Raw genomic sequence first — 72,089 nt, forward strand, 5'->3', positions numbered from 1 at the left:
AGCACGCGTCCGTTGGGAACCCCAAGAGGAAGGTGTGATGCGTACAGCGGCAAGTTTTCCCTCAGTAAGAAACCAAGGTTTATCGAACCAGTAGGAGCCAAGAAGCACGTTGAAGGTTGATGGCGGCGAGATGTAGTGCGGCGCAACACCAGGGATTCCGGCGCCAACGTGGAACTTGCACAACACAACCAAAGTACTTTGCCCCAACGAAATAGTGAGGTTGTCAATCTCACCGGCTTGCTGTAACAAAGGATTAGATGTATAGTGTGGATGATGATTGTTTGCAGAGAACAGTAGAACAAGTATTGCAGCAGATTGTATTCGATGTAAAAGAATGGACCGGGGTCCACAGTTCACTAGTGGTGTCTCTCCCATAAGATAAATAGCATGTTGGGTGAACAAATTACAGTTGGGCAATTGACAAATAGAGAGGGCATGACAATGCACATACATGATATGATGAGTATTGTGAGATTTAATTGGGCATTACGACAAAGTACATAGACCGCTATCCAGCATGCATCTATGCCTAAAAAGTCCACCTTCAGGTTATCATCCGAACCCCTTCCAGTATTAAGTTGCAAACAACATACAATTGCATTAAGTATGGTGCGTAATGTAATTAATAACTACATCCTCGGACATAGCATAAATGTTTTATCCCTAGTGGCAACAGCACATCCATAACCTTAGGGGTTTTTGTCACTCCCCCAGATTCACGGAGACATGAACCCACTATCGAGCATAAATACTCCCTCTTGGAGTTACAAGCATCAACTTGGCCAAAGTATCTACTAGTAACGGAGAGCATGCAAGATCATAAACAACACATAGATTGATAATCAACATAACAAGTATTCTCTATTCATCGGATCCCAACAAACGCAACATATAGAATTACAGATAGATGATCTTGATCATGTTAGGCAGCTCACAAGATCTGACAATTAAGCACAATGGGGAGAAGACAACCATCTAGCTACTGCTATGGACCCATAGTCCAGGGGTAGACTACTCACACATCACTCCGGAGGCGACCATGGCGGCGTAGAGTCCTCCGGGAGATGATTCCCCTCTCCGGCAGGGTGCCGGAGGCGATCTCCTGAATCCCCCGAGATGGGATTGGCGGCGGCAGTGTCTCAGTAAGGTTTTCCGTATCGTGGCTCTCGGTACTGGGGGTTTCGCGACGAAGGCTATAAGTAGGCGGAAGGGCAGAGTCGGGAGAGTCACGAGGGGCCCACACGCTAGGGCCACGCGGCCAGCACCTGGGCCGCGCCGCCCTAGTGTGGCGCCGCCTCGTGGCCCCACTTCGTCTTCTCTTCGGTCTTCTGGAAGCTTCGTGGCAAAATAGGCCCCTGGGCGTTGATTTCGTCCAATTCCGAGAATATTTCCTTACTAGGATTTCTGAAACCAAAAACAGCAGAAAATAGCAACTGGCTCTTCGGCATCTCGTTAGTAGGTTAGTGCCGGAAAATGCATAAATATGACATAAAGTATGCATAAAACATGTAGATATCATCAATAATGTGGCATGGAACATAAGAAATTATCGATACGTCGGAGACATATCATACCCTGAGGGACGGGAGGGACCGGCACGCCTCCGGCGCTTAGGCTCCAGCCGGCGGGGACGCGGTAGCCCGGTGGGCAAGGGTAGTTCGAGGCGCAAAGCTCCTCCACCTGCTGGTAGGTTAGAGTGGGTGCGGTGGAAGCCATGAGAGAGTGATGAGAGATTGTAGAGATGTGATAATGCTGGCCAAGTCGGGCTACATATATGTAGTGAGAAATGGCGGGAAAATGGGAGCGGGAAGACAGGAGGTGGGAAGAAAGTGGCGGGAAGAAAGAGGCGGGAAGACAGGGAAGAAATGGCGGGAAGAAGAGGAGGAATCCAGAGCTGGTCATCTAACCTTTAGTCCCGGCTGGTGGGTGCAACCGGGACTAAATGTGGTTTTTGTGTCATCTAACAAAACTGTCGGTGGGATAAGGACGTTTGGGTAAGCTTTAGTCCCGGCTGGAGGGTGCAACCGTGACTAAAGCTGTCGGCAGGATAAAGCTTCACCTACACCTCTGATACGTCTCCGACGTATCGATAATTTCTTGTGTTCCATGCCACATTATTGATGTTATCTACATGTTTTATGCACACTTTATGTCATATTCGTGCATTTTCTGGAACTAACCTATTAACAAGATGCCGAAGTGCCAGTTGCTGTTTTCTGCTGTTTTTGGTTTCAGAAATCCTAGTAACGAAATATTCTCGGAATTGGACGAAATCAATGCCCAGGGTCCTATTTTGCCACGAAGCTTCCAGAAGACCGAAGAGGAGACGAAGTGGGGCCACAAGGCGGCCACACCCTAGGGCGGCGCGGCCTGGCCCTTGGCCGCGCCGACCTGTGGTGTGGGGCCCTCGTGTGGCCCCCTGACCTGCCCTTCCGCCTACTTAAAGCCTCCGTCGCGAAACCCCCAGTACCGAGAGCCACGATACGGAAAACCTTACTGAGACACCGCCGCCGCCAATCCCATCTCGGGGGATTCAGGAGATCGCCTCCGGCACCCTGCCGGAGAGGGGAATCATCTCCCGGAGGACTCTACGCCGCCATGGTCGCCTCCGGAGTGATGTGTGAGTAGTCTACCCCTGGACTATGGGTCCATAGCAGTAGCTAGATGGTTGTCTTCTCCCCATTGTGCTTAATTGTCGGATCTTGTGAGCTGCCTAACATGATCAAGATCATCTATCTGTAATTCTATATGTTGCGTTTGTTGGGATCCGATGAATAGCGAATACTTGTTATGTTGATTATCAAAGTTATGTCTATGTGTTGTTTATGATCTTGCATGCTCTCCGTTACTAGTAGATGCTCTGGCCAAGTAGATGCTTGTAACTCCAAGAGGGAGTATTTATGCTCGATAGTGGGTTCATGTCTCCGTGAATCTGGGGAAGTGACAGAAATCTCTAAGATTATGGATGTGCTGTTGCCACTAGGGATAAAACATTGGTGCTATGTTCGAGGACGTAGTTACTGATTACATTACGCGCAATACTTAATGCAATTGTCTCTGTTGTTAGCAACTTAATACTGGAGGGGGTTCGGATGATAACCTGAAGGTGGACTTTTTAGGCATAGATGCATGCTGGATAGCGGTCTATGTACTTTGTCGTAATGCCCAATTAAATCTCACAATACTCATCATAATATGTATGTGCATGGTCATGCCCTCTTTATTTGTCAATTGCCCAACTGTAATTTATTCACCCAACATGCTGTTTATCTTATGGGAGAGACACCTCTAGTGAACTGTGGACCCCGGTCCAATTCTCTATACTGAAATACAATCTACTGCAATACTGTTCTACTGTTTTCTGCAAACAATCATCATCCACACTATACATCTAATCCTTTGTTACAGCAAGCCGGTGAGATTGACAACCTCGCTGTTTCGTTGGGGCAAAGTACTTTGGTTGTGTTGTGCAGGTTCCACGTTGGCGCCGGAATCTCTGGTGTTGCGCCGCACTACATCCCGCCGCCATCAACCTTCAACGTGCTTCTTGGCTCCTACTGGTTCGATAAACCTTGGTTTCATACTGAGGGAAAACTTGCCGCTGTACGCATCACACCTTCCTCTTGGGGTTCCCAACGGACGCGTGCTGTACGCGTATCAAGCTCTTTTTCTGGCGCCGTTGCCGGGGAGATCAAGACACGCTGCAAGGGGAGTCTCCACTTCCCAATCTCTTTACTTTGTTTTTGTCTTGCTTTATTTTATTTACTAGTTTGTTTGCTGCACTAAATCAAAATACAAAAAAATTAGTTGCTAGTTTTACTTTAATTGCTATCTTGTTTGCTATATCAAAAACACAAAAAAATTAGTTACTCGCATTTACTTTATCTAGTTTGCTTTATTTACTGTCTTGCACTCTATATTAAAAATACAAAAAAAAATTAGTTACCTTGTTACCATGTCTAGCTCTGAACCTGTTACTTCTTCGCCTGAAGAATTAGTCTTCACTTTTAAACAAGGGGATGAGGAGAGTTTTAAGGATGCTTGGTCTAGAATTTTTACTTCTTATCGTAAAACTGAACCTCAAATGACTCTATGTTTGCTCCTTAGTAATTTTTATTTTGGTCTTATGATTCGCTATAGATATGCTTTGGATGCTTTAGTGGGAGGAGATTTCCTTCATTGCAATGGGGATCAAGCTTTTAATGCCATAAAGAAGTTGGTTGCATCACATGATTCAGCTAATAACTTTGATTCAGCCCTCACTAGCATTTATAATAGATTAAACAATCTCGAGATAAGTACATCTCGCTTGGATGACAACTATTGCCATGTTCGTAATCGTCTTGAACAAGTTTTAGTGAACACTAAACCTTCATTATGGGATCCTACTGTTAAAATTGTTATCGGTGATCAGACTCTTCGTGCCAACTGTGATATTATGTCTGAATTTTGCCTTATACCTGAGAGCATTTATAAATCTTTGAAACTTTGGGGAGTTGATGAAGGAGGAGAAGAAATAACTCTCATTGATAACTCTGTTATAATCCCTAAGGGAATAGCCGTAGGTGTGCATACAACCATTCTTGGAAGAACAATATCCATTGATTATCTTGTTATTGAATGTGTAGGGACAGGAAAAATCACACTCGGAAGATCCCTGCTGAAACTATTAGGAGCAGTCATAGATGTGGGAGAAGGCACCCTGGAATTCACCTCTACACCGGGGGGGAATCATATATTTCCTAAATCAAAGGGAAAGAAAAAGAACAAGAAAGGTAAGGGTAAAGCTCAAGGTAAGGTTGATGCATCACCCTCCGATAACACTTGATACACACTTTCTGCGCCTAGCTGAAAGGCGTTAAAGAAAAGCGCTTATGGGAGACAACCCACGTGTTTTTACTACAGTACTTTGTTTTATATTTGTGTCTTGGAAGTTGTTTACTACTGTAGCAACCTCTCCTTATCTTAGTTTAGTGTTTTGTTGTGCCAAGTAAAGTCGTTGATAGTAAAGTTCATACTAGATTTGGATTACTGCGCAGAAACAGATTTCTTTGCTGTCACGAATCTGGGCAAAATTCTCTGTAGGTAACTCAGAAAATTATGCCAATTTACGTGAGTGATCCTCAGATATGTACGAAACTTTCATTCAATTTGAGCATTTTCATTTGAGCAAGTCTGGTGCCTCGATAAAATTCGTCAATACGAACTGTTCTGTTTTGACAGATTCTGCCTTTTATTTCGCATTGCCTCTTTTGCTATGTTGGATGAATTTCTTTGATCCATTAATGTTCAGTAGCTTTATGCAATGTCTAGAAGTGTTAAGAATGATTGTGTCACCTCTGAACATGTTAATTTTTATTGTCCACTAATCCTCTAATGAGTTGTTCTAAGTTTGGTGTGGAGGAAGTTTTCAAGGATCAAGAGAGGAGTATGATGCAATATGATCAAGGAGAGTGAAAGCTCTAAGCTTGGGGATGCCCCGGTGGTTCACCCCTGCAATTTCTAAGAAGACTCAAGCGTCTAAGCTTGGGGATGCCCAAGGCATCCCCTTCTTCATCGACAACATTATCAGGTTCCTCCCCTGAAACTATATTTTTATTCCATCACATCTTATGTGCTTTTCTTGGAGCGTCGGTTTGTTTTTGTTTTTTGTTTTGTTTGAATAAAATGGATCCTAGCATTCACTTTGTGGGAGAGAGACACGCTCCGCTGTAGCATATGGACAAGTATGTCCTTAAGCTTTACTCATAGTATTCATGGCGAAGTTTCTTCTTCGTTAAATTGTTATATGGTTGGAATTGGAAAATGATACATGTAGTAATTGCTAAAATGTCTTGGGTAATGTGATACTTGGCAATTGTTGTGCTCATGTTTAAGCTCTTGCATCATATACTTTGCACCCATTAATGAAGAAATACATAGAGCATGCTAAAATTTGGTTTGCATATTTGGTCTCTCTAAGGTCTAGATAATTTCTAGTATTGAGTTTGAACAACAAGGAAGACGGTGTAGATTCTTATAATGTTTACAATATGTCTTTTATGTGAGTTTTGCTGCACCGGTTCATCCTTGTGTTTGTTTCAAATAGCCTTGCTAGCCTAAACCTTGTATCGAGAGGGATTACTTCTCATGCATCCAAAATCCTTGAGCCAACCACTATGCCATTTGTGTCCACCATACCTACCTACTACATGGTATTTCTCCGCCATTCCAAAGTAAATTGCTTGAGTGCTACCTTTAAAATTCCATCAATTCACCTTTGCAATATATAGCTCATGGGACAAATAGCTTAAAAACTATTGTGGTATTGAATATGTACTTATGCACTTTATCTCTTATTAAGTTGCTTGTTGTGCGATAACCATGTTCACTGGGGACGCCATCAACTACTCTTTGTTGAATTTCATGTGAGTTGCTATGCATGTTCGTCTTGTCTGAAGTAAGAGAGATCTACCACCTTATGGTTAAGCATGCATATTGTTAGAGAAGAACATTGGGCCGCTAACTAAAGCCATGATCCATGGTGGAAGTTTCAGTTTTGGACATATATCCTCAATCTCATATGAGAAAATTATTAATTGTTGTTACATGCTTATGCATAAAAGAGGAGTCCATTATCTGTTGTCTATGTTGTCCTGGTATGGATGTCTAAGTTGAGAATAATCAATAGCGAGAAATCCAATGCGAGCTTTCTCCTTAGACCTTTGTACAGGCGGCATAGAGGTACCCCTTTGTGACACTTGGTTAAAACATGTGCATTGCGATGATCCGGTAGTCCAAGCTAATTAGGACAAGGTGCGGGCATTATTAGTATACTATGCATGAGGCTTGCAACTTGTAGGATATAATTTACATGATACATATGCTTTATTACTACCGTTGACAAAATTGTTTCATGTTTTCAAAATCAAAGCTCTAGCACAAATATAGCAATCGATGCTTTTCCTCTATGGAGGACCATTCTTTTACTTTCATTGTTGAGTCAGTTCACCTATTTCTCTCCACCTCAAGAAGCAAACACTTGTGTGAACTGTGCATTGATTCCTACATACTTGCATATTGCACTTATTATATTACTCTATGTTAACAATATCCATGAGATATACATGTTACAAGTTGAAAGCAACCGCTGAAACTTAATCTTCCTTTGTGTTGCTTCAATGCTTTTACTTTGAATTATTGCTTTATGAGTTAACTCTTATGCAAGACTTATTGATGCTTGTCTTGAAGTACTATTCATGAAAAGTCTTTGCTATATGATTCACTTGTTTACTCATGTCATATACATTGTTTTGATCGCTGCATTCACTACATATGCTTTACAAATAGTATGATCAAGGTTATGATGGCATGTCACTCCAGAAATTATCTTTGTTATCGTTTTACCTGCTGGGGACGAGCAGAACTAAGCTTGGGGATGCTGATACGTCTCCGACGTATCGATAATTTCTTGTGTTCCATGCCACATTATTGATGTTATCTACATGTTTTATGCACACTTTATGTCATATTCGTGCATTTTCTGGAACTAACCTATTAACAAGATGCCGAAGTGCCGATTCTTTGTTTTCTGCTGTTTTTGGTTTCAGAAATCCTAGTAACGAAATATTCTCGGAATTGGACGAAATCAACGCCCAGGGTCCTATTTTGCCACGAAGCTTCCAGAAGACCGAAGAGGAGACGAAGTGGGGCCACGAGGCGGCCACACCCTAGGGCGGCGCGGCCTGGCCCTTGGCCGCGCCGACCTGTGGTGTGGGGCCCTCGTGTGGCCCCCTGACCTGCCCTTCCGCCTACTTAAAGCCTCCGTCGCGAAACCCCTAGTACCGAGAGCACGATACGGAAAACCTTACTGAGACGCCGCCGCCGCCAATCCCATCTCGGGGGATTCAGGAGATCGCCTCCGGCACCCTGCCGGAGAGGGGAATCATCTCCTGGAGGACTCTACGCCACCATGGTCGCCTCCGGAGTGATGTGTGAGTAGTCTACCCCTGGACTATGGGTCCATAGCAGTAGCTAGATGGTTGTCTTCTCCCCATTGTGCTTAATTGTCGGATCTTGTGAGCTGCCTAACATGATTAAGATCATCTATCTATAATTCTATATGTTGCGTTTGTTGGGATCTGATGAATAGAGAATACTTGTTATGTTGATTATCAAAGTTATGTCTATGTGTTGTTTATGATCTTGCATGCTCTCCGTTACTAGTAGATGCTCTGGCCAAGTAGATGCTTGTAACTCCAAGAGGGAGTATTTATGCTCGATAGTGAGTTCATGTCTCCGTGAATCTGGGGAAGTGACAGAAATCTCTAAGATTATGGATGTGCTGTTGCCACTAGGGATAAAACATTGGTGCTATGTTCGAGGACGTAGTTACTGATTACATTACGCGCAATACTTAATGCAATTGTCTGTTGTTAGCAACTTAATACTGGAGGGGGTTCGGATGATAACCTGAAGGTGGACTTTTTAGGCATAGATGCATGCTGGATAGCGGTCTATGTACTTTGTCGTAATGCCCAATTAAATCTCACAATACTCATCGTAATATGTATGTGCATGGTCATGCCCTCTTTATTTGTCAATTGCCCAACTGTAATTTGTTCACCCAACATGCTGTTTATCTTATGGGAGAGACACCTCTAGTGAACTGTGGACCCCGGTCCAATTCTCTATACTGAAATACAATCTACTGCAATACTGTTCTTTCTCTGTTTTTACGCAAACAATCATCATCCACACTATACATCTAATCCTTTGTTACAGCAAGCCGGTGAGATTGATAACCTCGCTGTTTCGTTGGGGCAAAGTACTTTGGTTGTGTTGTGCAGGTTCCACGTTGGCGCCGGAATCTCTGGTGTTGCGCCGCACTACATCCCGCCGCCATCAACCTTCAACGTGCTTCTTGGCTCCTACTGGTTCGATAAACCTTGGTTTCATACTGAGGGAAAACTTGCCGCTGTACGCATCACACCTTCCTCTTGGGGTTCCCAACAGACGCGTGCTGTACGCGTATCAAGCTCCTTCACGTCAGCCGACGCCGCCCCCAAATTCACCTCCGGCGGGTAAGCAGTCGCCGCCCCCCAGTCCGCCCCGGGCGGGTAAGCAGACGCTGCCCCCCAATCCACCTCCGGCGAAGAAGCAGAAGCAGTCCTGGACTATTAACCCGGACCCTTATGTACCTAAGACCACAAAGGTACCGGAGCCATTACTTAAGCCTCTCCCCACAAGGCCTTGGGAACGTAGTGCCGAGGAAGTCGACGCGGCCGCGGCTGCTCACCATGAGAAATGGAGGGCGGAATCGAAGGCGAAAAGAGAGCCTGAGCCCGAGCCCAAGCCAGTATATTCTGACAAGGAAAAGAAGTGGGCTAAGTCATTTTTGAGCACACCGTCCCAAGCCGCGAAGAATCTGCCTGACGACTATGCACGTGAACTTCGTAGGCAAGCACTCATGTTGAAGGAGAAGAAAGAGTTGGCGGAGAAGCAGGAGAAGAAAGCCTTGGAGGAGGCCGAGAAAGAATTAGCAAGTAAAAAAGCGGGAAACGAGTTCCCCAGCTCGGGGAACAAAGTAAACAATCGATCGCCCCGCTCATAGTGAAAGCCGCCGGTCCGAATGCTGAACTAATGGACCCCACAATCATAGCAGCTGCGGCAGAACTGAGAATGACCGTAACGGGTGCCAGAGAACAAGCGGCCCTGATCGGTATGACTCTTCGTGCACTGTTAGGCCTTGATGAGGCGCCAGTGAGGGAGGTAGTAATTACATATGTGCCGAATGGGCCTCTCGTCGAGCCTGCGCAGGAAGAGGATCTACCTCCACAAATGAAAAGTCTGCTAAATTGGTACAAGGGTTACATAAAAAATTAAAACGCCAAAGAATATATTTATGCGGAAGTTAGACATGAGCATCACTTCAAACATTACTATGTAACAGTTCATCTAAGTGAATTGTTCCAGCTTTTCAATCTGCGCGAGCTCGACAAATCTATCATCAGTTGCTACGTTCTGTAAGTGATTTATTTCTACCCCATCTCGTTCATTGCCTGCAATATATATATATATAAGCAGCTAAGTTTCTTTCCCTAGATGTTTTTAGCCAAGTTTATATGGGTTGATTTTTATCGTCTTCCCAGGCAGTTCCACCCGAAGGGAACACTTCTCTACGGCTACGGTTCTCGTTCTGACGCCACATGCAGGGCTTAACAGAGAACTACACGCAGAGATTTCTCCTATAGGATCCCTAGCATAAAAACCCATCCCATATAACCATGGTAAAAAGATCAAGGGAACACACAAAACTACTTCATTTCCACAATATAATTTACATACGGGTTTCCCTTTCGGGAACCCCCGAAGGGTTTACACACGGACGGAGGAATTACCTTACAACTTCACCAGATATATCTTACAAGCGCCTTCTTCTATGGAGGCTTCTTATTTTAGGGAAAATCTACTACTACTACTACTGAGCGGAGAGTGTGCTCTGGATGTGCTCTGGATGCTTAATGCTTGCTCTTCTGGTTGGTGATCCTTCTTCTGAGGCTTGGCCTCCTTTTATAGGAGGGAGAGATGCCTCCAGCACCGCTTCGTGGCCCTTCTCGGCGCTTCTCTTCATGGCACCACGTGGAAACGGTTGGTGTCACAGTATTCGCCATATTATTGGTCATACTGTGTGATACAGTATTGGCCATATAATTGGTGATACTGTGTGATACAGTACCGACCATATAATTGGTGATACTGTGCGGTACAGTACCAACCATATTATTGGTGCTACAGGAGAGCACGCATTCGTGGCAATCTTCTCGGGCACGCCTTGTATGCTGGAAGTCTTCTTGGCATGTACTCCAGGATACATGCTTATTATTTTTTTTTTCCTAAAATTCTTCAGTAAATTCGACTCGTACTTCTCTTAGAACTTGTTCTTTTATTTCTGATATGATTGAATTCCTTGCATCTTCCATTTTCGTATCTATTTTTGGTCTATATATTCTCCATCCAATGGATCAACACCCTGTATAAGGCATTGCTTATATGAACCATATTTTTGCAATTCTTCTTCTTTTGTCTTTTTAGAAGAAGTTTGGCCTTCTGGCTTCTTTGAAGAAGTTTGGCCTTCTTCTATTGTCTTTTTGATAGATATCTGTTTTGAGGCTAATTTACTTTGAGCCAGTTTTTGCTTATTAATATATTCTTTTGCTTCAGGCTCTACATAGTAATTTATTCCTATCATTGCTCTTGCGAGAGATAATGCTTCTTCAATATTAGTATATTTCTTCCAGGATGCTCCTCCTGTATATTTTGCTGCTGCTTTTGCTTCAAGTATTTTTTCGAATGTGGTATAAATTCCAGGTGTCTTTCCATCATATAGGATGTATAATGGTTTTACCTCTGGTATTTCAATATTTTCTGATGAGGGCATTTTCCCATTAATCATATTAAAATATTCAGAAAGGCTATTTAGGATTGATAGAAAATATCCCTTCTCATCTCTTTTGTTATTATATTGATACCACAAATTGTCCAATATGCATTCTTGCATATCATCGAGGACAATGTGATCCTTCGGCTTGAATTTGTATGTATTTGGAGGGAATATTCGTAGTTTATTTTCGGCTCCAAATGAGAATGTTTCCATTCCATTGAAATTCATTCCTCTCTTCATTTCTGCAAAATTGATGAACGAGAGAATATGTCAGGTAAACAGTTATCTTTTCCTTTAATATGTTCAAAAACAACCTTATATCCATTCCCAGTTATTATATCTTCAAATAGAACCCATCTTCTAGTTGAACTTTTCTTGCTATTGATTTGATTATAATATCTGCATATTGCTTCACAGTCAGTTCGTACTGTGAATTCTTTAAATCCTAAATATAGTCTAAATGCATTGATTGCATGGACTATTGCAAGGATTTCTCTATCGATGTTATTTACTGTCTTTAGTTTATAGCTTCTCGAGGCATATCTGCATATTTTCTCTTCTGTCTTTGCAGAAAATTTATTAGGTTTTTGCTTCAATATAGCACCCCATCCTTCTTGAGATGCATCTGTTTCAATGATTAAATAATTATCATCTAGTGGTAATTCTAAAGGCTTCAAATATTTAACCTTTTCTTTTATAGCTTTTACAAGCTTTATATCTTCAGAATTAAAATATTTCTGGCCATTTTTCCTTAGTTTTGCATATAGTGGACCAGCAAGTTTTGCTAAGTTATCTATATAATTCCTTGCGTAGTTCACAATTCCTAGAAATTGTTGTAGAATCTTTTTGTCATTCATAGTATCAGGAAATTGTAATATTTTCTGGCTATATGCTCTTGTAGGTATATCTTTCCTTCACCTATTTCGTGTCCAAGAAAATTGATTTTTTCTTTACAAATTTCCATTTTCTTTTTGGATAGTATTAACCCATTCTGTTCTACTTTCCTGAAGAAAGTTTCAAGATGAGCAATATGCTCTTTATAGGATTTTGAGAAAACAAGTAGATCATCTACATATACTAATATAAAAGCTTGATTTTCATTAAATATGTTTTGCATTTTTCTTTGAAATAATGCGGGTGCATTCTTTAATCCTAACGGCATGACTAGCCATTCATAATGTCCTTGAGGACAGGTAAAGGCTGTCCATGGAATAGATTCTTCTGCCATTTTCACTTGCCAGAAACCGGCTTTTAGATCAAACTTAGAGAAATATTTGCTTCCTTGTATTCTATTTATCCATTCCTGCTTATTGGGTATATTGAATGCATCATCTACTGTGTTATCATTAAGTCTTTTGTAATTAATAACCATTCTAGACTTTCCTCTGACTTCTTGACATGGTTTCTAACTATAAATGCAGCTGATCGATGAGGACTTCTACTTTCTCTAATTGCTTTTAATTTTATTAATTCTTCGATATGCATTTTAAACTCTTCTATATCTTTGGGAGTAGCTTCTATTGGTCCTGTCTTGATTATGTAGTCAGGGTTTATAATATTTATTTTGCATACTATGGAATTCTTATCCCAATGCTTCATTGGTATTTCCCCAATTATTTGTATGTCTTCTAGTCTTTGCACAATTTTATTTATATCTTGTTTAGATTTTATATCTCTATACCAATTTGGTGAGAATGATTGTAAACCTATGCATTCTGTGCATGCATTTTCTATGAAATATTCTTCTATGGTGTTACTAATTTTATCTTCCTTGCAAGTTCTAGGAGTGTCATCACTAGAAAAGTATTCCTCGTCTTCCTTAGTTATTTCTCCATTTTGTAAAGATTTTCTTTGCTTTCGAGCCTCAGATATGTATGGAACATTATCTTTGTGAGGAATAAAGGTAACTCCATCTTCATGTATTATAGTGGTTTGTAAGGACTGCTGTAGGAATTGTAAACCTAGGATCATGTCATTGTTTATTACTGACAAATCCCTGATTGTGACTTCGTCTATTATATATTTTGTGCCATTTATGTATGATTCAATATTAAATGCTAATTGGTTATGTAATTTCTTTATTCCTGACATGTCTGTAGAGACTTCGGCTTTACTATCATCTATGGTTGTCACTAATTCTGGGCATCTAGCAAAAAACTTGTCATGGATGATGTTCTTAGTACAACCTGTGTCTAATAAAGCTAATATTTTATAGGAAATATTTGGCTTCAGCACTATTTTAATCGGGATTCTTATTCCTGACACTTCCTTAAATGGTAATCTTACTATATATTTATTTCCAAAACTAGTTAATGCATCTTTGAGTTGGATTAGCCTGTCTCCTTTTGCTCTTTTATCGTTGTCATTTGATCTTTTAGTTCAGTGTTTTTGGAAGCATTCTCTTCCTGGGCTTTATCTTTACCTTTATTTTTACTTACCTTTTAACTCCTCTAATTCTACTTCTAGCTTATTAATCCTATTTTCTAAATTTCTAACTCTGCTAGATAGTATTTCATCTTCTGGTTCATATTCTAACTCTTGTCTTGATTCTTGATTCTTAGCTTTTAAACAAGAGGCACAAGCCTGTTTTAAACATATGTTACAAGTAGACCTATTTTCTTGACTTGGGTAATATATACAGAAAGCACATTTTATATTATAATCTCCTTTACCTCTGATCCAGTCATGTTTACAGTCTACTTGGTTCATCATTTCAATTTTTAATCCTGCCAATTCATCTATTAAATCTAACTCATCTTCACTTGATTCCTCTTCTAACTTTTGTTTTTCTACTTCATCTGTTTCTATAATTGAATATATTGACTCATCATCTTTTATTTCATCATCGCAAACCAGTATATTTTCATTGACACTATCTATGATTAGAACTTTCTCTTGCTCTTCATATTTACTAGAGTATCTTTTCTGGTCTTTATTAGGGCAAGTTCTACTTAGATGGTCAGGCGAGTTACATATGAAACACCTGCATGTCTTATCGTATGATTTTTAAGGATCATATCTTCTTACATTCCTTTTATGTAAGAAAGGGGCTCTATTATCTGACCTTCTTAAGAAATATCTTCTCTTGGTTCTAAAATTTCTATTATCCCTTCGCTGAGGTTTATAATATTTTTTATTTTTGTACCGTTCTTGTCCATATGTTAATGGTATTTGGACAATGTTGTTGCAGAAATTATAATCTGATCTTTTCATGGATCTTTGAGCTTGAATATTTGTACATATTTTTCTTAGTTTTTTAAAAACGAATGTTATGGCTTGGGATATATTTAAATCTAATCCTGCTGTTTCTTTCTTATATTCCACAAATATTATTGATCCTAAAGGATCAGGTAATTTATTAAAATATCTTTCGACTACTCCTACATTATAACCTTGTTTAGCAGTGGTAGCATTATATAAGTAATGTTGAGAGAACTCTTTGATACCTTTCCAACTTGTTAGCGTTAATTTTTCTATTTCTCTTAACCTTTCATTTTGCAAAGCGGTTTCTCCTAATTCTGGATCTTCTGCTATAATTATAGTTGATATAACATTTGCAAAATTGTTTGGGTTACTTCCAGCCCTTTTTAATTCTGCATAACTAGCTGGAAATGTTTCTACCCATTGTTCCCATAAAACTTTTGCAGATTCTCCTAAAAATGTTTCGAGATATGTCAGCATATCCTCTACCTTAGATCCTATATTATGCTGGTTTTTATGTATTTTTGAACTATTAATCCTTTCCAGATGCTGAGTATATTTGGCCAATCTATTGGATCATGGGCTGCTAAATTTAATATTGCACCATCATATTTGGTGTTTTGAAATTGTATCGCTTTTAAATCTCTTCTCTTGCTACCCATATATTTATATTGTCCGGGGAATGTAAGATGGTTGAAAATCATCTTTCTCCAGGAGGCCATTGTCCGCGAGCCTACTAGGTCTTTCTTGTGGACCATCTTGCCTTCTTGAAGTTGAATCGTCTCCAAAGCTATATTCAGATCTTTTTCTTTTACTATTTTCTACTTCCATTGCTTCTAGTGCGTTTTCTAAATTATGTAGTCCAACATCATCTAGGGAATTTATGAAGTCATTATATTCCTCAGAGGCATCTAAATAATCTTCATCTGTCATCATTTCTCTCATTAACTCTTCTTCTTCTTCATAACTCTCTGTTAAAATTTTATTATTTATTTCCCATTGATCTTCTTCACTTATGGCTTTATTTTTATGACTTTGATCAATATTTTTGTTTATGTCTTCAACTTTTGATGCTACATTATTATTTACCTTTGGTGAGCTATTTGTGGCTGTTTCTCTCTCTTGTTTAAATTTCTTTAGCCTTGCAATTTCTCTTATGAAAAACAACTCTTTGTCTCTTATCTTAGGCCAATCTTTTATCATAGAATTGCTATACTCCCATTCTATATGCTTTAATTTTTGTTCATAATGATTTATTTCATTATTTAAATCTGTCCTTTCCATGCATTCTAATGTATCTTTGCTTTTATTGTCACTAGATTCTGGATTTACGACATGAGGGATTACGGGTCTTCTACAGATGCAGATTTATAATTTGTAAACCTAATGCTACTACTTCCTTCGCAGTTTTGATAGCTTATGTAAGCTTGTGGTTGTTTTAATTCCTTTCTTTCTACTAGTTCACCTATATTCCATTCTTCTCCAGCTCTTTCCTCAGAGCCGATTGTAAGGGGACTCATAAATTTTATACCTTTTGATTGCATATTTTCGATTACATCATTTACATTTACTCTGTATCTAGAGCTACTTTTATTTGTGAGTCTTCCTATAAATTCAATGCTTACTAACAAGTTGGTTCCTCTAAAGTCTTCATATCCTTTAGTCTGAAACCCAATACTCATTTTTTCAATAAATTCCCTTATAGGCATTATTAGATCTGGAGCTATATATGTTATTAACATATTTTCATTCATATCTCCTTCCATGAAGCCTAAAGCTGCTTTATCTATCGAATCCCATCTTTTGTCTAATAGAGTTATTAAGACCTTTGCTCCTATTTTCTTTCTTGTCATTCCTTTGACCCCTATAATATACATACCTTGATGAATATATTTATACCCACAATATTTGAGTTCACCTTCAATATTCTTGCTTACAATTCTCAAGTCTCTTTGGATGAGTTATTACACTTAACTCTACTTCTCTGGATATTCTATATAGATTGCTTCTACTTTCAAACATACCCATATGATATACTTGTTGTGGTTTTATTTTTCTTAGCGTATCTTTCTGATACCTTTCTAGATCTCTTTCAAGGTCTATAACTTCTTCTAAATTATTAACATCATCAGCTGTACTGCATGATAATCTATGTTTTATTGACAACGGCTTTGAGTCTTGTCTTATAAAGCGGAGGTTTCTGTCTCTTCTAGCGAAGTTTTTAGATATATCCATTTTTCTGAATTGATATTTCTCGACGATGTTACTAACCTGCATGAGGCTAGCACAATTTCTTTGTTTTTCTGCACACTATTTAGCTTTTCTAAAGTCTGAAGTAATAACTGGATGATTGTATTATTTTGTTTTATGATTATTTTGGAGTCTTCTTTTGGTGATTCGTGATTAGAAAAACCAATAGGAGGTGTTAAATATTTTGCTACTTCGTTTAAGGCTTGGTTATATTCGGACATGCAAATTATGAAAGGATCAATTTCTTTACTTCTTGCACTAATTCTTTAATTTTAAGAATATCTTGTCTTGTTTCAGCTCTTGTGAATAGGTCTTTGTTTTTATTCAGACAAACCCCTATACTTTTCCCAAGGGATAACACTTCTTCTTTAATATAATCGTTATTCCTACAGACCGTGTTCTGTCTTGTTTTTGCTTCTTCTAGCTTATGCAAAGCTATATCAACTTTATTGTTTAAACCTGAAAATCTTTCAATGAGTTTTTGATATTCTTTCAATAAACTTTCTAATTTTTGGTCTAAATTTTCTTGCCTTTTTCCCCAAGATATGAAAAAGTTATATATCAGATCAACGACAATATTTAACTGGCTATGGGAAGTATGCCAGGTATGATCTTCCGACGGATTTATTCTACATCTTATGTCAATATTATCTTTGGATTTCACTACCTTTCCTGTGCTAACTTCTAAATTTAGATACTTTAACCTTTCAATGATTGAACACTAGCTCTGATACCAATATACACAGACTACGATTTATTTACTAATAAATTCGAAATTAAAATAAACTGATTAAAATTTATTAAATGTTATTAAATGTTGAGATTATTTTATGGATTTTTGCAGGATCTTGGAGGCTGGCGAGGCCAACGGTACTTTCGGCGGTGTGCGCAGTGGTGTAATAGTCCTACTCAGTACTCCCCGTATTTATCATTGCATTGCTTCAGAAGCAGCTAAGTTTCTTTCCCTAGATGTTTTTAGCCAAGTTTATATGGGTTGATTTTTATCGTCTTCCCGGGCGGTTCCACCCAGAGAACACTTCTCTACGGCTACGGTTCTCGTTCTGACGCCACATGCAGGGCTTAACAGAGAACTACACGCAGAGATTTCTCCTATAGGATCCCTAGCATAAAAACCCATCCCATATAACCATGGTAAAAAGATCAAGGGAACACACAAAACTACTTCATTTCCACAATATAATTTACATACGGGTTTCCCTTTCGGGAACCCCCGAAGGGTTTACACACGGACGGAGGAATTACCTTACAACTTCACCAGATATATCGTACAAGCGCCTTCTTCTATGGAGGCTTCTTATTTTAGGGAAAATCTACTACTACTACTACTGAGCGGAGAGTGTGCTCTGGATGCTTGATGCTTGCTCTTCTGGTTGGTGATCCTTCTTCTGAGGCTTGGCCTCCTTTTATAGGAGGGAGAGATGCCTCCAGCACCGCTTCGTGGCCCTTCTCGGCGCTTCTCTTCATGGCACCACGTGGAAACGGTTGGTGTCACAGTATTCGCCATATTATTGGTCATACTGTGTGATACAGTATTGGCCATATAATTGGTGATACTGTGTGATAAGATCGACCATATAATTGGTGATCAGTGCGGTACAGTACCAACCATATTATTGGTGCTACAGGAGAGCACGCATTCGTGGCAATCTTCTCGGGCACGCCTTGTATGCTTGAAGTCTTCTTGGCATGTACTCCAGGATACATGCTCTTTTTTTTTTTTTTTCGCTGTTGCTACAGTGGAATTTTTACTGTTGCTACAGTAGCATTTATCATTTTTTTTTTTTTTATTTAAAGGGGGGTCTTCCCCGCCCAATTTCGATAAATTGGGCGGGGAAGACCCCCTTTAAATAAAAATAAAAAAAAATGATAAATGCTATCAGTAGCAACGATAAGAAAATTCCACCGTAGCAACAAAAAAAAAAAAAAAAGAGCATGTATCCTGGAGTACATGCCAAGAAGACTTCAAGCATACAAGGCGTGCCCGAGAAGATTGCCACGAATGCGTGCTCTCCCGTAGCACCAATAATATGGTTGGTATCTGCATCGCACAAGATCACCAATTATATGGTCAGATCAGATCACACAAGATCACCAATTATATGGCCAATCTTGTATCACACAAGATGACCAATAATATGGCGAATCTTGTGACACCAACCGTTTCCACGTGGTGCCATGAAGAGAAGCGCCGAGAAGGGCCACGAGCGGTGCTAGAGGCATCTCTCCCTCCTATAAAAGGAGGCCAAGCCTCGTAAGAAGGATCACCAACCAGAAGAGCAAGCATCAAGCATCCAGAGCACATCCAGAGCACACTCTCCGCTCAGTAGTAGTAGTAGATTTTCCCTAAAATAAGAAGCCTCCATAGAAGAAGGCGCTTGTAAGATATATCTGGTGAAGTTGTAAGGTAATTCCTCCGTCCGTGTGTAAACCCTTCGGGGGTTCCCGAAAGGGAAACCCGTATGTAAATTATATTGTGGAAATGAAGTAGTTTTGTGTGTTCCCTTGATCTTTTTACCATGGTTATATGGGATGGGTTTTTATGCTAGGGATCCTATAGGAGAAATCTCTGCGTGTAGTTCTCTGTTAAGCCCTGCATGTGGCGTCAGAACGAGAACCGTAGCCGTAGAGAAGTGTTCCCTTCGGGTGGAACCGCTCGGGAAGACGATAAAAATCAACCCATATAAACTTGGCTAAAAACATCTAGGGAAAGAAACTTAGCCGCTTCAAGCAATGCAATGATAAATACGAGTACCGAGTAGGACTATTACACCATCAAGACACCGCCGAAAGTACCGTTGGCCTCGCCAGCCTCCAAGATCCTGCAAAAATCCATAAAATAATCTCAACATTTAATAACATTTAATAAATTTTAATCAGTTTATTTTAATTTCGAATTTATTAGTAAATAAATCGTAGTCTGTGTATATTGGTATCAGAGCTAGTGTTCAATCATTGAAAGGTTAAAGTATCTAAATTTAGAAGTTAGCACAGAAAGGTAGTGAAATCCAAAGATAATATTGACATAAGGTGTAGAATAAATCCGTCGGAAGATCATACCTGGCATACTTCCCATAGCCAGTTAAATATTGTCGTTGATCTGATATATAACTTTTTCATATCTTGGGGAAAAAGGCAAGAAAATTTAGACCAAAAATTAGAAAGTTTATTGAAAGAATATCAAAAACTCATTGAAAGATTTTCAGGTTTAAACAATAAAGTTGATATAGCTTTGCATAAGCTAGAAGAAGCAAAAACAAGACAGAATACTGGTCTAGGAATAACGATTATATTAAAGAAGAAGTGTTATCCCTTGGGAAAAGTATAGGGTTTGTCTGAATAAAAACAAAGACCTATTCACAGGAGCTGAAACAAGACAAGATATTCTTAAAATTAAAGAATTAGTGCAAGAAGTAAAGAAATTGATCCTTTCATAATTTGCATGTCCGAATATAACCAAGCCTTAAACGAAGTAGCAAAATATTTAACACCTCCTATTGGTTTTTCTAATCACGAATCACCAAAAGAAGACTCCAAAATAATCATAAAACAAAATAATACAATCATCCAGCTTATTACTTCAGACTTTAGAAAAGCTAAATAGTGTGCGTAAAAACAAAGAAATTGTGCTAGCCTCATCTGGGTTAGTAACATCGTCGAGAAATATCAATTCAGAAAAATGGATATATCTAAAAACTTCGCTAGAAGAGACAGAAACCTCCAGTTTATAAGACAAGACTCAAAACCGTTGTCAATAAAGCATAGATTATCATGCAGTACAGCTGATGATGTTAATAATTTAGAAGAAGTTATAGACCTTGAAAGAGATCTAGAAAGGTATCAGAAAGATACGCTAAGAAAAATAAAACCACAACAAGTATATCATATGGGTATGTTTGAAAGTAGAAGCAATCTATATAGAATATCCAGAGAAGTAGAGTTAAGTGTAATAACTCATCCAGTAGACTTGAGAATTGTAAGCAAGAATATTGAAGGTGAACTCAAATATTGTGGGTATAAATATATTCATCAAGGTATGTATATTATAGGGGTCAAAGGAATGACAAGAAAGAAAATAGGAGCAAAGGTCTTAATAACTCTATTAGACAAAAGATGGGATTCAGTAGATAAAGCAGCTTTAGGCTTCATGGAAGGAGATATGAATGAAAATATGTTAATAACATATATAGCTCCAGATCTAATAATGCCTATAAGGGAATTTATTGAAAAATGAGTATTGGGTTTCAGACTAAAGGATATGAAGACTTTAGAGGAACCAACTTGTTAGTAAGCATTGAATTTATAGGAAGACTCACAAATAAAAGTAGCTCTAGATACAGAGTAAATGTAAATGATGTAATCGAAAATATGCAATCAAAAGGTATAAAATTTATGAGTCCCCTTACAATCGGCTCTGAGGAAAGAGCTGGAGAAGAATGGAATATAGGTGAACTAGTAGAAAGAAAGGAATTAAAACAACCACAAGCTTACATAAGCTATCAAAACTGCGAAGGAAGTAGTAGCATTAGGTTTACAAATTATAAATCTGCATCTCGTAGAAGACCCGTAATCCCTCATGTCAGAACCAGAATCTAGTGACAATAAAAGCAAAGATACATTAGAATGCATGGAAAGGACAGATTTAAATAATGAAATAAATCATTATGAACAAAAATTAAAGCATATAGAATGGGAGTATAGCAATTCTATGATAAAAGATTGGCCTAAGATAAGAGACAAAGAGTTGTTTTTCATAAGAGAAATTGCAAGGCTAAAGAAATTTAAACAAGAGAGAGAAACAACCACAAATAGCTCACCAAAGGTAAATAATAACGTAGCATCAAAAGTTGAAGACATAAACAAAAATATTGATCAAAGTCATAAAAATAAAGCCATAAGTGAAGAAGATCAATGGGAAATAAATAATAAATTTTTAACAGAGAGTTATGAAGAAGAAGAAGAGTTAATGAGAGAAATGATGACAGATGAAGATTATTTAGATGCCTCTGAGGAATATAATGACTTCATAAATTCCCTAGATGATGTTGGACTACATAATTTAGAAAACGCACTAGAAGCAATGGAAGTAGAAAATAGTAAAAGAAAAAGATCTGAATATAGCTTTGGAGACAGTTCAACTTCAGTAAGGCAAGATGGTCCACAAGAAAGACCTAGTAGGCCTGCGGGACAATGGCCTCCGGAGAAAGATGATTTTCAACCATCTTACATTCCCGGACAATATAAATATATGGGTAGCAAGAGAAGAGATTTCGAAAAGCCGGTACAATTTCAAAACACCAAATATGATGGTGCAATATTAAATTTAGCAGCCCATGATCCAATAGATTGGCCAAATATACTCAGCATCTGGAAAGGATTAATAGTTCAAAAATACATACAAAACCAGCATAATATAGGATCTAAGGTAGAGGATATGCTGACATATCTCGAAACATTTTTAGGAGAATCTGCAAAAGTTTTATGGGAACAATGGGTAGAAACATTTCCAGCTAGTTATGCAGAATTAAAAAGGGCTGGAAGTAACCCAAACAATTTTGCAAATGTTATATCAACTATAATTATAGCAGAAGATCCAGAATTAGGAGAAACCGCTTTGCAAAATGAAAGGTTAAGAGAAATAGAAAAATTAACGCTAACAAGTTGGAAAGGTATCAAAGAGTTCTCTCAACATTACTTATATAATGCTACCACTGCTAAACAAGGTTATAATGTAGGAGTAGTCGAAAGATATTTTAATAAATTACCTGATCCTTTAGGATCAATAATATTTGAAGAAAGTAAGAAAGAAACAGTAGGATTAGATTTAAATATATCCCAAGCCATAACATTCGTTTTCAAAAAGCTAAGAAAAATATGTACAAATATTCATGCTCAAAGATCCATGAAAAGATCAGATTATAATTTCTGCAACAACATTGTCCAAATACCTTTAACATATGGACAAGAACGGTACAAAAATAAAAAATATTATAAACCTCAGCGAAGGGATAATAGAAATTTTAGAACCAGGAGAAGATATTTCTTAAGAAGGTCAGATAATAGAGCACCTTTCTTACATAAAAGGAATGTAAGAAGATATGATCCCAGAAAATCATACGATAAGACATGCAGGTGTTTCATATGTAACTCGCCTGACCATCTAAGTAGAACTTGCCCTAATAAAGACCAGAAAAGATACTCTAGTAAATATGAAGAGCAAGAGAAAGTTCTAATCATAGATAGTGTCAATGAAAATATACTGGTTTGTGATGATGAAATAAAAGATGATGAGTCAATATATTCAATCATAGAAACAGATGAAGTAGAAAAACAAAAGTTAGAAGAAGAATCAAGTGAAGATGAGTTAGATTTAATAGATGAATTGGCAGGATTAAAAATTGAAATGATGAACCAAGTAGACTGTAAACATGACTGGATCAGAGGTAAAGGAGATTATAATATAAAATGTGCTTTCTGTATATATTACCCAAGTCAAGAAAATAGGTCTACTTGTAACATATGTTTAAAACAGGCTTGTGCCTCTTGTTTAAAAGCTAAGAATCAAGAATCAAGACAAGAGTTAGAATATGAACCAGAAGATGAAATACTATCTAGCAGAGTTAGAAATTTAGAAAATAGGATTAATAAGCTAGAAGTAGAATTAGAGGAGTTAAAAGGTAAGTCAGAAAATAAAGGTAAAGATAAAGCTCAGGAAGAGAATGCTTCCAAAAACACTGAACTAAAAGATCAAATGACAACAAGAAAAGAGCAAAAGGAGACAAAGCTAATCCAACTCAAAGATGCATTAACTAGTTTTGGAAATAAATATATAGTAAGATTACCATTTAAGGAAGTGTCGTGAATAAGAATCCCGATTAAAATAGTGTCAAGCCAAATATTTCCTATAAAATATTAGCTTTATTAGACACAAGGTTGTACTAAGAACATCATCCATGACAAGTTTTTTGCTAGATGCCCAGAATTAGTGACAACCATAGATGATAGTAAAGCCAAGTCTCTACGTACATGTCGAATAAAGAAATTACATAACCAATTAGCATTTAATATTGAATCATACATAAATGGCACAAAATATATAATAGACGAAATCACAATCGTGGATTTGTCAAGAATAAACAATGACATGATCCTAGGTTTACAATTCCTACAGCAGTCCTTACAAACCACTATAATACATGAAGATGGAGTTACCTTTATTCCTCACAAAGATAATGTTCCATACATATCGAGGCTCGAAAGCAAAGAAAATCTTTACAAAATGGAGAAATAACCGAGGAAGACGAGGAATACTTTTCTAGCGATGACACTCCTAGAACTTGCAATGAAGATAAAATTAGTAACACCATAGAAGAATATTTCATAGAAAATGCATGCACACAATGCATAGGTTTACAATCATTCTCACCAAATTGGTATAGAGATATAAAATCTAAACAAGATATAAATAAAATTGTGCAAAGACTAGAAGACATACAAATAATTGGTGAAAAACCAATGAAGCACTGTGATAAGAATTCCATAGTATGCAAAATAAATATTATAAACCCCTAATACAAATTCAAGACCTGACCAATAGAAGCTACTACCAAAGATATAGCAGAGTTTAAAATGCATATCGAAGAATTAATAAAATTAAAAGCAATTAGAGAAAGTAGAAGTCCTCATCGATCAGCTGCATTTATAGTTAGAAACCATGCTCAAGAAGTCGAGGAAAGTCTAGAATGGTTATTAATTACAAAAGACTTAATGATAACACAGTAGATGATGCATTCAATATACCCAATAAGCAGGAATGGATAAATAGAATACAAGGAAGCAAATATTTCTCTAAGTTTGATCTAAAAGCCGGTTTCGGCAAGTGAAAATGGCAGAAGAATCTATTCCATGGACAGCTTTTACCTGTCCTCAAGGACATTATGAATGGTTAGTCATGCCGTTAGGCTTAAAGAATGCACCCGCATTATTTCAAAGAAAATGCAAAACATATTTAATGAAAATCAAGCTTTTATATTAGTTTATGTAGATGATCTACTTGTTTTCTCAAAATCCTATAAAGAGCATATTGCTCATCTTGAAACTTTCTTCAGAAAGTAGAACAGAATGGGTTAATACTATCCAAAAAGAAAATGGAAATTTGCAAAGAAAAAATCAATTTTCTTGGACACGAAATAGGTGAAGGAAAGATATACCTACAAGAGCATATAGCCAGAAAAATATTACAATTTCCCGATACTATGAATGACAAAAAGATTCTACAACAATTTTTAGGAATTGTGAACTATGCAAGAAATTATATAGATAACTTAGCAAAACTTGCTGGTCCACTATATGCAAAACTAAGGAAAAATGGCCAGAAATATTTTAATTCTGAAGATATAAAGCTTGTAAAAGCTATAAAAGAAAAGGTTAAATATTTGAAGCCTTTAGAATTGCCACTAGATGATAATTATTTAATCATTGAAACAAGATGCATCTCAAGAAGGATGGGGTGCTATATTGAAGCAAAACCTAATAAATTTTCTCGCAAAGACAAGAGAAAATATGCAGATATGCCTCAGAAGCTATAAACTAAAGATAGTAAATAACATCGATAGAGAAATCCTTGCAATAGTCCATGCAATCAATGCATTTAGACTATATTTAGGATTTAAAGAATTCACAAGATTTAACTGATCAGAAGCAATATGCAGTATATTATAATCAAATCAATAGCAAGAAAAGTTCAACTAGAAGATGGGTTCTATTTGAAGATATAATAACTGGAATGGATATAAGGTTGTTTTTGAACATATTAAAGGAAAAGATAATTGTTTACCTCGACATATTCTCTCGTTCATCAATTTTGCAGAAATGAAGAGAGGAATGAATTTCAATGGAATGGAAACATTCTCATTTGGAGCTGAAAATAAACTACGAATATTCCCTCCAAATACATACAAATTCAAGTCAAGGATCACATTGTCCTCGATGATATGCAAGAATGCATATTGGACAATTTGTGGTATCAATATAATAACAAAAGAGATGAGAAGGGATATTTTCTATCAATCCTAAATAGCCTTTCTGAATATTTTAATATGATTAATGGGAAAATGCCCTCATCAGAAAATATTGAAATACCAGAGGTAAAACCATTATACATCCTATATGATGGAAAGACACCTGGAATTTATACCACATTCGAAAAAATACTTGAAGCAAAAGCAGCAGCAAAATATACAGGAGGAGCATCCTGGAAGAAATATACTAATATTGAAGAAGCATTATCTCTCGCAAGAGCAATGATAGGAATAAATTACTATGTAGAGCCTGAAGCGAAAGAATATATTAATAAGCAAAAACTGGCTCAAAGTAAATTAGCCTCAAAACAGATATCTATCAAAAAGACAATAGAAGAAGGCCAAACTTCTTCAAAGAAGCCAGAAGGCCAAACTTCTTCTAAAAAGACAAAAGAAGAAGAATTGCAAAAATATGGTTCATATAAGCAATGCCTTATACAGGGTGTTGATCCATTGGATGGAGAATATATAGACCAAAAAATAGATGCGAAAATGGAAGATGCAAGGAATTCAATCATATTAGAAATAAAAGAACAAGTTCTAAGAGAAGTACGAGTCGAATTTACTGAAAATTTTTATGAATTAAAGACGCAGTATGAAGAAAAATTTAAAAACTTTGAGGATGATTATTTCCTAAAATTTGATACCAAGACCGATGATACAATGGAAGATTCACAACTACCAGAATAAGTCTGAGATATTGATATGTATATCAATACTTCGGGCATGGAGGACATGACTACCCCGAATAATATAAGGTATATTGATAACATGTTATCAATAAATTGGGCGGGGAAGACCCCCCTTTTTTAAATAAAAATAAAAATAAAAATAAAATGATAAATGCTACTGTAGCAACAGTAAAAATTCCACTGTAGCAACAGCAAAAAAAAAAAAAAAAAGTATCCTGGAGTACATGCCAAGAAGACTTCAAGCATACAAGGCGTGCCCGAAAAGATTGCCACGAATGCGTGCTCTCCTGTAGCACCAATAATATGGTTGGTACTGCACATGATATCACCAATTATATGGTCGGCATCGTATCACACAAGATCACCAATTATATGGCCAATATCAGTATCACACAAGATGACCAATAATATGGCGAATACTGTGACACCAACCGTTTCCACGTGGTGCCATGAAGAGAAGCGCCGAGAAGGGCCACGAAGCGGTGCTGGAGGCATCTCTCCCTCCTATAAAAGGAGGCCAAGCCTCAGAAGAAGGATCACCAACCAGAAGAGCAAGCATCAAGCATCCAGAGCACATCCAGAGCACACTCTCCGCTCAGTAGTAGTAGTAGTAGATTTTCCCTAAAATAAGAAGCCTCCATAGAAGAAGGCGCTTGTAAGATATATCTGGTGAAGTTGTAAGGTAATTCCTCCGTCCGTGTGTAAACCCTTCGGGGGTTCCCGAAAGGGAAACCCGTATGTAAATTATATTGTGGAAATGAAGTAGTTTTGTGTGTTCCCTTGATCTTTTTACCATGGTTATATGGGATGGGTTTTTATGCTAGGGATCCTATAGGAGAAATCTCTGCGTGTAGTTCTCTGTTAAGCCCTGCATGTGGCGTCAGAACGAGAACCGTAGCCGTAGAGAAGTGTTCCCTTCGGGTGGAACTGCCTGGGAAGACGATAAAAATCAACCCATATAAACTTGGCTAAAATCATCGTGGGAAAGAAACTTAGCTGCTTCAAGCAATGCAATGATAAATACGGGAGTACCGAGTAGGACTATTACACCATCACAAGACACCGCCGAAAGTACCGTTGGCCTCGCCAGCCTCCAAGATCCTGCAAAAATCCATAAAATAATCTCAATATTTAATAACATTTAATAAATTTTAATCAGTTTATTTTAATTTCGAATTTATTAGTAAATAAATCGTAGTCTGTGTATATTGGTATCAGAGCTAGTGTTCAATCATTGAAAGGTTAAAGTATCTAAATTTAGAAGTTAGCACAGGAAAGGTAGTGAAATCCAAAGATAATATTGACATAAGGTGTAGAATAAATCCGTCGGAAGATCATACCTGGCATACTTCCCATAGCCAGTTAAATATTGTCGTTGATCTGATATATAACTTTTTCATATCTTGGGGAAAAAGGCAAGAAAATTTAGACCAAAAATTAGAAAGTTTATTGAAAGAATATCAAAAACTCATTGAAAGATTTTCAGGTTTAAACAATAAAGTTGATATAGCTTTGCATAAGCTAGAAGAAGCAAAAACAAGACAGAACACGGTCTGTAGGAATAACGATTATATTAAAGAAGAAGTGTTATCCCTTGGGAAAAGTATAGGGGTTTGTCTGAATAAAAACAAAGACCTATTCACAGGAGCTGAAACAAGACAAGATATTCTTAAAATTAAAGAATTAGTGCAAGAAGTAAAGAAATTGATCCTTTCATAATTTGCATGTCCGAATATAACCAAGCCTTAAACGAAGTAGCAAAATATTTAACACCTCCTATTGGTTTTTCTAATCACGAATCACCAAAAGAAGACTCCAAAATAATCATAAAACAAAATAATACAATCATCCAGTTATTACTTCAGACTTTAGAAAAGCTAAATAGTGTGCAGAAAAACAAAGAAATTGTGCTAGCCTCATCTCAAGTTAGTAACATCGTCGAGAAATATCAATTCAGAAAAATGGATATATCTAAAAACTTCGCTAGAAGAGACAGAAACCTCCAGTTTATAAGACAAGACTCAAAACCGTTGTCAATAAAGCATAGATTATCATGCAGTACAGCTGATGATGTTAATAATTTAGAAGAAGTTATAGACCTTGAAAGAGATCTAGAAAGGTATCAGAAAGATACGCTAAGAAAAATAAAACCACAACAAGTATATCATATGGGTATGTTTGAAAGTAGAAGCAATCTATATAGAATATCCAGAGAAGTAGAGTTAAGTGTAATAACTCATCCAGTAGACTTGAGAATTGTAAGCAAGAATATTGAAGGTGAACTCAAATATTGTGGGTATAAATATATTCATCAAGGTATGTATATTATAGGGGTCAAAGGAATGACAAGAAAGAAAATAGGAGCAAAGGTCTTAATAACTCTATTAGACAAAAGATGGGATTCAGTAGATAAAGCAGCTTTAGGCTTCATGGAAGGAGATATGAATGAAAATATGTTAATAACATATATAGCTCCAGATCTAATAATGCCTATAAGGGAATTTATTGAAAAAATGAGTATTGGGTTTCAGACTAAAGGATATGAAGACTTTAGAGGAACCAACTTGTTAGTAAGCATTGAATTTATAGGAAGACTCACAAATAAAAGTAGCTCTAGATACAGAGTAAATGTAAATGATGTAATCGAAAATATGCAATCAAAAGGTATAAAATTTATGAGTCCCCTTACAATCGGCTCTGAGGAAAGAGCTGGAGAAGAATGGAATATAGGTGAACTAGTAGAAAGAAAGGAATTAAAACAACCACAAGCTTACATAAGCTATCAAAACTGCGAAGGAAGTAGTAGCATTAGGTTTACAAATTATAAATCTGCATCTGTAGAAGACCCGTAATCCCTCATGTCAGAACCAGAATCTAGTGACAATAAAAGCAAAGATACATTAGAATGCATGGAAAGGACAGATTTAAATAATGAAATAAATCATTATGAACAAAAATTAAAGCATATAGAATGGGAGTATAGCAATTCTATGATAAAAGATTGGCCTAAGATAAGAGACAAAGAGTTGTTTTTCATAAGAGAAATTGCAAGGCTAAAGAAATTTAAACAAGAGAGAGAAACAGCCACAAATAGCTCACCAAAGGTAAATAATAACGTAGCATCAAAAGTTGAAGACATAAACAAAAATATTGATCAAAGTCATAAAAATAAAGCCATAAGTGAAGAAGATCAATGGGAAATAAATAATAAATTTTTAACAGAGAGTTATGAAGAAGAAGAGTTAATGAGAGAAATGATGACAGATGAAGATTATTTAGATGCCTCTGAGGAATATAATGACTTCATAAATTCCCTAGATGATGTTGGACTACATAATTTAGAAAACGCACTAGAAGCAATGGAAGTAGAAAATAGTAAAAGAAAAAGATCTGAATATAGCTTTGGAGACAGTTCAACTTCGCAAGGCAAGATGGTCCACAAGAAAGACCTAGTAGGCCTGCGGGACAATGGCCTCCGGAGAAAGATGATTTTCAACCATCTTACATTCCCGGACAATATAAATATATGGGTAGCAAGAGAAGAGATTTCGAAAAGCCGGTACAATTTCAAAACACCAAATCTGATGGTGCAATATTAAATTTAGCAGCCCATGATCCAATAGATTGGCCAAATATACTCAGCATCTGGAAAGGATTAATAGTTCAAAAATACATACAAAACCAGCATAATATAGGATCTAAGGTAGAGGATATGCTGACATATCTCGAAAAATTTTTAGGAGAATCTGCAAAAGTTTTATGGGAACAATGGGTAGAAACATTTCCAGCTAGTTATGCAGAATTAAAAAGGGCTGGAAGTAACCCAAACAATTTTGCAAATGTTATATCAACTATAATTATAGCAGAAGATCCAGAATTAGGAGAAACCGCTTTGCAAAATGAAAGGTTAAGAGAAATAGAAAAATTAACGCTAACAAGTTGGAAAGGTATCAAAGAGTTCTCTCAACATTACTTATATAATGCTACCACTGCTAAACAAGGTTATAATGTAGGAGTAGTCGAAAGATATTTTAATAAATTACCTGATCCTTTAGGATCAATAATATTTGAGGAATATAAGAAAGAAACAGCAGGATTAGATTTAAATATATCCCAAGCCATAACATTCGTTTTCAAAAAACTAAGAAAAATATGTACAAATATTCAAGCTCAAAGATCCATGAAAAGATCAGATTATAATTTCTGCAACAACATTGTCCAAATACCATTAACATATGGACAAGAACGGTACAAAAATAAAAAATATTATAAACCTCAGCGAAGGGATAATAGAAATTTTAGAACCAAGAGAAGATATTTCTTAAGAAGGTCAGATAATAGAGCCCCTTTCTTACATAAAAGGAATGTAAGAAGATATGATCCCAGAAAATCATACGATAAGACATGCAGGTGTTTCATATGTAACTCGCCTGACCATCTAAGTAGAACTTGCCCTAATAAAGACCAGAAAAGATACTCTAGTAAATATGAAGAGCAAGAGAAAGTTCTAATCATAGATAGTGTCAATGAAAATATACTGGTTTGCGATGATGAAATAAAAGATGATGAGTCAATATATTCAATTATAGAAACAGATGAAGTAGAAAAACAAAAGTTAGAAGAGGAATCAAGTGAAGATGAGTTAGATTTAATAGATGAATTGGCAGGATTAAAAATTGAAATGATGAACCAAGTAGACTGTAAACATGACTGGATCAGAGGTAAAGGAGATTATAATATAAAATGTGCTTTCTGTATATATTACCCAAGTCAAGAAAATAGGTCTACTTGTAACATATGTTTAAAACAGGCTTGTGCCTCTTGTTTAAAAGCTAAGAATCAAGAATCAAGACAAGAGTTAGAATATGAACCAGAAGATGAAATACTATCTAGCAGAGTTAGAAATTTAGAAAATAGGATTAATAAGCTAGAAGTAGAATTAGAGGAGTTAAAAGGTAAGTCAGAAAATAAAGGTAAAGATAAAGCCCAGGAAGAGAATGCTTCCAAAAACACTGAACTAAAAGATCAAATGACAACAAGAAAAGAGCAAAAAGGAGACAGGCTAATCCAACTCAAAGATGCATTAACTAGTTTTGGAAATAAATATATAGTAAGATTACCATTTAAGGAAGTGTCAGGAATAAGAATCCCGATTAAAATAGTGCTGAAGCCAAATATTTCCTATAAAATATTAGCTTTATTAGACACAGGTTGTACTAAGAACATCATCCATGACAAGTTTTTTGCTAGATGCCCAGAATTAGTGACAACCATAGATGATAGTAAAGCCGAAGTCTCTACAGACATGTCAGGAATAAAGAAATTACATAACCAATTAGCATTTAATATTGAATCATACATAAATGGCACAAAATATATAATAGACGAAGTCACAATCAGGGATTTGTCAGTAATAAACAATGACATGATCCTAGGTTTACAATTCCTACAGCAGTCCTTACAAACCACTATAATACATGAAGATGGAGTTACCTTTATTCCTCACAAAGATAATGTTCCATACATATCTGAGGCTCGAAAGCAAAGAAAATCTTTACAAAATGGAGAAATAACTAAGGAAGACGAGGAATACTTTTCTAGTGATGAAACTCCTAGAACTTGCAAGGAAGATAAAATTAGTAACACCATAGAAGAATATTTCATAGAAAATGCATGCATAGAATGCATAGGTTTACAATCATTCTCACCAAATTGGTATAGAGATATAAATCTAAACAAGATATAAATAAAATTGTGCAAAGACTAGAAGACATACAAATAATTGGGGAAATACCAATGAAGCATTGGGATAAGAATTCCATAGTATGCAAAATAAATATTATAAACCCTGACTACATAATCAAGACAGGACCAATAGAAGCTACTCCCAAAGATATAGAAGAGTTTAAAATGCATATCGAAGAATTAATAAAATTAAAAGCAATTAGAGAAAGTAGAAGTCCTCATCGATCAGCTGCATTTATAGTTAGAAACCATGCTGAAGAAGTCAGAGGAAAGTCTAGAATGGTTATTAATTACAAAAGACTTAATGATAACACAGTAGATGATGCATTCAATATACCCAATAAGCAGGAATGGATAAATAGAATACAAGGAAGCAAATATTTCTCTAAGTTTGATCTAAAAGCCGGTTTCTGGCAAGTGAAAATGGCAGAAGAATCTATTCCATGGACAGCCTTTACCTGTCCTCAAGGACATTATGAATGGCTAGTCATGCCGTTAGGATTAAAGAATGCACCCGCATTATTTCAAAGAAAAATGCAAAACATATTTAATGAAAATCAAGCTTTTATATTAGTATATGTAGATGATCTACTTGTTTTCTCAAAATCCTATAAAGAGCATACTGCTCATCTTGAAACTTTCTTCAGGAAAGTAGAACATAATGGGTTAATACTATCCAAAAAGAAAATGGAAATTTGTAAAGAAAAAATCAATTTTCTTGGACACGAAATAGGTGAAGGAAAGATATACCTACAAGAGCATATAGCCAGAAAAATATTACAATTTCCTGATACTATGAATGACAAAAAGATTCTACAACAATTTCTAGGAATTGTGAACTACGCAAGGAATTATATAGATAACTTAGCAAAACTTGCTGGTCCACTATATGCAAAACTAAGGAAAAATGGCCAGAAATATTTTAATTCTGAAGATATAAAGCTTGTAAAAGCTATAAAAGAAAAGGTTAAATATTTGAAGCCTTTAGAATTGCCACTAGATGATAATTATTTAATCATTGAAACAGATGCATCTCAAGAAGGATGGGGTGCTATATTGAAGCAAAAACCTAATAAATTTTCTGCAAAGACAGAAGAGAAAATATGCAGATATGCCTCAGGAAGCTATAAACTAAAGACAAGAATAACATCGATAGAGAAATCCTTGCAATAGTCCATGCAATCAATGCATTTAGACTATATTTAGGATTTAAAGAATTCACAAGATTTAACTGGATGTGAAGCAATATGCAGATATTATAATCAAATCAATAGCAAGAAAAGTTCAACTAGAAGATGGGTTCTATTTGAAGATATAATAACTGGAATGGATATAAGGTTGTTTTTGAACATATTAAAGGAAAAGATAACATTTTACGACATATTCTCTCGTTCATCAATTTTGCAGAAATGAAGAGAGGAATGAATTTCAATGGAATGGAAACATTCTCATTTGGAGCCGAAAATAAACTACGAATATTCCCTCCAAATACATACAAATTCAAGCCGAAGGATCACATTGTCCTCGATGATATGCAAGAATGCATATTGGACAATTTGTGGTATCAATATAGAAGGGATATTTTCTATCAATCCTAAATAGCCTTTCTGAATATTTTAATATGATTAATGGGAAAATGCCCTCATCAGAAAATATTGAAATACCAGAGGTAAAACCATTATACATCCTATATGATGGAAAGACACCTGGAATTTATACCACATTCGAAAAAATACTTGAAGCAAAAGCAGCAGCAAAATATACAGGAGGAGCATCCTGGAAGAAATATACTAATATTGAAGAAGCATTATCTCTCGCAAGAGCAATGATAGGAATAAATTACTATGTAGAGCCTGAAGCAAAAGAATATATTAATAAGCAAAAACTGGCTCAAAGTAAATTAGCCTCAAAACAGATATCTATCAAAAAGACAATAGAAGAAGGCCAAACTTCTTCAAAGAAGCCAGAAGGCCAAACTTCTTCTAAAAAGACAAAAGAAGAAGAATTGCAAAAATATGGTTCATATAAGCAATGCCTTATACAGGGTGTTGATCCATTGGATGGAGAATATATAGACCAAAAAATAGATGCGAAAATGGAAGATGCAAGGAATTCAATCATATCAGAAATAAAAGAACAAGTTCTAAGAGAAGTACGAGTCGAATTTACTGAAAAATTTTATGAATTAAAGACGCAGTATGAAGAAAAATTTAAAAACTTTGAGGATGATTATTTCCTAAAATTTGATACCAAGACCGATGATACAATGGAAGATTCACAACTACCAGAATAAGTCTGAGATATTGATATGTATATCAATACTTCGGGCATGGAGGACATGACCCCCCAAAAAATATAAGGTATATTGATAACGTGTTATCAATAAATTGGGCGGGGAAGACCCCCCTTTAAATAAAAATAAAAAAATAAAAATAAAATGATAAATGCTACTGTAGCAACAGCGAAAAAAAAAAAAAAAAAGAGCATGTATCCTGGAGTACATGCCAAGAAGACTTCAAGCATACAAGGCGTGCCCGAGAAGATTGCCACGAATGCGTGCTCTCCTGTAGCACCAATAATATGGTTGGTACTGTACCGCACAGTATCACCAATTATATGGTCGGTACTGTATCACACAGTATCACCAATTATATGGCCAATACTGTATCACACAGTATGACCAATAATATGGCGAATACTGTGACACCAACCGTTTCCACGTGGTGCCATGAAGAGAAGCGCCGAGAAGGGCCACGAAGCGGTGCTGGAGGCATCTCTCCCTCCTATAAAAGGAGGCCAAGCCTCAGAAGAAGGATCACCAACCAGAAGAGCAAGCATCAAGCATCCAGAGCACATCCAGAGCACACTCTCCGCTCAGTAGTAGTAGTAGTAGATTTTCCCTAAAATAAGAAGCCTCCATAGAAGAAGGCGCTTGTAAGATATATCTGGTGAAGTTGTAAGGTAATTCCTCCGTCCGTGTGTAAACCCTTCGGGGGTTCCCGAAAGGGAAACCCGTATGTAAATTATATTGTGGAAATGAAGTAGTTTTGTGTGTTCCCTTGATCTTTTTACCATGGTTATATGGGATGGGTTTTTATGCTAGGGATCCTATAGGAGAAATCTCTGCGTGTAGTTCTCTGTTAAGCCCTGCATGTGGCGTCAGAACGAGAACCGTAGCCGTAGAGAAGTGTTCCCTTCGGGTGGAACTGCCTGGGAAGACGATAAAAATCAACCCATATAAACTTGGCTAAAAACATCTAGGGAAAGAAACTTAGCTGCTTCTGAAGCAATGCAATGATAAATACGGGGAGTACTGAGTAGGACTATTACACCCGCGCACACCGCGAAAGTACATTGGCCTCGCCAGCCTCCAAGATCCTGCAAAATCCATAAAATAATCTCAACATTTAATAACATTTAATAAATTTTAATCAGTTTATTTTAATTTCGAATTTATTAGTAAATAAATCGTAGTCTGTGTATATATATTTATTTCCAATATACACAGACTACGATTTATTTACTAATAAATTCGAAATTAAAATAAACTGATTAAAATTTATTAAATGTTATTAAATGTTGAGATTATTTTATGGATTTTTGCAGGATCTTGGAGGCTGGCGAGGCCAACGGTACAGATTTCAAGTGTGTGCGTAGTGGTGTAATAGTCCTACTCAAGACTTCGTATTTATCATTGCATTGCTTCGTATGCAGCTAAGTTTCTTTCCTAGATGTTTTTAGCCAAGTTTATATGGGTTGATTTTTATCGTCTTCCTGTGCAGTTCCACTCCGAAGGGAACACTTCTCTGCTGCTTCGATTCGACGCCACATGCAGGCTTAACAGAGAACTACACGCAGAGATTTCTATAGGATCCCTAGCATAAAAACCCATCCCATATAACCATGGTAAAAAGATCAAGGGAACACACAAAACTACTTCATTTCCACAATATAATTTACATGCGGGTTTCCCTTTCGGAACCCCGAAGGGTTTACACATCGACGGAGTAATTACCTTACAACTTCACCAGATATATCTTACAAGCGCTTCTTCTATGGAGGCTTCTTATTTTAGGGAAAATCTACTACTACTACTCGAGCGGAGAGTGTGCTCGATGTGCTCGATGCTTGATGCTTGCTCTTGGTTGGTGATCCTTCTTCGAGGCTTGGCCTCCTTTTATAGGGGAGATGCCTCACCGCCGTGGCCCTTCTCGGCGCTTCTCTTCATGGCACCACGTGGAAACGTTGGTGTCAAGATTCGCCATATTATTGGTCATACCGTGTGATACGAGATTGGCCATATAATTGGTGATATGTGTGATACAAGATCGACCATATAATTGGTGATCTTGTGGTGATCAACCATATTATTGGTGCTACAGAGAGCACGCATTCGTGGCAATCTTTTCGCACGCCTTGTATGCTTGAAGTCTTCTTGGCATGTACTCCAGGATACTTTTTTTTTTTTTTTTTTGTTGCTACGATGGAATTTTTTACTGTTGCTACAGTAGCATTTATCATTTTATTTTTATTTTTATTTTTATTTAAAAAAGTCTTCCTCGCCCAATTTATTGATAACATGTTATCAATATACCTTATATTATTCGGAGTCATGTCCTCCATGCCCGAAGTATTGATATACATATCAATATCTCGTACTTATTCTCGTAGTTGTGAATCTTCCATTGTATCATCGGTCTTGGTATCAAATTTTAGGAAATAATCATCCTCAAAGTTTTTAAATTTTTTCTTCATAGCGTCTTTAATTCATAAAATTTTTCAAGAATTTCACTCGCATTTCTCTTAGAACTTGTTCTTTTATTTCGATATGATTGAATTCCTTGCATCTTCCATTTTCGCATCTATTTTTGGTCTATATATTCTCCATCCAAAGGATCAACACACTGTATAAGGCATTGCTTATATGAACCATATTATAGCAATACTTATACTTTAGACTTTATATAAGAAGTTTGTCCTTCTCGATTCTATGAAGAAGTTTGGCCTTCTTATATTGTCTTTTGATAGATATCTCTGTTTTGAGGCTAATTTACTTTGAGCCGCTTTTTGCTTATTAATATATTCTTTCGCTTCAGGCTCTACATAGTAATTTATTCCTATCATTGCTCTTGCGAGAGATAATGCTTCTTCAATATTAGTATATTTCTTCCAGATGCTCCTCCCGTATATTTTGCCGCTTTTTGCTTCAAGTATTTTTTCAATGTGGTATAAATTCGTGTGTCTTTCCATCATATAGATGTATAATGGTTTTACCTCCGTATTTCAATATTTTCTGATGAGGGCATTTTCCCATTAATCATATTAAAATATTTCAGAAAGGCTATTTAGGATTGATAGAAAATATCCCTTCTCATCTCTTTTGTTATTATATTGATACCACAAATTGTCCAATATGCATTCTTGCATATCATCGAGGACAATGTGATCCTTCGGCTTGAATTTGTATGTATTTGGAGGGAATATTCGTAGTTTATTTTCAGCTCCAAATGAGAATGTTTCCATTCCATTGAAATTCATTCCTCTCTTCATTTCTGCAAAATTGATGAACGAGAGAATATGTCGTAAACAATTATCTTTTCCTTTAATATGTTCAAAAACAACCTTATATCCATTCCCGATTATTATATCTTCAAATAGAACCCATCTTCTAGTTGAACTTTTCTTGCTATTGATTTGATTATAATATCGCATATTGCTTCACAATCGGTTTGTATCGTGAATTCTTTTAAATCCTAAATATAGTCTAAATGCATTGATTGCATGGACTATTGCAAGGATTTCTCTATCGATGTTATTCTTGTCTTTAGTTTATAGCTTCTGAGGCATATCTGCATATTTTCTTCTCGTCTTTGCAGAAAATTTATTAGGTTTTTGCTTCAATATAGCACCCCATCCTTCTTGAGATGCATCTGTTTCAATGATTAAATAATTATCATCTAGTGGCAATTCTAAAGGCTTCAAATATTTAACCTTTTCTTTTATAGCTTTTACAAGCTTTATATCTTCGAGATTAAAATATTTCGGCCATTTTTCCTTAGTTTTGCATATAGTGGACCAGCAAGTTTTGCTAAGTTATCTATATAATTTCTTGCATAGTTCACAATTCCTAAAAATTGTTGTAGAATCTTTTGTCATTCATAGTATCGGAAATTGTAATATTTTTCGCTATATGCTCTTGTAGGTATATCTTTCCTTCACCTATTTCGTGTCCAAGAAAATTGATTTTTTCTTTGCAAATTTCCATTTTCTTTTTGGATAGTATTAACCCATTCTGTTCTACTTTCTGAAGAAAGTTTCAAGATGAGCAATATGCTCTTTATAGGATTTTGAGAAAACAAGTAGATCATCTACATAAACTAATATAAAGCTTGATTTTCATTAAATATGTTTTGCATTTTTCTTTGAAATAATGCGGTGCATTCTTTAAGCCTAACGGCATGACTAACCATTCATAATGTCCTTGAGGAACAGTAAAAGCTGTCCATGGAATAGATTCTTCTGCCATTTTCACTTGCCAAAACCGGCTTTTAGATCAAACTTAGAGAAATATTTGCTTCCTTGTATTCTATTTATCCATTCCTGCTTATTGGGTATATTGAATGCATCATCTACCGTGTTATCATTAAGTCTTTTGTAATTAATAACCATTCTAGACTTTCCTCCGACTTCTTCAAGATGGTTTCTAACTATAAATGCTGATCGATGAGGACTTCTACTTTCTCTAATTGCTTTTAATTTTATTAATTCTTCGATATGCATTTTAAACTCTTCTATATCTTTGGGAGTAGCTTCTATTGGTCCTGTCTTGATTATGTAGTCGTGGTTTATAATATTTATTTTGCATACTATGGAATTCTTATCCCAATGCTTCATTGGTATTTCCCCAATTATTTGTATGTCTTCTAGTCTTTGCACAATTTTATTTATATCTTGTTTAGATTTTATATCTCTATACCAATTTGGTGAGAATGATTGTAAACCTATGCATTCTGTGCATGCATTTTCTATGAAATATTCTTCTATGGTGTTACTAATTTTATCTTCATTGCAAGTTCTAGGAGTGTCATCATAGAAAGTATTCTTCGCTCTTCCTCGCTTATTTCTCCATTTTGTAAAGATTTTCTTTGCTTTCGAGCCTCAGATATGTATGGAACATTATCTTTGTGAGGAATAAAGGTAACTCCATCTTCATGTATTATAGTGGTTTGTAAGGAATGTAGGAATTGTAAACCTAGGATCATGTCATTGTTTATTATCGACAAATCCCTGATTGTGATTTCGTCTATTATATATTTTGTGCCATTTATGTATGATTCAATATTAAATGCTAATTGGTTATGTAATTTCTTTATTCTGACATGTCTGTAGAGACTTCGGCTTTACTATCATCTATGGTTGTCACTAATTACGGGCATCTAGCAAAAACTTGTCATGGATGATGTTCTTAGTACAACTCGTGTCTAATAAAGCTAATATTTTATAGGAAATATTTGGCTTCAAAGACTATTTTAATCGTGATTCTTATTCTCGACACTTCCTTAAATGGTAATCTTACTATATATTTATTTCCAAAACTAGTTAATGCATCTTTGAGTTGGATTAGCGTCTCCCTTTTTGCTCTTTTTTACTGTTGTCATTTGATCTTTTAGTTCGATGTTTTTGGAAGCATTCTCTTCACGAGCTTTATCTTTACCTTTATTTTCTGACTTACCTTTTAACTCCTCTAATTCTACTTCTAGCTTATTAATCCTATTTTCTAAATTTCTAACTCTGCTAGATAGTATTTCATCTTCTGGTTCATATTCTAACTCTTGTCTTGATTCTTGATTCTTAGCTTTTAAACAAGAGGCACAAGCTGTTTTAAACATATGTTACAAGTAGACCTATTTTCTTGACTTGGGTAATATATACGAAAGCACATTTTATATTATAATCTCCTTTACCTCTGATCGATCATGTTTACGATCTACTTGGTGCATCATTTCAATTTTTAATCCTGCCAATTCATCTATTAAATCTAACTCATCTTCACTTGATTCTTCTTCTAACTTTTGTTTTTCTACTTCATCTGTTTCTATGATTGAATATATTGACTCATCATCTTTTATTTCATCATCACAAACCAGTATATTTTCATTGACACTATCTATGATTAGAACTTTCTCTTGCTCTTCATATTTACTAGAGTATCTTTTCTGGTCTTTATTAGGCAAGTTCTACTTAGATGGTCGCGGAGTTACATATGAAACACTGCATGTCTTATCGTATGATTTTCGGGATCATATCTTCTTACATTCCTTTTATGTAAGAAAGGTGCTCTATTATCTGACCTTCTTAAGAAATATCTTCTCTTGGTTCTAAAATTTCTATTATCCTTCTGAGGTTTATAATATTTTTATTTTTTGTACGTTCTTGTCCATATGTTAAAGGTATTTGGACAATGTTGTTGCAGAAATTATAATCTTATCTTTTCATGGATCTTTGAGCTTGAATATTTGTACATATTTTTCTTAGCTTTTTGAAAACGAATGTTATGGCTTGGGATATATTTAAATCTAATCCTAATGTTTCTTTCTTATATTCTTCAAATATTATTGATCCTAAAGGATCAGGTAATTTATTAAAATATCTTTCAACTACTCCTACATTATACCCTTGTTTAGTAGCTGGTAGCATTATATAAGTAATGTTGAGAGAACTCTTTGATACCTTTCCAACTCGTTAACGTTAATTTTTCTATTTCTCTTAACCTTTCATTTTGCAAAGCGGTTTCTCCTAATTCTGGATCTTCTGCTATAATTATAGTTGATATAATGTTTGCAAAATTGTTTGGAGTTACTTCAGCCTTTTTAATTCTGCATAACTAGCTGAAATGTTTCTACCCATTGTTCCCATAGAACTTTTGCAGATTCTCCTAAAATGTTTCGAGATATGTCGACATATCTTCTACCTTAGATCCTATATTATGCTGGTTTTGTATGTATTTTGAACTATTAATCCTTTCAGGATGCCGAGTATATTTGGCCAATCTATTGGATCATGGGCTGCTAAATTTAATATTGCACCATCATATTTGGTGTTTTGAAATTGTATCGCTTTTCGAAATCTCTTCTCTTGCTACCCATATATTTATATTGTCCGAATGTAAGATGGTTGAAAATCATCTTTCTCGAGGCCATTGTCATGAGCCTACTAGGTCTTTCTTGTGGACCATCTTGCCTTCTTGAAGTTGGCTGTCTCCATAGCTATATTCAGATCTTTCTTTGCTATTGTCTACTTCCATTGCTTCTAATGCGTTTTCTAAATTATGTAGTCCAACATCATCTAGGGAATTTATGAAGTCATTATATTCCTCAGAGGCATCTAAATAATCTTCAATCGTCAACATGTCTCTCATTAACTCTTCTTCTTCGTCATAACTCTCCGTTAAAAATTTATTATTTATTTCCCATTGATCTTCTTCACTTATGGCTTTATTTTTATGACTTTGATCAATATTTTTGTTTATATCTTCAACTTTTGATGCTATGTTATTATTTACCTTTGGTGAGCTATTTGTGGTCGCTTCTTCTCTTTTTAAATTTTCTTTAGCCTTGCAATTTCTCTTATGAAAAACAACTCTTTGTCTCTTATTTTAGGCCAATCTTTTATCATAGAATTGCTATACTCCCATTCTATATGTTTTAATTTTTGTTCATAATGATTTATTTCATTATTTAAATCTGTCCTTTCCATGCATTCTATTGTATCTTTGCTTTTATTGTCACTAGATTCTGGTTACGACATGAGGATTCTGTCTTCTACGCATCGGATTTATAGTTTGTAAACCTAATGCTACTACTTCCTTCGCAGTTTTGATAGCTTATGTAAGCTTGTGGTTGTTTTAATTCCTTTCTTTCTACTAGTTCACCTATATTCCATTCTTCTCCGACTCTTTCTTGAGCGATTGTAAGAGGACTCATGAATTTTATACCTTTGATTGCATATTTTCGATTACATCATTTACATTTACTCTGTATCTAGAGCTACTTTTATTTGTGAGTCTTCCTATAAATTCAATGCTTACTAACAAGTTGGTTCCTCTAAAGTCTTCATATCCTTTAGTCTGAAACCCAATACTCATTTTTCAATAAATTCCCTTATAGGCATTATTAGATCTGAGCTATATATGTTATTAACATATTTTCATTCATATCTCCTTCCATGAAGCCTAAAGCTGCTTTATCTTGAATCCCACCTTTTGTCTAATAGCGTTATTAAGACCTTTGCTCCTATTTTCTTTCTTGTCATTCGCTGACCCCTATAATATACATACCTTGATGAATATATTTATACCCACAATATTTGAGTTCACCTTCAATATTCTTGCTTACAATTCTCAAGTCTCTTTTGGATGAGTTATTACACTTAACTCTACTTCTCTGGATATTCTATATAGATTGCTTCTACTTTCAAACATACCCATATGATATACTTGTTGTGGTTTTATTTTTCTTAGCGTATCTTTCTGATACCTTTCTAGATCTCTTTCAAGGTCTATAACTTCTTCTAAACTATTAACATCATCAGCATCTTTATGATAATCTATGCTTTATTGACAACGGTTTTGAGTCTTGTCTTATAAGCTGGAGGTTTCGTCTCTTCTAGCGAAGTTTTTAGATATATCCATTTTTCTGAATTGATATTTCTCGACGATGTTACTAACCCAGATGAGGCTAGCACAATTTCTTTGTTTTTCTGCACACTATTTAGCTTTTCTAAAGTCTGAAGTAATAACTGGATGATTGTATTATTTTGTTTTATGATTATTTTGGAGTCTTCTTTTGGTGATTCGTGATTAGAAAAACCAATAGGAGGTGTTAAATATTTTGCTACTTCGTTTAAGGCTTGGTTATATTTACATGCAAATTATGAAAGGATCAATTTCTTTACTTCTTGCACTAATTCTTTAATTTTAAGAATATCTTGTCTTGTTTCAGCACCTGTGAATAGGTCTTTGTTTTTATTCAGACAAACCCCTATACTTTTCCCAAGGGATAACACTTCTTCTTTAATATAATCGTTATTCCTACAGTAGTGTTCGCCTTGTTTTTGCTTCTTCTAGCTTATGCAAAGCTATATCAACTTTATTGTTTAAACCTGAAAATCTTTCAATGAGTTTTTGATATTCTTTCAATAAACTTTCTAATTTTTGGTCTAAATTTTCTTGCCTTTTTCCCCAAGATATGAAAAAGTTATATATCAGATCAACGACAATATTTAATAGCTATAGTATGCCAGTATGATCTTCCGACGGATTTATTCTACACCTTATGTCAATATTATCTTTGGATTTCACTACCTTTCCTGTGCTAACTTCTAAATTTAGATACTTTAACCTTTCAATGATTGAACACTAGCTCTGATACCAATATACACAGATACTACTTATTTACTAATAAATTCGAAATTAAAATAAACTGATTAAAAATTATTAAATGTTAAGATTGTTTTATGGATTTTTGCAGGATCTTGGAGGCTGGCGAGGCCAACGGTACTTTCGGCGGTGTGCGCAGTGGTGTAATAGTCCTACTCACATTCCCGTATTTATCATTGTATTGCTTGAAGCGACTAAGTTTCTTTCCCTAGATGTTTTTAGCCAAGTTTATATGGGTTGATTTTTATCGTCTTCCAGGCGGTTCCACAGAAGAGGAACACTTCTCTACGGCTACGGTTCTCGTTACGACGCCACATGCAGGCTTAACAGAGAACTACTGCGCAGATTTCTCCTATAGGATCCCTAGCATAAAAACCCCTCCCATATAAACATGATAAAAAGATCAAGGGAAACACGCAGAACTACTTCATTTCCACAATATAATTTACATACGGGTTTCCCTTTCGGGAACCCCCGAAGGGTTTACACACGGACGGAGGAAATACCTTACAACTTCTCCAAATATATCTTACAAGCGCCTTCTTCTATGGAGGCTTCTTATTTTAGGGAAGAACTACTACTACTACTACTGAGTGGAGAGTGTGCTCTGGATGTGCTCTGGATGCTTGATGCTTGCTCCTCTGGCTCGTGATCCTTCTTCTGAGGCTTGGCCTCCTTTTATAGGGGGGAGAGATGCCTCGGCACCGCAAGTGGCCCTTCTCGGCGCTTCTCTTCATGGCACCACGTGGAAACGGTTGGTGTCACAAGATTCGCCATATTATTGGTCATACCGTGTGATACAAGATTGGCCATATAATTGGTGATCTTGTGATCTGATACCGACCATATAATTGGTGATCTTATGCGGTGCAAGACCAACCATATTATTGGTGCTACAGAGAGCACGCATTCGCGGCAATCTTTTCGGGCACGCCTTGTATGCTTGAAGTCTTCTTGGCATGTACTCCAGGGATACTTTTTTTTTTTTTTTTTTTTTGCTTTGCTACGGATTGGAATTTTTACTGTTGCTACAGTAGCATTTATCATTTTATTTTTATTTTTATTTTTATTTAAAAAGGGGGGTCTTCCCCGCCCAATTTATTGATAACATGTTATCAATATACCTTATATTATTCGGGGGAGTCATGTCCCCCTTTAAATAAAAATAAAAAAAATAAAAAAAAATGATAAATGCTGCTGTAGCAACAGTAAAAATTCCACTGTAGCAACAGCGAAAAAAAAAAAAAAAAAAAAAAGAGCATTTATCCTGGAGTAAATGCCAACAATAATTCAAGCAAACAATGCGTGCCCGAGAAGATTGCCCCGAATGCGTGCTCTCCTGTAGCACCAATAATATGGTTGGTCTTGCATCCGCACAAGATCACCAATTATATGGTCGATCAGATCACACAAGATCACCAATTATATGGCCAATATCGTATCACACAAAGATGACCAATAATATGGCGAATACTGTGACACCAACCGTTTCCACGTGGTGCCATGAAGAGAAGCGCCGAGAAGGGCCACGAAGCGGTGCTGGAGGCATCTCTCCCTCCTATAAAAGGAGGCCAAGCCTCAGAAGAAGGATCACCAACCAGAAGAGCAAGCATCAAGCATCCAGAGCACATCCAGAGCACACTCTCCGCTCAGTAGTAGTAGTAGTAGATTTTCCCTAAAATAAGAAGCCTCCATAGAAGAAGGCGCTTGTAAGATATATCTGGTGAAGTTGTAAGGTAATTCCTCTGTCCGTGTGTAAACCCTTCGGGGGTTCCCGAAAGGGAAACCCGTATGTAAATTATATTGTGGAAATGAAGTAGTTTTGTGTGTTCCCTTGATCTTTTTACCATGGTTATATGGGATGGGTTTTTATGCTAGGGATCCTATAGGAGAAATCTCTGCGTGTAGTTCTCTGTTAAGCCCTGCATGTGGCGTCAGAACGAGAACCGTAGCCGTAGAGAAGTGTTCCCTTCGGGTGGAACTGCCTGAGAAGACGATAAAAATCAACCCATATAAACTTGGCTAAAAACATCTAGGGAAAGAAACTTAGCTGCTTCTGAAGCAATGCAATGATAAATACGGGGAGTACTGAGTAGGACTATTACACCACTGCGCACACCGCCGAAAGTATCGTTGGCCTCGCCAGGCTCCAAGATCCTGCAAAAATCCATAAAATAATCTCAACATTTAATAACATTTAATAAATTTTAATCAGTTTATTTTAATTTCGAATTTATTAGTAAATAAATCGTAGTCTGTGTATATTGGTATCAGAGCTAGTGTTCAATCATTGAAAGGTTAAAGTATCTAAATTTAGAAGTTAGCACAGGAAAGGTAGTGAAATCCAAAGATAATATTGACATAAGGTGTAGAATAAATCCGTCGGAAGATCATACCTGGCATACTTCCCATAGCCAGTTAAATATTGTCGTTGATCTGATATATAACTTTTTCATATCTTGGGGAAAAAGGCAAGAAAATTTAGACCAAAAATTAGAAAGTTTATTGAAAGAATATCAAAAACTCATTGAAAGATTTTCAGGTTTAAACAATAAAGTTGATATAGCTTTGCATAAGCTAGAAGAAGCAAAAACAAGACAGAACACGGTCTGTAGGAATAACGATTATATTAAAGAAGAAGTGTTATCCCTTGGGAAAAGTATAGGGGTTTGTCTGAATAAAAACAAAGACCTATTCACAGGAGCTGAAACAAGACAAGATATTCTTAAAATTAAAGAATTAGTGCAAGAAGTAAAGAAATTGATCCTTTCATAATTTGCATGTCCGAATATAACCAAGCCTTAAACGAAGTAGCAAAATATTTAACACCTCCTATTGGTTTTTCTAATCACGAATCACCAAAAGAAGACTCCAAAATAATCATAAAACAAAATAATACAATCATCCAGTTATTACTTCAGACTTTAGAAAAGCTAAATAGTGTGCAGAAAAACAAAGAAATTGTGCTAGCCTCATCTGGGTTAGTAACATCGTCGAGAAATATCAATTCAGAAAAATGGATATATCTAAAAACTTCGCTAGAAGAGACAGAAACCTCCAGTTTATAAGACAAGACTCAAAACCGTTGTCAATAAAGCATAGATTATCATGCAGTACAGCTGATGATGTTAATAATTTAGAAGAAGTTATAGACCTTGAAAGAGATCTAGAAAGGTATCAGAAAGATACGCTAAGAAAAATAAAACCACAACAAGTATATCATATGGGTATGTTTGAAAGTAGAAGCAATCTATATAGAATATCCAGAGAAGTAGAGTTAAGTGTAATAACTCATCCAGTAGACTTGAGAATTGTAAGCAAGAATATTGAAGGTGAACTCAAATATTGTGGGTATAAATATATTCATCAAGGTATGTATATTATAGGGGTCAAAGGAATGACAAGAAAGAAAATAGGAGCAAAGGTCTTAATAACTCTATTAGACAAAAGATGGGATTCAGTAGATAAAGCAGCTTTAGGCTTCATGGAAGGAGATATGAATGAAAATATGTTAATAACATATATAGCTCCAGATCTAATAATGCCTATAAGGGAATTTATTGAAAAAATGAGTATTGGGTTTCAGACTAAAGGATATGAAGACTTTAGAGGAACCAACTTGTTAGTAAGCACTGAATTTATAGGAAGACTCACAAATAAAAGTAGCTCTAGATACAGAGTAAATGTAAATGATGTAATCGAAAATATGCAATCAAAAGGTATAAAATTTATGAGTCCCCTTACAATCGGCTCTGAGGAAAGAGCTGGAGAAGAATGGAATATAGGTGAACTAGTAGAAAGAAAGGAATTAAAACAACCACAAGCTTACATAAGCTATCAAAACTGCGAAGGAAGTAGTAGCATTAGGTTTACAAATTATAAATCTGCATCTGTAGAAGACCCAGAATCCCTCATGTCAGAACCAGAATCTAGTGACAATAAAAGCAAAGATACATTAGAATGCATGGAAAGGACAGATTTAAATAATGAAATAAATCATTATGAACAAAAATTAAAGCATATAGAATGGGAGTATAGCAATTCTATGATAAAAGATTGGCCTAAGATAAGAGACAAAGAGTTGTTTTTCATAAGAGAAATTGCAAGGCTAAAGAAATTTAAACAAGAGAGAGAAACAGCCACAAATAGCTCACCAAAGGTAAATAATAACGTAGCATCAAAAGTTGAAGACATAAACAAAAATATTGATCAAAGTCATAAAAATAAAGCCATAAGTGAAGAAGATCAATGGGAAATAAATAATAAATTTTTAACAGAGAGTTATGAAGAAGAAGAAGAGTTAATGAGAGAAATGATGACAGATGAAGATTATTTAGATGCCTCTGAGGAATATAATGACTTCATAAATTCCCTAGATGATGTTGGACTACATAATTTAGAAAACGCACTAGAAGAATGGAAGTAGAAAATAGTAAAAGAAAAAGATCTGAATATAGCTTTGGAGACAGTTCAACTTCAGTAAGGCAAGATGGTCCACAAGAAAGACCTAGTAGGCCTGCGGGACAATGGCCTCCGGAGAAAGATGATTTTCAACCATCTTACATTCCCGGACAATATAAATATATGGGTAGCAAGAGAAGAGATTTCGAAAAGCCGGTACAATTTCAAAACACCAAATATGATGGTGCAATATTAAATTTAGCAGCCCATGATCCAATAGATTGGCCAAATATACTCAGCATCTGGAAAGGATTAATAGTTCAAAAATACATACAAAACCAGCATAATATAGGATCTAAGGTAGAGGATATGCTGACATATCTCGAAACATTTTTAGGAGAATCTGCAAAAGTTTTATGGGAACAATGGGTAGAAACATTTCCAGCTAGTTATGCAGAATTAAAAAGGGCTGGAAGTAACCCAAACAATTTTGCAAATGTTATATCAACTATAATTATAGCAGAAGATCCAGAATTAGGAGAAACCGCTTTGCAAAATGAAAGGTTAAGAGAAATAGAAAAATTAACGCTAACAAGTTGGAAAGGTATCAAAGAGTTCTCTCAACATTACTTATATAATGCTACCACTGCTAAACAAGGTTATAATGTAGGAGTAGTCGAAAGATATTTTAATAAATTACCTGATCCTTTAGGATCAATAATATTTGAGGAATATAAGAAAGAAACAGCAGGATTAGATTTAAATATATCCCAAGCCATAACATTCGTTTTCAAAAAACTAAGAAAAATATGTACAAATATTCAAGCTCAAAGATCCATGAAAAGATCAGATTATAATTTCTGCAACAACATTGTCCAAATACCATTAACATATGGACAAGAACGGTACAAAAATAAAAAATATTATAAACCTCAGCGAAGGGATAATAGAAATTTTAGAACCAAGAGAAGATATTTCTTAAGAAGGTCAGATAATAGAGCCCCTTTCTTACATAAAAGGAATGTAAGAAGATATGATCCCAGAAAATCATACGATAAGACATGCAGGTGTTTCATATGTAACTCGCCTGACCATCTAAGTAGAACTTGCCCTAATAAAACCAGAAAAGATACTCTAGTAAATATGAAGAGCAAGAGAAAGTTCTAATCATAGATAGTGTCAATGAAAATATACTGGTTTGCGATGATGAAATAAAAGATGATGAGTCAATATATTCAATTATAGAAACAGATGAAGTAGAAAAACAAAAGTTAGAAGAGGAATCAAGTGAAGATGAGTTAGATTTAATAGATGAATTGGCAGGATTAAAAATTGAAATGATGAACCAAGTAGACTGTAAACATGACTGGATCAGAGGTAAAGGAGATTATAATATAAAATGTGCTTTCTGTATATATTACCCAAGTCAAGAAAATAGGTCTACTTGTAACATATGTTTAAAACAGGCTTGTGCCTCTTGTTTAAAAGCTAAGAATCAAGAATCAAGACAAGAGTTAGAATATGAACCAGAAGATGAAATACTATCTAGCAGAGTTAGAAATTTAGAAAATAGGATTAATAAGCTAGAAGTAGAATTAGAGGAGTTAAAAGGTAAGTCAGAAAATAAAGGTAAAGATAAAGCCCAGGAAGAGAATGCTTCCAAAAACACTGAACTAAAAGATCAAATGACAACAGTAAAAGAGCAAAAAGGAGACAGGCTAATCCAACTCAAAGATGCATTAACTAGTTTTGGAAATAAATATATAGTAAGATTACCATTTAAGGAAGTGTCAGGAATAAGAATCCCGATTAAAATAGTGCTGAAGCCAAATATTTCCTATAAAATATTAGCTTTATTAGACACAGGTTGTACTAAGAACATCATCCATGACAAGTTTTTTGCTAGATGCCCAGAATTAGTGACAACCATAGATGATAGTAAAGCCGAAGTCTCTACAGACATGTCAGGAATAAAGAAATTACATAACCAATTAGCATTTAATATTGAATCATACATAAATGGCACAAAATATATAATAGACGAAGTCACAATCAGGGATTTGTCAGTAATAAACAATGACATGATCCTAGGTTTACAATTCCTACAGCAGTCCTTACAAACCACTATAATACATGAAGATGGAGTTACCTTTATTCCTCACAAAGATAATGTTCCATACATATCTGAGGCTCGAAAGCAAAGAAAATCTTTACAAAATGGAGAAATAACTAAGGAAGACGAGGAATACTTTTCTAGTGATGACACTCCTAGAACTTGCAAGGAAGATAAAATTAGTAACACCATAGAAGAATATTTCATAGAAAATGCATGCACAGAATGCATAGGTTTACAATCATTCTCACCAAATTGGTATAGAGATATAAAATCTAAACAAGATATAAATAAAATTGTGCAAAGACTAGAAGACATACAAATAATTGGGGAAATACCAATGAAGCATTGGGATAAGAATTCCATAGTATGCAAAATAAATATTATAAACCCTGACTACATAATCAAGACAGGACCAATAGAAGCTACTCCCAAAGATATAGAAGAGTTTAAAATGCATATCGAAGAATTAATAAAATTAAAAGCAATTAGAGAAAGTAGAAGTCCTCATCGATCAGCTGCATTTATAGTTAGAAACCATGCTGAAGAAGTCAGAGGAAAGTCTAGAATGGTTATTAATTACAAAAGACTTAATGATAACACAGTAGATGATGCATTCAATATACCCAATAAGCAGGAATGGATAAATAGAATACAAGGAAGCAAATATTTCTCTAAGTTTGATCTAAAAGCCGGTTTCTGGCAAGTGAAAATGGCAGAAGAATCTATTCCATGGACAGCCTTTACCTGTCCTCAAGGACATTATGAATGGCTAGTCATGCCGTTAGGATTAAAGAATGCACCCGCATTATTTCAAAGAAAAATGCAAAACATATTTAATGAAAATCAAGCTTTTATATTAGTATATGTAGATGATCTACTTGTTTTCTCAAAATCCTATAAAGAGCATATTGCTCATCTTGAAACTTTCTTCAGGAAAGTAGAACGAGAATGGGTTAATACTATCCAAAAGAAAATGAAAATTTGTAAAGAAAAAATCAATTTTCTTGGACACGAAATAGGTGAAGGAAAGATATACCTACAAGAGCATATAGCCAGAAAAATATTACAATTTCCTGATACTATGAATGACAAAAAGATTCTACAACAATTTCTAGGAGCTGTGAACTACGCAAGGAATTATATAGATAACTTAGCAAAACTTGCTGGTCCACTATATGCAAAACTAAGGAAAAATGGCCAGAAATATTTTAATTCTGAAGATATAAAGCTTGTAAAAGCTATAAAAGAAAAGGTTAAATATTTGAAGCCTTTAGAATTGCCACTAGATGATAATTATTTAATCATTGAAACAGATGCATCTCAAGAAGGATGGGGTGCTATATTGAAGCAAAAACCTAATAAATTTTCTGCAAAGACAGAAGAGAAAATATGCAGATATGCCTCAGGAAGCTATAAACTAAAGACAGTAAATAACATCGATAGAGAAATCCTTGCAATAGTCCATGCAATCAATGCATTTAGACTATATTTAGGATTTAAAGAATTCACGAAGCATTTAACTGATCAGAAGCAATATGCAGATATTATAATCAAATCAATAGCAAGAAAAGTTCAACTAGAAGATGGGTTCTATTTGAAGATATAATAACTGGGAATGGATATAAGGTTGTTTTTGAACATATTACAGGAAAAGATAACTGTTTACCTGACATATTCTCTCGTTCATCAATTTTGCAGAAATGAAGAGAGGAATGAATTTCAATGGAATGGAAACATTCTCATTTGGAGCCGAAAATAAACTACGAATATTCCCTCCAAATACATACAAATTCAAGCCGAAGGATCACATTGTCCTCGATGATATGCAAGAATGCATATTGGACAATTTGTGGTATCAATATAATAACAAAAGAGATGAGAAGGGATATTTTCTATCAATCCTAAATAGCCTTTCTGAATATTTTAATATGATTAATGGGAAAATGCCCTCATCAGAAAATATTGAAATACCAGAGGTAAAACCATTATACATCCTATATGATGGAAAGACACCTGGAATTTATACCACATTCGAAAAAATACTTGAAGCAAAAGCAGCAGCAAAATATACAGGAGGAGCATCCTGGAAGAAATATACTAATATTGAAGAAGCATTATCTCTCGCAAGAGCAATGATAGGAATAAATTACTATGTAGAGCCTGAAGCAAAAGAATATATTAATAAGCAAAAACTGGCTCAAAGTAAATTAGCCTCAAAACAGATATCTATCAAAAAGACAATAGAAGAAGGCCAAACTTCTTCAAAGAAGCCAGAAGGCCAAACTTCTTCTAAAAAGACAAAAGAAGAAGAATTGCAAAAATATGGTTCATATAAGCAATGCCTTATACAGGGTGTTGATCCATTGGATGGAGAATATATAGACCAAAAAATAGATGCGAAAATGGAAGATGCAAGGAATTCAATCATATCAGAAATAAAAGAACAAGTTCTAAGAGAAGTACGAGTCGAATTTACTGAAAAATTTTATGAATTAAAGACGCAGTATGAAGAAAAATTTAAAAACTTTGAGGATGATTATTTCCTAAAATTTGATACCAAGACCGATGATACAATGGAAGATTCACAACTACTGAATAAGTCTGAGATATTGATATGTATATCAATACTTCGGGCATGGAGGACATGACCCCCCAAAAAATATAAGGTATATTGATAACGTGTTATCAATAAATTGGGCGGGGAAGACCCCCCTTTAAATAAAAATAAAAAAAATAAAAATAAAATGATAAATGCTACTGTAGCAACAGTAAAAATTCCACTGTAGCAACAGCGAAAAAAAAAAAAAAAAAAAAGAGCATGTATCCTGGAGTACATGCCAAGAAGACTTCAAGCATACAAGGCGTGCCCGAGAAGATTGCCACGAATGCGTGCTCTCCTGTAGCACCAATAATATGGTTGGTACTGTACCGCACAGTATCACCAATTATATGGTCGCATCTTTGTATCACACAGTATCACCAATTATATGGCCAATACTGTATCACACAGTATGACCAATAATATGGCGAATACTGTGACACCAACCGTTTCCACGTGGTGCCATGAAGAGAAGCGCCGAGAAGGGCCACGAAGCGGTGCTGGAGGCATCTCTCCCTCCTATAAAAGGAGGCCAAGCCTCAGAAGAAGGATCACCAACCAGAAGAGCAAGCATCAAGCATCCAGAGCACATCCAGAGCACACTCTCCGCTCAGTAGTAGTAGTAGTAGATTTTCCCTAAAATAAGAAGCCTCCATAGAAGAAGGCGCTTGTAAGATATATCTGGTGAAGTTGTAAGGTAATTCCTCCGTCCGTGTGTAAACCCTTCGGGGGTTCCCGAAAGGGAAACCCGTATGTAAATTATATTGTGGAAATGAAGTAGTTTTGTGTGTTCCCTTGATCTTTTTACCATGGTTATATGGGATGGGTTTTTATGCTAGGGATCCTATAGGAGAAATCTCTGCGTGTAGTTCTCTGTTAAGCCCTGCATGTGGCGTCAGAACGAGAACCGTAGCCGTAGAGAAGTGTTATCCCTTGGGAAAAGTATAGGGGTTTGTCTGAATAAAAACAAAGACCTATTCACAGGAGCTGAAACAAGACAAGATATTCTTAAAATTAAAGAATTAGTGCAAGAAGTAAAGAAATTGATCCTTTCATAATTTGCATGTCCGAATATAACCAAGCCTTAAACGAAGTAGCAAAATATTTAACACCTCCTATTGGTTTTTCTAATCACGAATCACCAAAAGAAGACTCCAAAATAATCATAAAACAAAATAATACAATCATCCAGTTATTACTTCAGACTTTAGAAAAGCTAAATAGTGTGCAGAAAAACAAAGAAATTGTGCTAGCCTCATCTGGGTTAGTAACATCGTCGAGAAATATCAATTCAGAAAAATGGATATATCTAAAAACTTCGCTAGAAGAGACAGAAACCTCCAGTTTATAAGACAAGACTCAAAACCGTTGTCAATAAAGCATAGATTATCATGCAGTACAGCTGATGATGTTAATAGTTTAGAAGAAGTTATAGACCTTGAAAGAGATCTAGAAAGGTATCAGAAAGATACGCTAAGAAAAATAAAACCACAACAAGTATATCATATGGGTATGTTTGAAAGTAGAAGCAATCTATATAGAATATCCAGAGAAGTAGAGTTAAGTGTAATAACTCATCCAGTAGACTTGAGAATTGTAAGCAAGAATATTGAAGGTGAACTCAAATATTGTGGGTATAAATATATTCATCAAGGTATGTATATTATAGGGGTCAAAGGAATGACAAGAAAGAAAATAGGAGCAAAGGTCTTAATAACTCTATTAGACAAAAGATGGGATTCAGTAGATAAAGCAGCTTTAGGCTTCATGGAAGGAGATATGAATGAAAATATGTTAATAACATATATAGCTCCAGATCTAATAATGCCTATAAGGGAATTTATTGAAAAAATGAGTATTGGGTTTCAGACTAAAGGATATGAAGACTTTAGAGGAACCAACTTGTTAGTAAGCATTGAATTTATAGGAAGACTCACAAATAAAAGTAGCTCTAGATACAGAGTAAATGTAAATGATGTAATCGAAAATATGCAATCAAAAGGTATAAAATTTATGAGTCCCCTTACAATCGGCTCTGAGGAAAGAGCTGGAGAAGAATGGAATATAGGTGAACTAGTAGAAAGAAAGGAATTAAAACAACCACAAGCTTACATAAGCTATCAAAACTGCGAAGGAAGTAGTAGCATTAGGTTTACAAATTATAAATCTGCATCTGTAGAAGACCCAGAATCCCTCATGTCAGAACCAGAATCTAGTGACAATAAAAGCAAAGATACATTAGAATGCATGGAAAGGACAGATTTAAATAATGAAATAAATCATTATGAACAAAAATTAAAGCATATAGAATGGGAGTATAGCAATTCTATGATAAAAGATTGGCCTAAGATAAGAGACAAAGAGTTGTTTTTCATAAGAGAAATTGCAAGGCTAAAGAAATTTAAACAAGAGAGAGAAACAGCCACAAATAGCTCACCAAAGGTAAATAATAACGTAGCATCAAAAGTTGAAGACATAAACAAAAATATTGATCAAAGTCATAAAAATAAAGCCATAAGTGAAGAAGATCAATGGGAAATAAATAATAAATTTTTAACAGAGAGCTATGAAGAAGAAGAAGAGTTAATGAGAGAAATGATGACAGATGAAGAATATTTAGATGCCTCTGAGGAATATAATGACTTCATAAATTCCCTAGATGATGTTGGACTACATAATTTAGAAAACGCACTAGAAGCAATGGAAGTAGAAAATAGTAAAAGAAAAAGATCTGAATATAGCTTTGGAGACAGTTCAACTTCAGTAAGGCAAGATGGTCCACAAGAAAGACCTAGTAGGCCTGCGGGACAATGGCCTCCGGAGAAAGATGATTTTCAACCATCTTACATTCCCGGACAATATAAATATATGGGTAGCAAGAGAAGAGATTTCGAAAAGCCGGTACAATTTCAAAACACCAAATATGATGGTGCAATATTAAATTTAGCAGCCCATGATCCAATAGATTGGCCAAATATACTCAGCATCTGGAAAGGATTAATAGTTCAAAAATACATACAAAACTAGCATAATATAGGATCTAAGGTAGAGGATATGCTGACATATCTCGAAACATTTTTAGGAGAATCTGCAAAAGTTTTATGGGAACAATGGGTAGAAACATTTCCAATAGTTATGCAGAATTAAAAAGGGCTGGAAGTAACCCAAACAATTTTGCAAATGTTATATCAACTATAATTATAGCAGAAGATCCAGAATTAGGAGAAACCGCTTTGCAAAATGAAAGGTTAAGAGAAATAGAAAAATTAACGCTAACAAGTTGGAAAGGTATCAAAGAGTTCTCTCAACATTACTTATATAATGCTACCACTGCTAAACAAGGTTATAATGTAGGAGTAGTCGAAAGATATTTTAATAAATTACCTGATCCTTTAGGATCAATAATATTTGAGGAATATAAGAAAGAAACAGCAGGATTAGATTTAAATATATCCCAAGCCATAACATTCGTTTTCAAAAAACTAAGAAAAATATGTACAAATATTCAAGCTCAAAGATCCATGAAAAGATCAGATTATAATTTCTGCAACAACATTGTCCAAATACCATTAACATATGGACAAGAACGGTACAAAAATAAAAAATATTATAAACCTCAGCGAAGGGATAATAGAAATTTTAGAACCAAGAGAAGATATTTCTTAAGAAGGTCAGATAATAGAGCCCCTTTCTTACATAAAAGGAATGTAAGAAGATATGATCCCAGAAAATCATACGATAAGACATGCAGGTGTTTCATATGTAACTCGCCTGACCATCTAAGTAGAACTTGCCCTAATAAAGACCAGAAAAGATACTCTAGTAAATATGAAGAGCAAGAGAAAGTTCTAATCATAGATAGTGTCAATGAAAATATACTGGTTTGCGATGATGAAATAAAAGATGATGAGTCAATATATTCAATTATAGAAACAGATGAAGTAGAAAAACAAAAGTTAGAAGAGGAATCAAGTGAAGATGAGTTAGATTTAATAGATGAATTGGCAGGATTAAAAATTGAAATGATGAACCAAGTAGACTGTAAACATGACTGGATCAGAGGTAAAGGAGATTATAATATAAAATGTGCTTTCTGTATATATTACCCAAGTCAAGAAAATAGGTCTACTTGTAACATATGTTTAAAACAGGCTTGTGCCTCTTGTTTAAAAGCTAAGAATCAAGAATCAAGACAAGAGTTAGAATATGAACCAGAAGATGAAATACTATCTAGCAGAGTTAGAAATTTAGAAAATAGGATTAATAAGCTAGAAGTAGAATTAGAGGAGTTAAAAGGTAAGTCAGAAAATAAAGGTAAAGATAAAGCCCAGGAAGAGAATGCTTCCAAAAACACTGAACTAAAAGATCAAATGACAACAGTAAAAGAGCAAAAAGGAGACAGGCTAATCCAACTCAAAGATGCATTAACTAGTTTTGGAAATAAATATATAGTAAGATTACCATTTAAGGAAGTGTCGTGAATAAGAATCCCGATTAAAATAGTGCTGAAGCCAAATATTTCCTATAAAATATTAGCTTTATTAGACACAGGTTGTACTAAGAACATCATCCATGACAAGTTTTTTGCTAGATGCCCAGAATTAGTGACAACCATAGATGATAGTAAAGCCGAAGTCTCTACGTACATGTCGTGAATACAGAAATCACATAACCAATTAGCATTTAATATTGAATCATACATAAATGGCACAAAATATATAATAGACGAAGTCACAATCAGGGATTTGTCAGTAATAAACAATGACATGATCCTAGGTTTACAATTCCTACAGCAGTCCTTACAAACCACTATAATACATGAAGATGGAGTTACCTTTATTCCTCACAAAGATAATGTTCCATACATATCTGAGGCTCGAAAGCAAAGAAAATCTTTACAAAATGGAGAAATAACTAAGGAAGACGAGGAATACTTTTCTAGTGATGACACTCCTAGAACTTGCAAGGAAGATAAAATTAGTAACACCATAGAAGAATATTTCATAGAAAATGCATGCCTGTAATGCATAGGTTTACAATCATTCTCACCAAATTGGTATAGAGATATAAAATCTAAACAAGATATAAATTAAATTGTGCAAAGACTAGAAGACATACAAATAATTGGGGAAATACCAATGAAGCATTGGGATAAGAATTCCATAGTATGCAAAATAAATATTATAAACCCTGACTACATAATCAAGACAGGACCAATAGAAGCTACTCCCAAAGATATAGAAGAGTTTAAAATGCATATCGAAGAATTAATAAAATTAAAAGCAATTAGAGAAAGTAGAAGTCCTCATCGATCAGCTGCATTTATAGTTAGAAACCATGCTGAAGAAGTCAGAGGAAAGTCTAGAATGGTTATTAATTACAAAAGACTTAATGATAACACAGTAGATGATGCATTCAATATACCCAATAAGCAGGAATGGATAAATAGAATACAAGGAAGCAAATATTTCTCTAAGTTTGATCTAAAAGCCGGTTTCTGGCAAGTGAAAATGGCAGAAGAATCTATTCCATGGACAGCCTTTACCTGTCCTCAAGGACATTATGAATGGCTAGTCATGCCGTTAGGATTAAAGAATGCACCCGCATTATTTCAAAGAAAAATGCAAAACATATTTAATGAAAATCAAGCTTTTATATTAGTATATGTAGATGATCTACTTGTTTTCTCAAAATCCTATAAAGAGCATATTGCTCATCTTGAAACTTTCTTCAGGAAAGTAGAACAGAATGGGTTAATACTATCCAAAAAGAAAATGGAAATTTGTAAAGAAAAAATCAATTTTCTTGGACACGAAATAGGTGAAGGAAAGATATACCTACAAGAGCAAATAGCCAGAAAAATATTACAATTTCCTAATACTATGAATGACAAAAAGATTCTACAACAATTTCTAGGAATTGTGAACTACGCAAGGAATTATATAGATAACTTAGCAAAACTTGCTGGTCCACTATATGCAAAACTAAGGAAAAATGGCCAGAAATATTTTAATTCTGAAGATATAAAGCTTGTAAAAGCTATAAAAGAAAAGGTTAAATATTTGAAGCCTTTAGAATTGCCACTAGATGATAATTATTTAATCATTGAAACAGATGCATCTCAAGAAGGATGGGGTGCTATATTGAAGCAAAAACCTAATAAATTTTCTGCAAAGACAGAAGAGAAAATATGCAGATATGCCTCAGGAAGCTATAAACTAAAGACAGTAAATAACATCGATAGAGAAATCCTTGCAATAGTCCATGCAATCAATGCATTTAGACTATATTTAGGATTTAAAGAATTCACAGTACGAACTGACTGTGAAGCAATATGCAGATATTATAATCAAATCAATAGCAAGAAAAGTTCAACTAGAAGATGGGTTCTATTTGAAGATATAATAACTGGGAATGGATATAAGGTTGTTTTTGAACATATTAAAGGAAAAGATAACTGTTTACCTGACATATTCTCTCGTTCATCAATTTTGCAGAAATGAAGAGAGGAATGAATTTCAATGGAATGGAAACATTCTCATTTGGAGCCGAAAATAAACTACGAATATTCCCTCCAAATACATACAAATTCAAGCCGAAGGATCACATTGTCCTCGATGATATGCAAGAATGCATATTGGACAATTTGTGGTATCAATATAATAACAAAAGAGATGAGAAGGGATATTTTCTATCAATCCTAAATAGCCTTTCTGAATATTTTAATATGATTAATGGGAAAATGCCCTCATCAGAAAATATTGAAATACCAGAGGTAAAACCATTATACATCCTATATGATGGAAAGACACCTGGAATTTATACCACATTCGAAAAAATACTTGAAGCAAAAGCAGCAGCAAAATATACAGGAGGAGCATCCTGGAAGAAATATACAAATATTGAAGAAGCATTATCTCTCGCAAGAGCAATGATAGGAATAAATTACTATGTAGAGCCTGAAGCAAAAGAATATATTAATAAGCAAAAACTGGCTCAAAGTAAATTAGCCTCAAAACAGATATCTATCAAAAAGACAATAGAAGAAGGCCAAACTTCTTCAAAGAAGCCAGAAGGCCAAACTTCTTCTAAAAAGACAAAAGAAGAAGAATTGCAAAAATATGGTTCATATAAGCAATGCCTTATACAGGGTGTTGATCCATTGGATGGAGAATATATAGACCAAAAAATAGATGCGAAAATGGAAGATGCAAGGAATTCAATCATATCAGAAATAAAAGAACAAGTTCTAAGAGAAGTACGAGTCGAATTTACTGAAAAATTTTATGAATTAAAGACGCAGTATGAAGAAAAATTTAAAAACTTTGAGGATGATTATTTCCTAAAATTTGATACCAAGACCGATGATACAATGGAAGATTCACAACTACCAGAATAAGTCTGAGATATTGATATGTATATCAATACTTCGGGCATGGAGGACATGACCCCCCAAAAAATATAAGGTATATTGATAACGTGTTATCAATAAATTGGGTGGGGAAGACCCCCCTTTAAATAAAAATAAAAAAATAAAAATAAAATGATAAATGCTACTGTAGCAACAGTAAAAATTCCACTGTAGCAACAGCGAAAAAAAAAAAAAAAAAAAAGCATGTATCCTGGAGTACATGCCAAGAAGACTTCAAGCATACAAGGCGTGCCCGAGAAGATTGCCACGAATGCGTGCTCTCCTGTAGCACCAATAATATGGTTGGTACTGTACCGCACAGTATCACCAATTATATGGTCGGTACTGTATCACACAGTATCACCAATTATATGGCCAATACTGTATCACACAGTATGACCAATAATATGGCGAATACTGTGACACCAACCGTTTCCACGTGGTGCCATGAAGAGAAGCGCCGAGAAGGGCCACGAAGCGGTGCTAGAGGCATCTCTCCCTCCTATAAAAGGAGGCCAAGCCTCAGAAGAAGGATCACCAACCAGAAGAGCAAGCATCAAGCATCCAGAGCACATCCAGAGCACACTCTCCGCTCAGTAGTAGTAGTAGTAGATTTTCCCTAAAATAAGAAGCCTCCATAGAAGAAGGCGCTTGTAAGATATATCTGGTGAAGTTGTAAGGTAATTCCTCCATCCGTGTGTAAACCCTTCGGGGGTTCCCGAAAGGGAAACCCGTATGTAAATTATATTGTGGAAATGAAGTAGTTTTGTGTGTTCCCTTGATCTTTTTACCATGGTTATATGGGATGGGTTTTATGCTAGGGATCCTATAGGAGAAATCTCTGCGTGTAGTTCTCTGTTAAGCCCTGCATGTGGCGTCAGAACGAGAACCGTAGCCGTAGAGAAGTGTTCCCTTCGGGTGGAACTGCCTGGGAAGACGATAAAAATCAACCCATATAAACTTGGCTAAAAACATCTAGGGAAAGAAACTTAGCTGCTTCTGAAGCAATGCAATGATAAATACGGGGAGTACTGAGTAGGACTATTACACCACTGCGCACACCGCCGAAAGTACCGTTGGCCTCGCCAGCCTCCAAGATCCTGCAAAAATCCATAAAATAATCTCAACATTTAATAACATTTAATAAATTTTAATCAGTTTATTTTAATTTCGAATTTATTAGTAAATAAATCGTAGTCTGTGTATATAATGACATGACTCCCCCGAATAATATAAGGTATATTGATAACATGTTATCAATAAATTGGGCGGGGAAGACCCCCCTTTTTAAATAAAAATAAAAATAAAAATAAAATGATAAATGCTACTGTAGCAACAGCAAAAAAAAAAAAAAAAAAAAAAAGTATCCTGGAGTACATGCCAAGAAGACTTCAAGCATACAAGGCGTGCCCGAAAAGATTGCCACGAATGCGTGCTCTCCTGTAGCACCAATAATATGGTTGGTACTGTACCGCACAGTATCACCAATTATATGGTCTCCAGATCAGATCACACAGTATCACCAATTATATGGCCAATATTGTATCACACAGTATGACCAATAATATGGCGAATACTGTGACACCAACCGTTTCCACGTGGTGCCATGAAGAGAAGCGCCGAGAAGGGCCACGAAGCGGTGCTGGAGGCATCTCACACAGTATGACCAATAATATGGCGAATACTGTGACACCAACCGTTTCCACGTGGTGCCATGAAGAGAAGCGCCGAGAAGGGCCACGAAGCGGTGCTGGAGGCATCTCTCCCCCCTATAAAAGGAGGCCAAGCCTCAGAAGAAGGATCACGAGCCAGAGGAGCAAGCATCAAGCATCCAGAGCACATCCAGAGCACACTCTCCACTCAGTAGTAGTAGTAGTAGTAGTTCTTCCCTAAAATAAGAAGCCTCCATAGAAGAAGGCGCTTGTAAGATATATCTGGAGAAGTTGTAAGGTATTTCCTCCGTCCGTGTGTAAACCCTTCGGGGGTTCCCGAAAGGGAAACCCGTATGTAAATTATATTGTGGAAATGAAGTAGTTCTGCGTGTTTCCCTTGATCTTTTTATCATGTTTATATGGGAGGGGTTTTTATGCTAGGGATCCTATAGGAGAAATCTCTGCGTGTAGTTCTCTGTTAAGCCCTGCATGTGGCGTCAGAACGAGAACCGTAGCCGTAGAGAAGTGTTCCCTTTGGGTGGAACTGCCTGGGAAGACGATAAAAATCAACCCATATAAACTTGGCTAAAAACATCTAGGGAAAGAAACTTAGCTGCTTCTGAAGCAATACAATGATAAATACGGGGAGTACTGAGTAGGACTATTACACCACTGCGCACACCGCCGAAAGTACCGTTGGCCTCGCCAGCCTCCAAGATCCTGCAAAAATCCATAAAATAATCTTAACATTTAATAATTTTTAATCAGTTTATTTTAATTTCGAATTTATTAGTAAATAAGTAGTATCTGTGTATATTGGTATCAGAGCTAGTGTTCAATCATTGAAAGGTTAAAGTATCTAAATTTAGAAGTTAGCACAGGAAAGGTAGTGAAATCCAAAGATAATATTGACATAAGGTGTAGAATAAATCCGTCGGAAGATCATACCTGGCATACTTCCCATAGCCAGTTAAATATTGTCGTTGATCTGATATACAACTTTTTCATATCTTGGGGAAAAAGGCAAGAAAATTTCGACCAAAAATTAGAAAGTTTATTGAAAGAATATCAAAAACTCATTGAAAGATTTTCAGGTTTAAACAATAAAGTTGATATAGCTTTGCATAAGCTAGAAGAAGCAAAAACAAGACAGAACACGGTCTGTAGGAATAACGATTATATTAAAGAAGAAGTGTTATCCCTTGGGAAAAGTATAGGGGTTTGTCTGAATAAAAACAAAGACCTATTCACAGGTGCTGAAACAAGACAAGATATTCTTAAAATTAAAGAATTAGTGCAAGAAGTAAAGAAATTGATCCTTTCATAATTTGCATGTCCGAATATAACCAAGCCTTAAACGAAGTAGCAAAATATTTAACACCTCCTATTGGTTTTTCTAATCACGAATCACCAAACGAAGACTCCAAAATAATCATAAAACAAAATAATACAATCATCCAGTTATTACTTCAGACTTTAGAAAAGCTAAATAGTGTGCAGAAAAACAAAGAAATTGTGCTAGCCTCATCTGGGTTAGTAACATCGTCGAGAAATATCAATTCAGAAAAATGGATATATCTAAAAACTTCGCTAGAAGAGACAGAAACCTCCAGTTTATAAGACAAGACTCAAAACCGTTGTCAATAAAGCAAAGATTATCATGCAAGACAGCTGATGATGTTAATAGTTTAGAAGAAGTTATAGACCTTGAAAGAGATCTAGAAAGGTATCAGAAAGATACGCTAAGAAAAATAAAACCACAACAAGTATATCATATGGGTATGTTTGAAAGTAGAAGCAATCTATATAGAATATCCAGAGAAGTAGAGTTAAGTGTAATAACTCATCCAGTAGACTTGAGAATTGTAAGCAAGAATATTGAAGGTGAACTCAAATATTGTGGGTATAAATATATTCATCAAGGTATGTATATTATAGGGGTCAAAGGAATGACAAGAAAGAAAATAGGAGCAAAGGTCTTAATAACTCTATTAGACAAAAGGTGGGATTCAGTAGATAAAGCAGCTTTAGGCTTCATGGAAGGAGATATGAATGAAAATATGTTAATAACATATATAGCTCCAGATCTAATAATGCCTATAAGGGAATTTATTGAAAAAATGAGTATTGGGTTTCAGACTAAAGGATATGAAGACTTTAGAGGAACCAACTTGTTAGTAAGCATTGAATTTATAGGAAGACTCACAAATAAAAGTAGCTCTAGATACAGAGTAAATGTAAATGATGTAATCGAAAATATGCAATCAAAAGGTATAAAATTCATGAGTCCCCTTACAATCGGCTCAAGAAAGAGCTGGAGAAGAATGGAATATAGGTGAACTAGTAGAAAGAAAGGAATTAAAACAACCACAAGCTTACATAAGCTATCAAAACTGCGAAGGAAGTAGTAGCATTAGGTTTACAAACTATAAATCTGCATCTGTAGAAGACACAGAATCCCTCATGTCAGAACCAGAATCTAGTGACAATAAAAGCAAAGATACAATAGAATGCATGGAAAGGACAGATTTAAATAATGAAATAAATCATTATGAACAAAAATTAAAACATATAGAATGGGAGTATAGCAATTCTATGATAAAAGATTGGCCTAAAATAAGAGACAAAGAGTTGTTTTTCATAAGAGAAATTGCAAGGCTAAAGAAATTTAAAAAAGAGAAAGAAACAGCCACAAATAGCTCACCAAAGGTAAATAATAACATAGCATCAAAAGTTGAAGATATAAACAAAAATATTGATCAAAGTCATAAAAATAAAGCCATAAGTGAAGAAGATCAATGGGAAATAAATAATAAATTTTTAACGGAGAGTTATGAAGAAGAAGAAGAGTTAATGAGAGAAATGTTGACAGATGAAGATTATTTAGATGCCTCTGAGGAATATAATGACTTCATAAATTCCCTAGATGATGTTGGACTACATAATTTAGAAAACGCATTAGAAGCAATGGAAGTAGACAATAGCAAAAGAAAAAGATCTGAATATAGCTATGGAGACAGTTCAACTTCAGTAAGGCAAGATGGTCCACAAGAAAGACCTAGTAGGCTCATGGACAATGGCCTCCGGAGAAAGATGATTTTCAACCATCTTACATTCCCGGACAATATAAATATATGGGTAGCAAGAGAAGAGATTTCGAAAAGCCAGTACAATTTCAAAACACCAAATATGATGGTGCAATATTAAATTTAGCAGCCCATGATCCAATAGATTGGCCAAATATACTCAGCATCTGGAAAGGATTAATAGTTCAAAAATACATACAAAACCAGCATAATATAGGATCTAAGGTAGAAGATATGCTGACATATCTTGAAACATTTTTAGGAGAATCTGCAAAAGTTCTATGGGAACAATGGGTAGAAACATTTCCAGCTAGTTATGCAGAATTAAAAAGGGCTGGAAGTAACCCAAACAATTTTGCAAACATTATATCAACTATAATTATAGCAGAAGATCCAGAATTAGGAGAAACCGCTTTGCAAAATGAAAGGTTAAGAGAAATAGAAAAATTAACGTTAACGAGTTGGAAAGGTATCAAAGAGTTCTCTCAACATTACTTATATAATGCTACCACTGCTAAACAAGGGTATAATGTAGGAGTAGTTGAAAGATATTTTAATAAATTACCTGATCCTTTAGGATCAATAATATTTGAAGAATATAAGAAAGAAACAGTAGGATTAGATTTAAATATATCCCAAGCCATAACATTCGTTTTCAAAAAGCTAAGAAAAATATGTACAAATATTCAAGCTCAAAGATCCATGAAAAGATCAGATTATAATTTCTGCAACAACATTGTCCAAATACCTTTAACATATGGACAAGAACGGTACAAAAATAAAAAATATTATAAACCTCAGCGAAGGGATAATAGAAATTTTAGAACCAAGAGAAGATATTTCTTAAGAAGGTCAGATAATAGAGCACCTTTCTTACATAAAAGGAATGTAAGAAGATATGATCCCGTAAAATCATACGATAAGACATGCAGGTGTTTCATATGTAACTCGCCTGACCATCTAAGTAGAACTTGCCCTAATAAAGACCAGAAAAGATACTCTAGTAAATATGAAGAGCAAGAGAAAGTTCTAATCATAGATAGTGTCAATGAAAATATACTGGTTTGTGATGATGAAATAAAAGATGATGAGTCAATATATTCAATCATAGAAACAGATGAAGTAGAAAAACAAAAGTTAGAAGAAGAATCAAGTGAAGATGAGTTAGATTTAATAGATGAATTGGCAGGATTAAAAATTGAAATGATGAACCAAGTAGACTGTAAACATGACTGGATCAGAGGTAAAGGAGATTATAATATAAAATGTGCTTTCAGATATATTACCCAAGTCAAGAAAATAGGTCTACTTGTAACATATGTTTAAAACAGGCTTGTGCCTCTTGTTTAAAAGCTAAGAATCAAGAATCAAGACAAGAGTTAGAATATGAACCAGAAGATGAAATACTATCTAGCAGAGTTAGAAATTTAGAAAATAGGATTAATAAGCTAGAAGTAGAATTAGAGGAGTTAAAAGGTAAGTCAGAAAATAAAGGTAAAGATAAAGCTCAGGAAGAGAATGCTTCGAAACACCTAACTAAAAGATCAAATGACAACAGTAAAAGAGCAAAAAGGAGACAAAGCTAATCCAACTCAAAGATGCATTAACTAGTTTTGGAAATAAATATATAGTAAGATTACCATTTAAGGAAGTGTCGAATAAGAATCCCGATTAAAATAGTGCCGAAGCCAAATATTTCCTATAAAATATTAGCTTTATTAGACACAGGTTGTACTAAGAACATCATCCATGACAAGTTTTTTGCTAGATGCCCAGAATTAGTGACAACCATAGATGATAGTAAAGCCGAAGTCTCTACAGACATGTCAGGAATAAAGAAATTACATAACCAATTAGCATTTAATATTGAATCATACATAAATGGCACAAAATATATAATAGACGAAATCACAATCAGGGATTTGTCAGTAATAAACAATGACATGATCCTAGGTTTACAATTCCTACAGCAGTCCTTACAAACCACTATAATACATGAAGATGGAGTTACCTTTATTCCTCACAAAGATAATGTTCCATACATATCTGAGGCTCGAAAGCAAAGAAAATCTTTACAAAATGGAGAAATAATCGAGGAAGACGAGGAATACTTTTCTAGCGATGACACTCCTAGAACTTGCAAGGAAGATAAAATTAGTAACACCATAGAAGAATATTTCATAGAAAATGCATGCACAGAATGCATAGGTTTACAATCATTCTCACCAAATTGGTATAGAGATATAAAATCTAAACAAGATATAAATAAAATTGTGCAAAGACTAGAAGACATACAAATAATTGGGGAAATACCAATGAAGCATTGGGATAAGAATTCCATAGTATGCAAAATAAATATTATAAACCCTGACTACATAATCAAGACAGGACCAATAGAAGCTACTCCCAAAGATATAGAAGAGTTTAAAATGCATATCGAAGAATTAATAAAATTAAAAGCAATTAGAGAAAGTAGAAGTCCTCATCGATCAGCTGCATTTATAGTTAGAAACCATGCTGAAGAAGTCAGAGGAAAGTCTAGAATGGTTATTAATTACAAAAGACTTAATGATAACACAGTAGATGATGCATTCAATATACCCAATAAGCAGGAATGGATAAATAGAATACAAGGAAGCAAATATTTCTCTAAGTTTGATCTAAAAGCCGGTTTCTGGCAAGTGAAAATGGCAGAAGAATCTATTCCATGGACAGCTTTTACCTGTCCTCAAGGACATTATGAATGGTTAGTCATGCCGTTAGGCTTAAAGAATGCACCCGCATTATTTCAAAGAAAAATGCAAAACATATTTAATGAAAATCAAGCTTTTATATTAGTTTATGTAGATGATCTACTTGTTTTCTCAAAATCCTATAAAGAGCATATTGCTCATCTTGAAACTTTCTTCAGGAAAGTAGAACAGAATGGGTTAATACTATCCAAAAAGAAAATGGAAATTTGCAAAGAAAAAATAAATTTTCTTGGACACGAAATAGGTGAAGGAAAGATATACCTACAAGAGCATATAGCCAGAAAAATATTACAATTTCCTGATACTATGAATGACAAAAAGATTCTACAACAATTTTTAGGAATTGTGAACTATGCAAGAAATTATATAGATAACTTAGCAAAACTTGCTGGTCCACTATATGCAAAACTAAGGAAAAATGGCCAGAAATATTTTAATTCTGAAGATATAAAGCTTGTAAAAGCTATAAAAGAAAAGGTTAAATATTTGAAGCCTTTAGAATTGCCACTAGATGATAATTATTTAATCATTGAAACAGATGCATCTCAAGAAGGATGGGGTGCTATATTGAAGCAAAAACCTAATAAATTTTCTGCAAAGACAAGAGAAAATATGCAGATATGCCTCAGGAAGCTATAAACTAAAGACAAGAATAACATCGATAGAGAAATCCTTGCAATAGTCCATGCAATCAATGCATTTAGACTATATTTAGGATTTAAAGAATTCACAAGATTTAACTGATTTGTGAAGCAATATGCAGATATTATAATCAAATCAATAGCAAGAAAAGTTCAACTAGAAGATGGGTTCTATTTGAAGATATAATAACTGGGAATGGATATAAGGTTGTTTTTGAACATATTAAAGGAAAAGATAATTGTTTACCTGACATATTCTCTCGTTCATCAATTTTGCAGAAATGAAGAGAGGAATGAATTTCAATGGAATGGAAACATTCTCATTTGGAGCTGAAAATAAACTACGAATATTCCCTCCAAATACATACAAATTCAAGCCGAAGGATCACATTGTCCTCGATGATATGCAAGAATGCATATTGGACAATTTGTGGTATCAATATAATAACAAAAGAGATGAGAAGGGATATTTTCTATCAATCCTAAATAGCCTTTCTGAATATTTTAATATGATTAATGGGAAAATGCCCTCATCAGAAAATATTGAAATACCAGAGGTAAAACCATTATACATCCTATATGATGGAAAGACACCTGGAATTTATACCACATTCGAAAAAATACTTGAAGCAAAAGCAGCAGCAAAATATACAGGAGGAGCATCCTGGAAGAAATATACTAATATTGAAGAAGCATTATCTCTCGCAAGAGCAATGATAGGAATAAATTACTATGTAGAGCCTGAAGCGAAAGAATATATTAATAAGCAAAAACTGGCTCAAAGTAAATTAGCCTCAAAACAGATATCTATCAAAAAGACAATAGAAGAAGGCCAAACTTCTTCAAAGAAGCCAGAAGGCCAAACTTCTTCTAAAAAGACAAAAGAAGAAGAATTGCAAAAATATGGTTCATATAAGCAATGCCTTATACAGGGTGTTGATCCATTGGATGGAGAATATATAGACCAAAAAATAGATGCGAAAATGGAAGATGCAAGGAATTCAATCATATCAGAAATAAAAGAACAAGTTCTAAGAGAAGTACGAGTCGAATTTACTGAAAATTTTTATGAATTAAAGACGCAGTATGAAGAAAAATTTAAAAACTTTGAGGATGATTATTTCCTAAAATTTGATACCAAGACCGATGATACAATGGAAGATTCACAACTACCAGAATAAGTCTGAGATATTGATATGTATATCAATACTTCGGGCATGGAGGACATGACTCCCCCGAATAATATAAGGTATATTGATAACATGTTATCAATAAATTGGGCGGGGAAGACCCCCCTTTTTAAATAAAAATAAAAATAAAAATAAAATGATAAATGCTACTGTAGCAGCAGTAAAAATTCCACTATAGCAACAGCAAAAAAAAAAAAAAAAAAGTATCCTGGAGTACATGCCAAGAAGACTTCAAGCATACAAGGCGTGCCCGAAAAGATTGCCACGAATGCGTGCTCTCCTGTAGCACCAATAATATGGTTGGTACTGTACCGCACAGTATCACCAATTATATGGTCGGTACTGTATCACACAGTATCACCAATTATATGGCCAATACTGTATCACACAGTATGACCAATAATATGGCGAATACTGTGACACCAACCGTTTCCACGTGGTGCCATGAAGAGAAGCGCCGAGAAGGGCCACGAGCGGTGGCCGGAGGCATCTCTCCCCCCTATAAAAGGAGGCCAAGCCTCAGAAGAAGGATCACGAGCCAGAGGAGCAAGCATCAAGCATCCAGAGCACATCCAGAGCACACTCTCCACTCAGTAGTAGTAGTAGTAGTAGTTCTTCCCTAAAATAAGAAGCCTCCATAGAAGAAGGCGCTTGTAAGATATATCTGGAGAAGTTGTAAGGTATTTCCTCCGTCCGTGTGTAAACCCTTCGGGGGTTCCCGAAAGGGAAACCCGTATGTAAATTATATTATGGAAATGAAGTAGTTCTGCGTGTTTCCCTTGATCTTTTTATCATGTTTATATGGGAGGGGTTTTTATGCTAGGGATCCTATAGGAGAAATCTCTGCGTGTAGTTCTCTGTTAAGCCCTGCATGTGGCGTCAGAACGAGAACCGTAGCCGTAGAGAAGTGTTCCCTTCGGGTGGAACTGCCTGGGAAGACGATAAAAATCAACCCATATAAACTTGGCTAAAAACATCTAGGGAAAGAAACTTAGCTGCTTCTGAAGCAATGCAATGATAAATACGGGGAGTACTGAGTAGGACTATTACACCACTGCGCACACCGCCGAAAGTACCGTTGGCCTCGCCAGCCTCCAAGATCCTGCAAAAATCCATAAAATAATCTTAACATTTAATAACATTTAATAAATTTTAATCAGTTTATTTTAATTTTGAATTTATTAGTAAATAAATCGTAGTCTGTGTATATTGGTATCAGAGCTAGTGTTCAATCATTGAAAGGTTAAAGTATCTAAATTTAGAAGTTAGCACAGGAAAGGTAGTGAAATCCAAAGATAATATTGACCCCCCTTTAAATAAAAATAAAAAAATAAAAATAAAATGATAAATGCTACTGTAGCAACAGTAAAAATTCCACTGTAGCAACAGCGAAAAAAAAAAAAAAAAAAAAAAAAAAAAATAGCATGTATCCTGGAGTACATGCCAAGAAGACTTCAAGCATACAAGGCGTGCCCGAGAAGATTGCCACGAATGCGTGCTCTCCTGTAGCACCAATAATATGGTTGGTACTGTACCGCACAGTATCACCAATTATATGGTCGCATCGTATCACACAGTATCACCAATTATATGGCCAATACTGTATCACACAGTATGACCAATAATATGGCGAATACTGTGACACCAACCGTTTCCACGTGGTGCCATGAAGAGAAGCGCCGAGAAGGGCCACGAAGCGGTGCTAGAGGCATCTCTCCCTCCTATAAAAGGAGGCCAAGCCTCAGAAGAAGGATCACCAACCAGAAGAGCAAGCATCAAGCATCCAGAGCACACTCTCCGCTCAGTAGTAGTAGTAGATTTTCCCTAAAATAAGAAGCCTCCATAGAAGAAGGCGCTTGTAAGATATATCTGGTGAAGTTGTAAGGTAATTCCTCCGTTCGTGTGTAAACCCTTCGGGGGTTCCCGAAAGGGAAACCCGTATGTAAATTATATTGTGGAAATGAAGTAGTTTTGTGTGTTCCCTTGATCTTTTTACCATGGTTATATGGGATGGGTTTTTATGCTAGGGATCCTATAGGAGAAATCTCTGCGTGTAGTTCTCTGTTAAGCCCTGCATGTGGCGTCAGAACGAGAACCGTAGAAGTAGAGAAGTGTTCCCTTCGGGTGGAACTGCCTGGGAAGACGATAAAAATCAACCCATATAAACTTGGCTAAAAACATCTAGGGAAAGAAACTTAGCTGCTTCTGAAGCAATGCAATGATAAATACGGGGAGTACTGAGTAGGACTATTACACCACTGCGCACACCGCCGAAAGTACCGTTGGCCTCGCCAGCCTCCAAGATCCTGCAAAAATCCATAAAATAATCTCAACATTTAATAACATTTAATAAATTTTAATCAGTTTATTTTAATTTTGAATTTATTAGTAAATA

Source organism: Lolium perenne, chromosome 7 (genome assembly GCF_019359855.2).
Source record: "Lolium perenne isolate Kyuss_39 chromosome 7, Kyuss_2.0, whole genome shotgun sequence".
NCBI classification, from domain to species: domain Eukaryota; kingdom Viridiplantae; phylum Streptophyta; class Magnoliopsida; order Poales; family Poaceae; genus Lolium; species Lolium perenne.